The 72,089-nt window shown below is 40.1% G+C and overlaps 1 protein-coding gene across 1 annotated transcript; it reads right to left on the bottom strand.

Moving 5' to 3' along the window:
• Positions 1 to 34,754: 34,754 nt before the first annotated feature.
• Positions 34,755 to 57,110, bottom strand: KIAA1143. The gene is made up of 3 exons (XM_081932217.1): positions 56,911 to 57,110; positions 55,717 to 55,855; positions 34,755 to 35,470 (listed from the first exon to the last, which is right to left on the bottom strand). The coding sequence occupies exons 1-3, from the start codon at positions 57,016 to 57,018 to the stop codon at positions 35,271 to 35,273; spliced, it is 447 nt and encodes a 148-aa protein (XP_081788343.1). The 5' UTR covers positions 57,019 to 57,110; the 3' UTR covers positions 34,755 to 35,270.
• Positions 57,111 to 72,089: the final 14,979 nt, after the last annotated feature.

Here is a 72,089-nt window from a genome sequence, read left to right as displayed (position 1 = left end):
TTCTCAGTGGGTCTTCTCCAGGAGCCATTTTCTCCAGGTGTAGTGATTTGCCCTTTGTCTCTAGTTTAGGCTGCTGCTTCGGTGGTTAGCAGGGCTTGGTAGGGTCTGTCCCAGGCTTGGCTAAGTTTTTTCCCCACGTCAGGTTTTATCAGGACTCAATCACCAGGCTTGAATTTAATGAACAGCAAAATTGAGAGGTCAGGTTTTAGCTAGGAGTCCTGTGATTCTGAGGGAAGATAAAGAACAGGAGAGGCCAAGTATGCAGTTCTTTACAGACATATCTTTAGTCTCATATTGCGGAATTTCCCCCATTCTGTCCAAGTGTGGAAATTCAAACATTATTTCAGAAGGCAGACGATGTTGCATTCCACGGAACATTCCTACTGCCTCTGATCGATTAAAGCACTTTTGCAGTAAAATGAGTAAATTTCACACATTTGTTACAATTCACAGCATCCAGAAATTTCCAAAAAGAAATCACATCATACCTTCATCTAACTACATTGTAAAACACAGTCATATACCCTAATTTAGATTTACATCAGACATATTCCTTTCTGGTAGTGTTTAACTTTTGGTATTCCTGATTGGCCCATTAACAGCACCAAAGGTGTGAGGATTGCTCTGGTAGTTTGAGTTACATGCCAATTCCAGGAGGGAATGGGGATGGCATTTATAGAAGAAGGAAAAAGACCCATGAAGAATCCCAATGCAGGAAGGATACAACTGACTGCAGGCACATGCTTTCACGGAGGTACATGTGTCACAAAAGCCAAACAACCAAATGCTCAAAAGGAAAACACCTTTACAGCAGCACAACACATCATTTTCTTTCTTTCTTTTTCCAAATGATAGAATTCTTTCTATCATGATGAATGAGGGATGCATATTTAGCAGGGATAGTGTGGAGGACCATATTTGTAGGCTTATGATGAGGGGTGGCAGGCATGGAGGATGCAACGACTGCCGTCCCAGAACATATTGTAATTTCTAACTCATCTCTAATAATTCTAAAAAGAACAATAACTTGTGTTGCATTGAAACAAACAAACAGACAGACAGACAAAATATCATAGGAGTGGGGCACCTTGACTCATAAGTGTTTAAAAATGCACTCAGCGTAAAAGAGGGAAGGAAGAAGAACAGCTTCAAAAATAAAATACACAATTAAAAAAGGCACTTTGAGTCAACACTCCAAAATATCAGATTCCATTCAGATGGAAGCAAATTCTCCAAAAGCAGATATCAGAAACAAACTAACAAACAAACAATGACATAGGATGGAGCACTTTGACTCTGAATTTTTATTTCAAAAATAAAACAGCTTCAAAATAAAACAAACTTAAAAGAGGTATGTTAAAATATATACAAATGTAAGCAAAATATATCAAAATCATTTCTTTTCATAGGTTTAATTAAGCATTTTAAACCTAAAAATTTTTTTCCAGAAGAAATATCAAAATAGTATTCAGAGCAGAAAATGAAATATAACTGCATAGCTTTTATATGCAGATCAAAAAGTTCAAAACAATGAAAGGTAAAGGTGCATGAGCTGTCACCCATTTGCCCCAAATTTTTCAGAAGAGAGAAAAAATGGGGAAAATGAGCAGAAAAACTGCACTCCCCGTTAATGACATAGAAGGAGTGGGGAACAGGGCAGAATATACAGAGGCATTCACAGATCTCGCTCCGGGCATCTCACACACACACTCATGGTTAAAATGAGCAGACACCCACACTCTCCCTCTTGCCTGTTTCCCTCCAAAGAATTACCCAGGGGGAAGAGGGGTGGGGATATACACAGGCAACCACAGATCTCCAGATCCCTTCTACTTTTCACTCTCTCAGGGCATCGGACACACACACTCACATTTGTACTGCAATCAAACTTTCATGCTTGCTCATGCCAACCAATCATCACACGTATTTCAGGGAGCTTTTTCACAAGCCAATTTTGTATTATGAGAGGATCTCACCCTCTCTTCAGGTTTCGAAATGATAACACACATACCATTAAACAACCTTACAACTTACTGTTTCTTTATTCAAAAGGGAATCAAAGTACATTCACACCAACTTTCACCAGCAGCATACTCACTCACATTTGCACTGCAATCAGACTGCTTGTGTTAACCAATTTCACATACAAAAGTCCCATTTCATTATTTCTGCATGCAAAGCAATCATTACAATTATTTCAGGGAGCTGTTCATAAGCCAATGAGCTCCATTTTCTATTATTAAAGAATCTCAACCTCCCTCCAGGTCTGGAAATGATCACACACACACATACTATGGAACAACACTTTAGGACCTGGGGGAGGTTCTGTCCCTTCAAATCTTCAATTTTTTCTTTCCTTGGGGAACCCGTGGCTCATTCTTGAAGCAGTGGGAAAACTCAGAGAGCAGTTTAAATCATAAATGTGATTGTGGGCCCTACTCTCCCGTTCCCCAGAGCTTCAAGCCCAAGCTGAGAAGCTTACTTATTTTGCCATCTGGTCAAACATATCACAATCAATTCAATCCCATTCAATTCTACATGCTATTAGTATAGATGCACACCTAAGAATTTTAACAGAAATCACATCAAATCAATCAGGTCAAATTATCTAATTCTTCACATCAAATTAATCAAGTCCAATTATCTAGGTCTTCCCATTCAAACAGGCTTTATCTTTTTATTACCTGCTAAATTTTCTTACTTTTGCTCAAAGTTACACCCATTTTTTAATCTCCTTAAGCACTAGATTGTTAATACTTGTCTCTGCCCTGGGGTATTCTGTGTCTTTTCTTCCTAGTTTGGACCTACCAGTAGGCGCTGCCTGATTTTTTTTTAAAGCTCCAAACTGTTATCTTAGATCTCCCAGCAATTGCTGGCATATTTTTAAAGATCAAGATGTATGGAGACCTTCATTAACACATTGTTTGCATCTGGGCAGGGCTCTTGAGCTCTACTTTTCTTTTTAAAGACAACTATTACTGCTGCAACAATTTTTTAACATATTATTGTGGACTAGCACCCAGCCCAATGAAGAACACAGCTCTATTCTTTTTGCTAGATCATTGGTTCTAGACAGACTACTAGCTTTGTTGCCTATGATTCCTAAGGGATTTCTTGGACTGGGCTTCTTCAGTACGGAGCCTGAGCAGGCCCACCCTAGCCAAGGGTTTTCTCTGACCTTTTCTTTGGTACAGGGTGTGATCAGAATCTCTCTTTTGTATCAGGAATCTGGCTAAAACCCTCCCTTCACTCTGGGATTTATCTGACCTTTCCTTCGGTACTGGGCTTGGCAATTATTCCAACAGTCACACTCCTTTCAAAGTGATTTGCTCCAACTGATCTTCTTGCAGCTCTCATTGAGCTCTCATTCAGTCATTCACACAGAAACAAGGTAACACTCCCCTCATCCTTCCAAATTAAGAGATTTCTACTCACATAGAGGGCACTATCTTACAACCCTCAGTGCAAGCATCTTCGATGGCATTCAGGTCAGGCTGGGATCGGAGTCTGCCAGCAATTACCAGGCCGAGGTCATTGGATGAAATTTTCCAGGAGCGCTCTTGACATCGTTGATGGTTTTTGCTGGTTTTTTCCGTCTGCCAAAATGAAGGCCACTGAGCTTAAAGCAGCTCAGCTTGTGAGGAGCTGAATATAGCTACTTTGAAGGAACAAGGCCTCCAATCCATCACGTTGGATGCCAGAAAATGTAAGGTTCCAGCAGTTTTCCCCGAGCCACTGAGATGCCAAAGAATGAGACTTGAGACGAGGCTTGTAAAAAATATCAGCTTTTATTTATGGCCATAGCAAAAGCTGGGTGACAAAACTATATCCAAAACATACAAACAAAAGCATGTAAGGAATAGTCACACCTGGAAGAGTGGCTCAGAGTATTATATACATTTTAGGCAGATAGAAACAAAGTTTATCCAATCAGAGACAAAGATGTGTTACCAATGTGATCTTTAAAGCATTCTTTGGTTCAAGCTCCTGTCTCTGTCTGCTTTATCTGTGGAGTATGCCTATAGCCTTGTGTAGCTGGTGGCTGCCCCCTTTGCAAAGTTGTTTTTCGGCAGAATGTTTTAAGGATTTATGAGCCAGGAAAACTCCCTAGTTTGGTTCCTTTATCTATACAGTTTGGTATTCCTGTGTAACAATTTCTTCTACTAGCTTTCAAAAATGTGCCAAGCTTTGAAGCCAAGAATAGAAGTGAGACACAGCAGTGAGATAACATTTGCAGTCTGGTATTAAGGTTACAATATGCTAGGCTAGTTAACAACTAATTTCTGACAGTATACAATAATATAAGCAGAAGCCAATATTGATTCATATTGATTTATATACTCCTTCAAGGGCTTTGTAACTGTGACACTGCTCAGATATTTCTCAATTTGTGAATGGCTAACTATCCCTGTAGCCATTACACAAGAGTGTACCTATCCCTATCATAATTTCAAAATTTTAAATTTGCTAGGCAGACAAAGAATTAGGAATCATTGACTCCAAGATAATGTAATGCTGACATTTTAAAGATAACTTCAGCCTAATGATTCATGCATTTCTTGATCTTTTCAATTTCATATTTAATCTGGATATTGACATTGGTTGTTAGTCATCTTTTCAAATTCCTCCTGTTTCTTAAATCACATTATTCCTTAGAAAATGGAGGATTAATCCCTTTCCATTTATTTAGTTCATCAGATAGTAAAACCTGTCCCAAAGGTGCTTTTTCAGGAGGCAACTGGACTTTCTTGTTTTTTCTTTTGAAGACTTCTAGCTTCTCATCCAAGAAGCTTCTTCAGCTCTGATAGGATAGTGGGAAATGGAAGCAGGGGTGGGTTCCAGTTTCTGTTACTGCCAGTTCACTCAGGGCACGCTTTGCATGCCCGCCCTCTTGATGCGCACTATGCATGCATGTGCAGTAGTAAAAAAATGTTTCTGTGCATGCACAGAAGCAAAAAACTAGATGGCGCCACCTATGGTGCCGCCGATAGAACCGGTTCAGGGACGAGGCCAGCCGAGTTACTACCTACTCGGCCGAACTGGTCCGAACTGATAGGAACCCACCTCTGAATGGAAGGATTTATATTCCTTGCAGACAGCTGATAATTTGCATTCTTTTAGAGGGCCATTGAAGCTTCCTGGAACACCTACTTTTCTTCTTTGTGAACTTCCCCATGTTTATCTGTCCCCCCACCCTTTGCCCGTTCCCCACTTTTCCTTTCATCTACCTTTTGCCCTTTCTAAGTTGGTTTCTTCATACGTATGCATTTTATTTAACCCACAATTCCTGTTTCCTTATGATTTTAGCTGTATAAGCATATTAAATTGAGACAAGCAGTTAATGTATTCACTATGTGCATGGTTATGTGGTTAAAACTGTTGATTAGTCTGTTTTTACAAGCTGATTTTCGTTTTAGAACCGCAAACATTTCCTGTTTTCCACTCTTGACTTGACCCTTTTTTCTTTGTGTCCCAATGCCCTATTGAACTTCTAAACACACATTTCTGAAAAGGTAAGTGCTTTTTGCAAAAACAACACTATGTCCATCAGTTTCTTACAGCCTAGACCATGCCATGAAGGTGAATTAAAAGTGAATTGGAAATCTACAGCAAATAGATGCAATGAACGTGAAGTAGGCTGAACATTTCTGCAATAGTAATTAAAAATCTAACCCTAAGTTGGGATGAGCATTTTACTATTGTCTAATTTTACTATTAATTTAGCTTACTCAACTTGCAAAATAGGCCCCTGTCCAAAATAGGACCTCTGTCCATAAAATATTTCCTAATTCAAATGTAAATGCTACTGAATGGGTTGGGTTTTTGCACATATGCACATACAAAGTACCGACCTTCAATCACATTCCCAATAGGCAACCCTACTGAAGTCTGCTCTGTTTGATGTTTTCTGTAATCTTTGGAGACTTTTGAATGGAGCCATTTTATTTTGAAAGGAGGGCAATGGAATGGATATTCTCGATGCTTTTTCTTCTCATACAAATGCTTGGTAGCTGTATTTTGGAGGAAATGTACTTGGAATAGCTCTCCTCATTAAATGTTTGCTTCTCTCAACACATTTTAGAAGAGGAATGGTTGTGGGAGGAATTGCAGGTGAAGTAGAACTGAGTTAGGTTGCAGGAGAAGGAGAACTGAGTTAGATTGATGATAGTAATAGGAACTGGCCATCTGCAAGTCATACCTATGGAGGCTGCATGTGATCTATGGTGTCCCTATGAGTCATGTAAGTCATAACAAAAAAAGTATCCATAGAAAAGAAATCTACCCCAAAGACAAAAGAACAGTTTGAATGGTAGTTTTACACAAGGAGACAAGCAAGGCTATTTTTTCATCTTCCCATAATACATTCTTGTTCTGTCCTGTGATTCTAATGAATATGCAGACACAGACTTGGCTGTCTGCCACGGCTAATGAAGGAGATAAAGCCACCCCTTGGCTAGGAGCCTAGAATGCTATCTTCAAGAAACCATGATTAGATTTACGGAATGCTTTATCAACGATTAGTAAAATGGACTGTTGTTTCCTGCAAAGATTCCCCTCCCGTAGCTCCACTTATAAGCTCTTTGGGAGGGGCCACAACACTAGCCACCTGTTCCTATTTCCTTCTATGACATCTTCTCCAGAGCTGCTCCTTTCTCTTCTCAGCTCTACGCACATGCATATCAGGGACAATCTCCCTCTGTTCCTTCTCATTGCTCCCTGACTCAGATGCCACCTGATGGCCAACAGGCCTCTCTAGTCCCTGCTCTGACTCCAAACATCCTTCAGAGTCTTCTTCATCCTCCAGAGCAGTCCCATAATGGTCATCGCTGTCAGAGTCCACCAACAGCTCAGCCAACTGCTGCTTGGCCACAACAATTCTTATGCATCATAAATTGTTAAATCTTTGCATCGGCAAGAGAAAAACTCAATTTTGCTATTTTTTAAAGTAAAAATTTAACATATGTATGAACTGAAACAATTAGAATAAAGACACAAGCAAAAACTAATAGATTTAGAGCAAAACATTACAGTGATTCATAATCAACTAGATTATGGATTAATTAATTGATGGATTTATAACAAGATTAATTAGATTAAGACAGAAATATTTTGAGAAAAGTAATTACAGTAATGAGCAACCTGCATGAAGTCAAGGGGATGAAGTGGGTAGAGGCACCAAGCTAGAAACTGGGAGATGGTAAGATTTAGCCCTACCTTAGGATCCAGCTGGATAACTTCTGGCCAGTCACTCTTTCTCAAGCAAAGGCCTAATGGCAAATCCGAAAATGTTACAAAGAAAATGCACAGAGTCAAACCTGACTCAAAAGCATACATACATACACACAACCTCCCCCTGCTCCACATAAACTGTTGATCTATCAACTGAGAAAAGAACACAAGAAAGAAATATTATTTTGTTTTAGGAGAGAAAGATTGAGGAAATAGAGAAAAATTGAAAAGACTGAGAAAGCCAAAGAATACCAAAAAGAAATTAGCATGTGCTTCATTGATTATAGAAAATACTTCAATTGTGTTAATCATGTCAAGCTGAAGAAAGTGTTCAGAAAAAGAGGAACACCAGAACTTCTCACTTTTCATGAAAAACCTATAGATTAAGAAGACAGACAGAACATGATCTGTCTGTTTATATTTCTGTCAGAAGCATCTATAAAGCTACCATATTTTTCAGAGTATGACAAACCTTTCCCCCCAAAAAAGAATGAAAATCTGGGTGCATCTTATATTCCGAATGTAGCTGCCTGGGTTGTCTGGAGAAGGGGCAGGTGAAGCGGGCACTGCGCAGGAGGCATAAGATAAGGTGGCTCACCACTTGGCCTTCTGCTTCTCCAGACAACCCGGGCGAAGGGCGGTTGGCTTATGCTCCTGGCCCGGGAGACAGATCTGGCCAGGAGGAATGCATGTCCCATTTTTGCAATCGGGGAAGAGCATTTCAGTCTGTGGGCAGTTCCAGGCTGCGCTACGATCCCTGCATCCCTGTAGCCTGGAACCACCCACCACCTGAAACACTCGGGCGATTCCAGTTGGTTCCAGGTTGCAGAGATTGCAGTAATAGCATTTTTGGGTGGCAGCGCAGTGTTCTTGGCCGCCTGGAACCACCCAACAAGGGGCAGGTGAAGCAGGTGCTGCAGAGATCGTGGTGACAGCATTTTTGGGTGGCAGCGTGGCGATCTCAGCCACTCGGGAAGGGACAGGTGAAGTGGGCACTGTGTGAGAGGTGTAAGGCAAGGATGCTCGGCCTCCCCCCTTCTCCAGACAACCCAGGCGGAGGGTGGTCAGCTTTTGCTCCTGGCCCGGGAGGCGGATCCTGGACAGGAGGAATGCATGCCACATTTTTGCAATTGAGGAGGAAAAAGAGTGTTTCAGGTTGTGGGCAGTTCCAGGCTACAGGGATTGCAGATTTACCATCCTATCTGCCTGTTTTAACAACATCTTATTTTCCCTTTCTTTTCTCCCTCCCTCCCTTCTCTCCTTTCTTCCTTCCTCCTCTCCTTTCCCTTCATTCTTTCCTTACCTCTCCCCTGCTACTACTCTTCCTCTTCCCCTTCCTACCCTCTCTCCTTCTCTTTCTCTCTCTTCTACTCATCTCACCTTTCTTCCTTCCCTCCTCTTTCTCTCCTCTCCTCCTTTCTTTTTCTGTTGTTATGGGTGTCTCTTTCAAATCTCAAGTTATGTTTCCTTTGGATGGTATTTCCGCAAAACCAAATAATTTAGTATCATTTCTTATTCCCTTTCCTTCGCTAATCTATCCTATGTTTTTTTCCCTTTATATCTTACTCTTTAATATATACTTGTATAAGTACTTCCTTTTCTGTTTTCCCCCTCTTCCCCCTTTTCCATTTAATAGTGTGTCGTCTGGGTTCTGTATCTTCCCCTTCTGTATTTTCCCCTTTCTTTTCTAGATTTCTAGATTTCTTTCTCTAGCCAGTCATAAAATCTTCCCCATATCTTGAAGTAGACCGATTCCTCTCCTTTATTTTCAAAGTCAACCTGTTCATCTCTGCACAATCTAATATTTTTTAATGATCTCTTCATCTGTTGGTAACTTATTTGGTTTCCAATTTTGGGCAAATACAATTCTCGCTGCTGTAGTTATATGTATAATCAAATAAGTATCCTCTCTCTTGTGTTTCTCAGGAAGGATACCCAATAAAAATGTCTTTGGTCTAAATTCTATTTTTTGTTGTAACATTTTCTCTAGCCATCTTCTTATTTTAATCCAATAATTCCTTGCTTCTGCACTTGTCCACCACATGTGATAATATGAACCTGTTGCTTGTTGACATTTCCAACATTTTGCTGACTTGTCTTTTTAAACATCTTTGCTATTTTTTCCGGTGATATGTGCCATCTATAAAACATTTTGTATAGGTTTTCTTTATAGGCTGTTGACATGGTTAGTTTATAATTCATTTCCCATAGTTGTTGCCTTTTTTCTAACTCTACTGTGTAGCCAAAAACTTTTGCCCAAGCTAACATAGTATCCTTAACCACTTCTTCTTCTAGTCTAATTCTTAATAGATAGCTATATAATTTCTTAATTATTCTTTTTTCTGTTCCCATAAGTTTTCTATCCAACTCTGAGCTTCCCAAGTTAAAACCATACTCCCTTTTATCTTTTTCATATCTTGATTATATTTGCAATTATGAAAACCAACCTACATCGATCCCTTGTTCTTCTAATTCTTGTTTTTGTTTTAGTTCCCCCCTTTCTGTTAAGATATCTTTATATCTAATAATATTCTTTATGCTACTAATATTTGGATGTGTCAATACTTCCATTGTTGAAAGCCATATTGGTATTTCTAGATAGTGTTTCCCTTTTACTCTTTCCCATTTTGTTAGTAGTCTGTTCCTTATGTAATGCCTTTGGAAATAGTAATGTGCCTTACTTTTACTGTACCACAAAAAGGCATGCCAACCTAGTTGCAAATCATGCCCTCTCATGTTAATAGTTTTGTATTTCTCAGTAAAATCCATTCTTTCATCCAAGTTAGTACTGCTGCTTGGTAGTACAATTCCCAGTTTGGTAATTCAAATCCATCTCTAGCTCTTACATCTTGCAACATTTTTATATTAATTCTTGCTTTTTTCCCTTGCTATATACATTTCCCTACTATTTTATTCATACTATCAAAATATTTTTCTCTAATTTTATTGGTATTGTTTGGAATGTATAACATTCTTGGTAATATGTTCAGCTTTATTACAGCTATTCTTCCCATTAGTTGTACATTTTCCCTTCTTTTCAAGTCTATTTTTATTTGTTTTTTCACCTTATAATAGTTATCCTCCTTTAATGTTACACATCTTGATGTCAATTGGATACCCAAATATTTCACTTTTTTCACCACCTATATATCCAGTTTCTCTATTAACTCTCTTTTCTGTTTTTCTGTTATGTTTTTCACCAAGATTTTTGTTTTGTCTTTATTAATCTTCAAACCTGCTACTTCTCCATACTCCTCTATTATTCCAACTAGTTTCGGCCCTGTTTCTATAGGATCCTCCATATTAAACATCAAATCATCCGCAAATGCTTGTAATTTATATTCTTCTTTCTTAACCCTCATCACTTTTTTCTTTGTTTTGTCATATTTCTCTATTCAAAATCTCTAGTGTCAATATAAATAATAATGCCGATAATGGTCACCCTTGTCTGGTTCCCTTCGTGATCACTACCCTTCCAGTCATGTCACCATTTACCATTATCTTTGCCGATTTATTATTATAAATCATTTTAATCATATTTATAAACCCCTCACCAAATTCCATCATTTGTAATTGCGTTATCATGAATTACCAATTCATATTGTCAAAGGCCTTTTGCACGTCCAGAGACAACAACGCCATTTACTTCTCTGGGTGAGCTTTATAGTACTTTAGCGTATTCAATACAATTCACATATTGTCTCTGATCTGTCTCTTAGGGAGGAATCCATTTTGGTCTATGTGTATACATTCATTTAAGAGTCTCTTCATTCTTTCTGACATTATTGATGCAAAGATTTTGTAATCTGCATTTAATAGTGAAATAGGTCTATATTCTTTATTTGTTGTAAACCTGACTCTTCATTTTGTATAAGAGTTATATATGCCTCCGTCTTATGTTTCCAGCATCTTTGCCTCCCTTAGTAACTCATTAAATAGTTCCAACATAGCATTACTTAATACTTCTTGTAATGTTTTATACAGTTCTGCCGGTAGTCTATCTCGTCCTGGTGTTTTCCCCTTTTTGCCTTTTGATGCCCTCTGTTACCTCCATCATTGTTATTCTTTCTTCTAGTGCCTTTCTTTAGGCTGCCTGCCTACAGTTCTGCCGGTAGTCCATCTCGTCCTGGTGTTTTCCCCTTCTTTTGCCTTTTGATGCCCTCTGTTACCTCAATCATTGTTATTCTTTCTTCTAGTGCCTTTCTTTAGGCCACCTGCTGCCTGAAACATTCTTTTTCCTCCCCGATTGCAAAAACGAGGCATGTGTTCCTCCTGGCCAGATCAATCTCCCATTCCCAGCCAATCAGCTGCTCCTGCTGAATCAGGCTGCAATAATGTGCTGAAGCTGATCAGGCCATTTGCTGCAAGTACGCTAGCCAGATTAATACTGTTGGAAGCTGTTAGGCAGAGGCAGAAACTTTTTTTCCTGTTTCCTCCCCCCCCCCCAAAAAAAGCAAAGGAATTTTGGCGACGGATTCAGATGTGGTTAGAAAAAATGGTTAGACAAAGATTAGAATTTAAACCAAAGTTATTTTTATTAGGAATTATAACAGAGGGCCACAGTAAAAGGTCAATATATTTAATACTTTACATTATAACAGCAGCAACTGTTATAATTGCGCCCCTTATTGGACCGGGATGCCCTACGCACAGTCACCCATGCGCTAGTGACGTCTCGCCTGGATTACTGCAATGCTCTCTACATGGGGCTTCCCTTGAGATGCACTCGGAGACTACAGTTGGTCCAGAACGCGGCCGCGCGGGTGATTATGGGGAGGACTAGATACTCCCCTGTAACACCTCTCCTGCGCGAGCTGCACTGGCTGCCTGTGGTCTACCGAGTGCGTTTCAAGGTTTTGATTATGATCTTTAAAGCGCTCCATGGCACAGGGCCTAGTTATATGCAGGATCGCATCCTGCCCCACACATCCCTACGACCAATTCGCGCACACAGAGAGGGACTTCTCCGGGTGCCGTCCGCCAAACAGTGTCGGGGGGCGACACCCAGGAGCAGAGCCTTCTCTGTGATGGGCCCAGCCCTGTGGAATGACCTCCCCCGTGACATCAGGATTACTTCCGATCTCCGCTCCTTCCATGTACAGCTGAAGACCCACCTCTTTCAATTATCCGGCCTGGCTCAATCGCAATCGTAATTTTCCCATTCCTCCAAACTGTTTTAAATTGTCCTTAAATATTAATTTTTATTGGGTTTTTACAATTGGGGTATTTTAAAGTTGATTTTTAACTGTCTATTGATGTAATTTGTTTCCTCCTCCGTGTATGTATGTAGGTATGTTGTGTATGTATGTACGTTTGGTGTTGTTATATATTTTTTATGTTTTATGCTCCATTGTACGCCGCCCCGAGTCCTACTTGGAAAGGGAGCGGCTAATAAATCCAAATTTATTATTATTTATTATAACAATGGTATATGCTCAACAATGGAAAAGTGAAAATATATTTTAGAAAGAGAAATAATAAAGAAAGTATTGGATTGGGCAGAAATGGTTAGATTGACATTAGAATTAAAGAATAAAGGAGAGACAGAATATCATGATATATGGAATAGATTTTACCAATTGTTGGAACTGAGAGGTAGGAGTTGGAACAGGAAATAAACAGGTTTTGTAGACCCGAAATGTGTTGTAATATGTGTAAATATAAATGAGTATATTCGGCAGAATAAATGCATATAAATAGTAATGTTTGATGAATATATATGATATTTGTTCTATATTATATAGTGGGTATGGCAGAGATAATGCCAGGATAGTCGTACTGTGTCTGATATTTTAATATGAAATGAATAACATTTCTTATAAAAAAAGGAAAAGAAAAAAGACTAGAGAGGGAGATTGGATAAATTAAGAGAGACAGAGAAACCTAGCTGTGCTGAAGAGGCCCGAGAGAAGCCCTGCTGCACTCGAGAGGCCTACCCAAGAGACAGGAGGCCCATTGAAGTAAGGTGTGTGGAAAGGCAAACCAACTGTGGACAGCAAAATAAACTGGTGGAGGAAAAGAGGAGAGCTGGTGCGCGAGTGGGACCAGCTGCAGAGCAGGGAGGAAAATCAGCTGTGGTGGAGGGAGCAGCAGACCAAAGGCAGCACAACGATTAGCAGAGAACAAAGAGGCGAGCTGGTGAGAGAGCGGAGCAGGAAGGAGGAGAGGCGAGCTTGCTGTGGACCCTCCAGGCCAGTGGTGGGTTCCTACGGGTTCGCACCGGATTGCGCGAACCGGTTGGCGACCGAACCCGGAAGTAACCGGACCCGGAAGTAACTTCTGGGAACCGGCACCGGTCCTGTCGCTCAATCGCCCTTGCCATCCCAATGCAGCTCGCTCGCTCCCCCGCCCATCCGCACTAAACTAGCTAGCCCAGCCAGCCGCTCACTGATTGGCTGGAGTCCAGCCAATCAGTGAGCGGGCTGGAGGCGACCCATTTAAAAGCGGGTCCTCCATTTCAAAACTCCCTTCTCTTCGCCTTCCAGGAGCTTGCTGCTTCCCTCAGGTAAGCAACTTAGCGCGAGGGGGGCGGGAGGCTAGCTTTGGCGAGGAAAGGCCTCTGGGCCTTCCCTCGCTGAAGCGGCGGGCTGGCGTGGGCTGTGCGGGCGGCGGGCAGCTAGCTTCGCCAAGGAAAGGCCTCCGGGCCTTTCTGGGACGAAGCGCTGGGCTCGGGTAGAACGCGTGGCCGTCGGGAGGCTAGCTTTGCCGAGGAAAGGCCTCCGGGCCTTTCCGGGACGAAGCACCGGGCTTGGGTGGAAGGTGCGGCCGTCGGGAGGCTAGTTTCGCCGAGGAAAGGCCTCTAGGCCTTTCCACGACGAAGCGCCGGGCTCAGGTGGAACGCATAGCCATCGGGAGGCTAGTTTCGCCGGGGAAAGGCCTCTGGGCCTTTCCTCGATGAAGCGCCGGGCTGGCGTGGGCGGCAAGCCTCCGCGAGGCTAGGCCAAAAGCCCCCCACCCCTCCCTCTCCAGCCTCGCCTGGCTGGCTAAGCCCTAAGCAGTCTTAAACAGTCTTACCTGTCCTCCTGCCTCTCTGCCTGTCTGCTGCCTGTTGCATCCATCCATCGCATCGGTGAGCTGCTGATTCTGCCTGCTGGTAAGTAACCTGGTTTTTTTTCTTTTATTTTTTTAATGTATTTTAAAATAATATTTTATTTATTGTGCATAGAATTTTTAAAAATAATTTTACTTAAAAGTATTGCGTATAGAATATTTTAAAATGGTTTACTTCAATTTATTGTGTATGGATTCTTTTTCTAAATTGTCTCAGACTATTTTAAAAAAGATTCTATCCAAAATAAATTAAAACAAACCATTTTAAAATATTCTATACTCAATACTTTAAAATGTATTGTGCATAAAATTGTTTTAAATTGTTTAATTTTAATTTATTGTGTATGGAATATTTTTAATGGTTTCATTTTAAATTATTGTGTGTGGAATAGTTTGAAATGGTTACAGTATAAATTATTGCTGGTGGAATATGGCTGGTACAATACCTTAAAATAGTTATACTATACATTATTGCTGGTGAAATACTTAACAATGGTTTTTAAGGATTTTTTTTATTTATAGAATATCTTTTTTGAATTATTGTTTGGGAATTTTTATTTTTTAATTGTTTATCAAATATATTTACTACAAGAAATGTTATTCCTTTTTGCAAATGTTTTCTTTGTGATGCAATATGTTGCTTAAAAGTGTTCAGACCAGGTTTATGTATCTCAAAGTGGCTGCTTTTCTATAGGCAGGCCGGGTTGATGCAAGGCAACTTTGCAAGATTTTGTGGGTTTCACCTTCATTTATGTAATTCTGAGGTGGTTGATGGTTCTGTGAGCTTCCTGGCACTGTCCTTTATAATTTCCATGGCCTTGATGGTTTTTATTCCAGTGGCTTTGTCTTTCCTGTTCTTAGGGTTAGGAAAAAAAAACTGGTTTCATTTGCAGTCTTTGGGGGGGGGGGAATTCTTATTTTTTGGTGTTTTCCTGGCACTGTCATAGTTTGTGTGGGTGTGTAATGTCCCGCAGTTATCTACACATTAATAATGATCTAGTAATATTTCCTTATACATTTTAGGGACCTTTCCTTACATAATTGGTGTTTTCTTTCATACTTCTGGATTTTAATTTCTGTTTCCGTTAGTTAGCAATTGCTAAAACAAATCCCACGTGAAAAAGTATTCAAAGCCTTCTTGATTTTAATTGTCAATTTATTTATTCTTGCACATTGTAATATTTATTCATTTTCATATCTCTGTTTTTCCACTGATGTGCAAACACAATTCCAGCAGCTGTTTGTTGGGGGACACCCTTCCTGAAAAGACTGTACATTGTTGGGTGAAAACAGAGGTCCCTTCTGTTACCTGTAGTCCTCAGCTTACAACCACAATTGAGTCCAATATTGTTTTAGTTATTCTGCAGTTAGTATTATTTAACAGGATGAAGAGACAACAGAGTATGACCGCTAGGACAGTCATCTTTCCTATGTAAGTAGCTCTTTTATTGCTTTGTGTGCTTGTTTCATCCTTAATATAGTAGTGCAAGCAATTAAAGTCTTGCTTTCTGTGTCTGTCCTTTGTGCAGGTTTTTGAGCAAAATAAATCGATAAGGTGGTGTGCAGAAGACCGGCAAGCCAGGGATCCTTCCTCTGTAAGTAGCTGTCTTTATTGCTGGGTGTGGTGTGGTCTGTGCTGTGTTCATCCTTGAGATAGTGAAGTGCAAGCAATTAAAGTCTTGCTTTCTGTGTCTCTCCTTTGTACAGGTTGTTGGAGCATGAGGTGGTGGTGCAGAAGACGCAAAAAAGGAGAGTAATTTTCCTTTTCTATTATTTTGTGTGCTGGTTTCATCCCAATGCAGTGCATGCAATGAAAGAGTTCATTTCTGTGTCTCTTCTTTGTGCAGCCCATTCATTGGAGTCCGTGATATTGAAGACTGGCAAGAACAATCATCTTCCTTCTGTAAGTTGCTCTTTTATTGTTTTTGTACTTATTTTAATCTTATTGTAGTTCATCCATTGGGGCAAAGAATTCAGTGATATCGTCTTGGCCACTCCCACCTGGTCATATGGTCGGCAAGCCACTCCCACCTGGTCACATGGTCGGCAAGCCACTCCCATCTGGTCACATGGTTGGCAAGCCACTCCCACCAGGTCACATGGCCAGCAAGCCACTCCCACAAAGGAGGCCACACCCACAGAGTAGGTTCCCAAAAAATTTGAAACCCACCACTGCTCCAGGCAGTCCTATTTGCTGGTGGACACAGCGTTCCAGTGCAATGGACCAGCAAACAGGAGCCATGTGGCTGCAGAGCAAAAAGCAGCAGCAGAGTATCAGGGAGGAGAGCCAGCACCAAGGGCCAGAGCAGTGAGCTAGAGCCTGGGGAAAGCAATAGTGGAACTGAGTGGAGGACTGAGAGGAGCAGACCAGACAGTGGAGTTGAACCAATCGGAAAGGCAGACTAAGAGAGCTCCCCAGAGCAGGGATGAGGCTGAAAAAACCCGAGCAACAAAAGACAGAATGGAGTTGGCAGAGAAAACAACAAGAGGTTGGAGTTGCGAATGGCGGAAATGAAGGCAATAAACCTGGGGAGGGAATACCCCAGTAGAGAATAAAATAAATCAATACAGGACAGAAAATAAAAGATAAATAAAGAGGCAAATAATAAGGACAGGGATAAGAAAATTAGAAATCAAGGAAGAATAGGATTAATAAAGATCAATCAAATAAATAAGGCAAATCTTAAATAATAAGATGGGAGGAACTGGAGCTCAAAAACTTTAAAAAATATTTAGGGAAGAAAGATAAATAAAAGTAACTTAATAGTAAGCAAGTTAAATAAATAACAAGATAGACTGATAATATTGTGGTATGCAATATATGTTTCATGTAGGTGCTTATGCCCAAAGATCACCAAAATTATACATGTATTAGATGTAAACTATGTGAACTACTAGAGGAAAAAGTAAGGGATCTAGAGGCAACTCTAGTTGAATTCCAACCTACACAAACAAGCTATGCCCAAATTGAAACAAATAATGAACAAAGAACTCCCAGAGGATTTGACCCTGCTGATAAACACTTGGTGAAAGACAAATGGAGGTATGTCATACAAAGAAAGAAACACAATAATCAAATAAGGAATCAGCACACATCTAACAAAAACCTACTGCCCAATCTAATCCAATCAGAAGCAGGCCCGTTGAATCTGAGCAAACGATTTCTCTCCCTAGATCAGAGGTGTCAAACTTGCGTTGTCACGGTGTATGCAGACCCACAACATACACAAACAAGTTATGCCCAGATTGAAACAAATAATGAACAAATAACTCCCAGAGGATTTGACCCTGTTGATAAACCCTTGAGGAAGACAAATGGAGGTATGTCACACATAGAAGGAAACACAATAATCAAAGAAAGAAGCAGCACACATCTAACAAAACCTGTTGCCCAATCTAACCAAATCAGAAGCAGCCCCATTCAAACTGAGCAACTGATTTCTCCCCCTAGTTGAAAATACTCAGACCTACAATCTCCCCCTCAAAGAAACATGCAAATACCTAGAAAAGGGACTTCATCAAATATCCCTTAAAAAGTCACATCAACAAACTCATCTGAGGTAAACAGAAAAGCACCCCAGACTGCACCCCCTAATAAAGGAAGATGACTGTTGGTGTTAGAAGATTCTATTCTCAAAGGAACAGAAACAGCCATCTGCAGACCAGACATACAAATTAGGGAAGTTTGCTGTCTCTCTGGAGCAAAAATCAAAGATGTGGCTGAGAACTTAACCAAAATAATTAGGCCCATGGTTTACTACCCTTTTCTACTACTATATGTAGAGATGAATGGCACAAAAAAGAACTTGAAACAATACTGAATGTTACAAGCAGCTAGGCAAGAAAGTTAAGGAGTTAGGTGTACATTTTTTTTCATCTGTACTGCCAATGAAAGGTCAACATCCAGAAAGAGAACAAAGGATTCTAGAAATGAACCACTGGCTAAAGGGTTGGTGTCACCAAAGAAACCAACTATGGTTTCCTGGACCATGGTCTGCACTACCTCCATGATGGGCTTTTGGCAAGGGATGAGCTGCACTTCACAAAGACTGGGAAGAATGTTTTCAAAAATGACTAGTTAAACTTATCAGAAGGGCTTTAAATTAAATCAGAAAAGGGAGGATGACCAATCTTCAGGACCTAATTTCAAGCAAAAATCCCTAGAAAACAAGTCAAATAATGAGATAAGGAGGGATGATAAGGAAGACAAATTTAAATACCAAATAGGAGACATAGGAAGCATATCCAGAGTTAGACATAAAAACCTCAAGTGCCCAATACAAGTTTGGAAAACAAAAGGGTGAACTTGAACCATTAATACATGAAGGTAGATATGATATAGTTGGAATTACAAAAACTTGATGGGATGAAACCCATCACCGGAACGTACTGATAGAAGGATACAAATTGTTTAAAAAATCCCAGACCCCACAAAAGAGGAAGTGGAGTTGCATTGCATGTAAAGGACCACTATATTGCTACAGAAATGCATGAAACAAAAGAAGAAACCTCTTAGAATGCCTATCGGTCAATATAAAAGAAAAAAAGAATACATTGCCATAGGTGTATACTACAGGCCACCCAACCAAACAGAAAAAATAGATGCACTTTTTTGTCAACCAACTAATATATGTAGGAAACATACTACAGTAGTAATGTACTTTAATTTCAATTACATGGACATCAGTTGGAAGACTAATTGAATAGGTTCCTGACCAACATAGCTGACAACTTTGTTGTCCAAAAGGTAGAGGAGGGAACTAGAGGGACAGCCATACTGGATTTAATTCTTACAAACAGAAGTGATAGAGGGAGTTGAAACTGCAGGAACTTTGGGTGAGAGTGATCATGTCATACTAGAATCCAACATAATACAAACACAAGCAGTAGAATATAATGATATCAGAGGCCTAGATTTTAAAAGAGCTGATTTTAACAAACTCAGAGAGAACTTAGGGAATATTCCTTGGCTGAAAATCCTAAAGGAGAAAACAACTCAAGAAGCTGTTGGAAGAAATGTCCTTCTGGGTTCGGCTCCAAGTGGGGAAAAAGACACTGGAGACATGGAGGCTGCTTGGAAAGATGGTTTTAATGGTGGACAGGACCACATGGCTTGAGCCCTGAACAGAAAAGGTGATCACATGCTTCAATGTTGGTGGAGAAGAAGAGAAGAGAAGGAAGGGAAGAAGAGCAGAGCAGGGGTGAAGAAGGGCTTGCAGGGATTTTTATAATCTGTTCTGCCCCACCTATCTGTTTCCTGTTCCTGTGTAAGAAATGTATTCTGATTGGTTGCCAGACTCCCATGGGCCCGTGCAAGGGCAACCCTCTAGGCTGAGTTTGAATTCAGGTTTGATTGAGTTCAGCTGCCATGTGGTCAGTTGAGTAAAGGCTTGTCAGGGGAAAAAAACACCCTGTTGGAGATCAATGGACCGTGGCTGATTCCCTTCCGCATATCTTTTGAGATATTGAGAAAAAATAAGTCTTTTAAAAAATTCTAATTAATAAACAAACTTTAATAATAAAATAATAAAAGTAAATGAAACAGAAAATAACTAATTGGTTACATTTTGATAATGAAAGCTACGTTTGCCAAAGTTGGCTGCCGAACAAAGAAGAGAGGAATTTGGAATGTGTAACGCGTGCGCAATAAATCACTTTCAGATAAGAACCTTTTTTGTTTTATGACCTGCGCAATAAAGCTTTCTTAGTTTAACTCTTGAGTGTCAGTTTAGGCAGTTCAGGCCTAGCAAACTTTTTAACATCGTGACACCCCTTCTTTTGCTAGTCTGGGCTGACGTCATCAAATCATCAATTAAGGCACATCTTCTTTCGCAGATACTCGTGTTGATTTGCGGCGAGTGGTTTGTTAAGCATGTCTGCGATCTGATCATGTGTAGAAACATATTGCAATTTAACAAAACCTTGCTTAACTAATTGCTTTGTGTTTTGATAACGAATGTCAATGTGTCTGGACCTAGAACCTGTAAAATGTGACTCAGAAATATAAACAACAGATACATTATCTTCCATCACGGTGATTGGTCGAATCGGACGTGTCCAGATATCTGTGATCAAAGCATCAAACCACGTTAGAGAATTACAAGCATCTGAAACACAAGCATATTCAGCTTCAGTAGATGAACATGAAACAAAACTCTGTTTTCTCACTTGCCAGTAAACAGGACAACCATTTAGGAACATCATGTAACCAGAAGTGCTTTTGCGTGACTTCTTGTCGCTCGCCCAGTCGGAATCAAGAAAACAAATCAACTTTGGTTGATCAGTGTGTGTTGGTTCTGGCAATAACTTCATGTGCTTAGTGTGTTTTAGGTATTTCAACAACTTCTTAATGCATGACCAATGAAATTGTGTTGCCTTACCTATGTGTCGTGATAAAAGATTAACACTAAGTGCGATGTCAGGTCTGGTCCAACTACTAATGTATAATAGTGAACCAATGACTGAACGATAAAGTGTTTGATCCTCGAACTCAGGACTTGGTTCATGTGTTAAGTTGTGAAAATCTGTTTGCATGGGTGTCTTTGTTGTGCTAGCATCTTTCATGTTGCAATGGTGTAGAATGTGGTCAATTTTCTCCTCTTGTGAAAGACTAAACCCCTTCTGTGTCTTTTCAATTTGAACACCTAAATAAGTGCTAATGTGTCCTAAAGATTTTAGTGTGAAGTATCTCTGCAAACTTTTGGCAAAAAATCTCACTCATTTTCTTATTTGGACCAATATAAACAATATCATCAACATAAACAAGAATTATCTCATATGCATTGTTAGATCTTTTTGTGAACACGCATTCATCAGTTTCGGACTTAATAAAGCCCATTGATTTTAGTTTGTCAGTAAGACATAAATACCACATTAAACCTGACTGTTTCAGACCATAAAGACTTTTGTTCAGGAACCAGGTATCCCCTTCTTGCTTTCGGAATCCTGGAGGGCTTCTCACGTAGATCTCTTCATCTAGGTCTGCATGTAGATAAGCTGTGTCCACATCAAATTGAAAAACTTCTAAACCAAGAATAGTTGCAGTGGTTAAAGCAATTTTTACACTTTCAGTTCTGACTGTTGGTGAGTAAGTGTTTGTGTAGTCCTCAGGATAACGTTGAGCGAAACCCTGAGCTACAAGTCTGGCTTTGTATAAAGACTCACCATTCGGTTTCTTCTTGATTCTGTAGACCCATCGGGTGCCAATGACTTTCTTGTTTGCTGGAGGTTTTGCAGGTGTGAATACATTAAGTTTCTTCAAACTGTCCATTTCATCCTGCATTGCATCATACCATTTGTCTTGTTCTGAATCAGGAAGCTGTTTGATTTGTGTGAATGTCTCTGGAGGAAGAGTAACGTTGCAAATCAAAGGTACTGGTGTTTTTGTCAGTTGCCATGAATAACGTTGTGGAGGGATTCCTTTTGTGGCCCTCTTGGAGCGTCTAGGAACATCAGTCCAGTCTTCTTCTTCTTCATCATCATCATCCTCGTCCTCACGTTCGTCGCTAGCATCAGCATCCGCGGCTTGCGAAGACAGAACATCAGGTTGTGAAGAACTGGTAGAAGGAACATCTGCCTGCGAATTGTCATCAGGCTGCGTGGCATCTGGAACACCATCTCTAGGAAAATAAACTTCAGGATCATTGGAATGAATCCTGGACCAGTCAATGTCTTCCTCAAAATTAGCAGATTGTGAAATGACAATCACATGTTTAGTATCAATGAATTTGTACCATTTTGAATTATCATCAATACCCATAAATCTCAGTCTCTTTGGTCCTTGAGTTATAGGAGTGTTCACCATAGCATATGAACCAAAAATGTGGAGGTTCTTGAGATCAGGCTTGTAGCCATACAGCATGTAGAAAGGAGTTTGATTGATTACACTGCTCCAAGTACGGTTGACAATGTAATTTGCATATTTGATTGCTTCACCCCAGTATGCGATACTGAGATTGGCATCTTCTAGAAGACAACGCATCATGGTTTGTAGAACCCCTTGTCTTCTTTCTACGACTCCGTTATGAGCCGGTGTATATGGAGCAGATGTCTGATGAAGAATTCCATTCTTACGCATCCAGTCCTGGAAACGCTGAGACATGAATTCTGCACCACGGTCACTCTGGATTCTGGCGATGCGAACTTGGTATTGTGTAGAAACAAACGCTGCAAAGTCTTTAAAGATCTGAAAGGTCTCAGATTTCTCTCTCATAGGATATACAAATCCATATCTAGAATGATTATCTACAATTGTTAAAAAATACTTTCTGCCACCAAGTGTTGGTGGGAAAGGACCCACTATGTCAGTGTGTACCAAATCAAAAATGCGTGTTGACCGGCGTGTAGCGTGTTTGGGAATTGCAGCCGCCTTGGATTTAGCCTTTTTGCAAACCGCACAATCCAAAAACACCTTACACCCCTTTAGATCCAAACCTTTTGCGAACTCCGGCATCTTTCTAAGAACACGGAAACTGGCATGCCGCAATCTTCTGTGCCACTTGTGAATACACCTGGAATGCAAAGGTTTACCAGTTAGTGAATTCTCAACATTAACAGTTTCATGAGGACCCTCAGGCTTGCTTTGAGCAACCTGTTTCTGTTTTCTCTGTTTGTTGGCTTTAGGAGCCTTTGGCACAGTAACGCTTTCTCTCTCTGGGACAACTCTCTCTGGGTCTGCGTTGTGCCTTTTTGGAGTTTGCATACTTGCCTGTGCTTGCCCTTTAGGCTTTGGCTTTAAGTAATAAACACCACCAATCAGCATGGTTTCAGCAACAATATCACCATCTTTAACTAAGTAACTTGCTTTTTCGAGGTGGTGAACCTGGAACTTTAACTCTCTAGACAAGTGACTTTGACTAAGCAAATTACTGGTTGCTGAAGGTATGTAATAAACATCAGGGATGTGTGTATCGAGCTCTTCAATGTAAACAGTTCCTTTTCCCATGACCTTGCAAGTGTGGTTGGTGAAGGAATACAGTTCTCGATACTCGGGCTCTGGTTCGCCCATCTCTGTGAAAAGTTCCCTTCTGTGGGTAACGTGCACAGCTGCTCCACTATCTAAAGTCCACAAAAGACGTCTGTCGAACTTTGGATCAGGTTGTGGAACGTTGGTTATGGCCAGTGTTGCAAGTGGAGCTTGTGAATCACGCCTTGGACCACGACGACCTTGTCTTCCGCCTCTACCTCTGCTTCTGGAATCTGTTCCTCTGGGCTGGTACGTGGCGGGAGCTGGAACTCGTTGGGGACAATCCCGGGTGTCATGTCCCACACGGTTGCAGGTGTAGCATTTTGGCATCCTTGGAGCGTAGCCTCTTCCTCGGAAGGGACGTCTGGCTGGAGCCTTTGGTGCTGGAGGCCGTTGCAGATGTGGGGTAGCTAACCTGATAGCTTCGTCTTCCACTAAAAGTCTGCAAACGTGGTTAACTGTGCGTTGAGCAATAGGCACGTAGTTAATCTTTGCAACAGCATCTTTCCATTCATAATTCAATGAGTTAATGATGATGCTAATCATTTGGATATCATCGATTACATGGCCATTTTGTCTCAATTCACTTCTCATTCTTTTCAGTTTGGTCAAATGTCCACCAATTCGTTCACCAGGTTTCAACTTCGAACCATGGAACTCGGACATGAGCAAACATGAAGATTCAATTGAAACGGGCCTGTAGCAATCTTCCAAAATAGCCCATATTTCTTGGGCAGTTGCATCAGGTGGAAAGATACCTTGGATCTCAATTTCCATTGACATGAGTAAAGTCGTGATTGCTCTGTTTTCGAGGTTTCTTATCGCAGGTGTCCAGGGTTGACGGGGAGGATTAAAAACCATGGAATATGTGCCTTCTCTTCGAAGCAAGAGCGCAATTTCACTGACCCAGGCTTTATAATTCTCTCCTGACTCCTTTAATTTGGACTCACCAGTCAAGGGGGTGACTGTGAATACCTGCTGAGGAACAATTTGTTGCTCTGGTTGCAAAGCTGGTTGTTGAACCAGGGGATGCTGGGGTTGCATGATTGGCCTTTGCGTGGCAACATCAAATTGGCTTCCTCGAATTCGCCTTTGCCTTTGCCTTTTTTCATCTAGGGAGAATTCCGCACCGCCAGGGGGTGTTGAAGACTTAACCTTTGATGGCAAAGTTTGGGCTTCTGTAAAACTCATAGATAGATCTCTAAAAATCTGGTCCAATTGCTTTATCTTTTGTTGTAATAATTTTTCTCCGCCAGCAGATGGCAGTGCAGCTTCACTTTTTGGCTGCCTCTCCTTTCTATACGTGGCCGGAGGTTCAGTTGACTCAAAGGGACCACGTGACCTCGGTGACGTGTACATGTCTCTTTGTTCTAATTGACCAATGAACTCTGTGGGGTGTGTCTTAGGCTGTTGTCTTGAAGACAAGATGGCGTCCTCAGACATTTTTGGAGTGGGGGAGCTTCTCCTACTTCGCCTTATCTCTTCAAAACACACTCTCGCCTCCCTAGCATATTTTTCAAACAGCTTTATTTGATCAAGATAGCTTTGCATTTCTTGCTCATCATCTGGGGGAATTTCATAAAATTTGCTTTCTGCGTGGGAGGATTTTTTTTCTGCTGGCAGTTGCCATTCATCAATCGTTTGATAATCTGCGAGGGTCTGGGAATGGAGTGGCTCTGGCAGAGTGGGAAGTTTTGGCTTGGCCCCCAAAAATTCATAATCTCCTGGAGATATTTTAGAAGGAGGAACCACTGACCTCGTTTCGTGGATGTCGCGTCCTGTAGCTCCTTCTCCCATATTTGGCTCGGCACCTGAAGGAATTTGTTGTTCCTGAAGCACGTTTTGATCTTGCTTCTCTGTGTCCGAGGGAGCCTCCTTGTCAGAGGAAGCTGATCCATCTGTGCTCGCCCCGTCTTTCTTTTTCTTTTTTTTCGACATTGCTAATTAGGCTTAGTCGGTTATCTTTAGATAGCATGAAGGGAAAATACAGCCATAAATTGTAACCATCTCAGCTGGTATCATCAAAACCAAAACTCTGCTACCAAGATGTCAGGGGAAAAAAACACCCTGTTGGAGATCAATGGACCGTGGCTGATTCCCTTCCGCATATCTTTTGAGATATTGAGAAAAAATAAGTCTTTTAAAAAATTCTAATTAATAAACAAACTTTAATAATAAAATAATAAAAGTAAATGAAACAGAAAATAACTAATTGGTTACATTTTGATAATGAAAGCTACGTTTGCCAAAGTTGGCTGCCGAACAAAGAAAAGAAGAATTTTGGAATGTGTAACGCGTGCGCAATAAATCACCTTCAGATAACATTTTGTTTTATGACCTGCGCAATAAAGCTTTCTTAGTTTAACTCTTGAATGTCAGTTTAGGCAGTTCAGGCCTAGCAAACTTTTTAACATCGTGACAAGGCTTATATTATCATGCCTTCATTGTCACTGCCAGAACTCTACACCCATCCCCCTGGAGCTGAAGGGGAGAACTCTTTATTATGTAAAGTGGACTAGCTTGGCCTTCTTAATGGCCCATTGACAAAGTGGGGATGGGCAGGAAGCTGCAGGAATTTACTTTGTGTTTAAAATGTGTTTCTCCCTTTTTCACATCCAGGAAAATATAATATTCTGCCTTATCAATATTTCCTAGGATATTTCATTTTTCTGGGAGAGGACTGGGTGATAACTTCCAACAAAGCTTAGGAAACTTTGAAAAATATAATCATAAAAGCCAGACCAGCATAATACCACTGAAAAAAAACACCAAGAAATCCAAGAAGAAACAAGCATGGCTGCACAAAGATCTCTCTGATAAACTGAAATACAAAAAAGATAAGTACAAAAGATGAAAAGGGGGACATAACTAAGGCAAAATATCAGCAGACAATCAGAATCTGCAAAGACAACGTCAGGAAAGCAACAGCTCAGAATGAACAAAGACTTGAAAAAAAGTTTCTTCCAACATATAAATAACAAGAAAAAAAATCAAGGAAACAGTCAGTCCACTAAAGAGAGAAGATGGCAAAAAAGTAACAGGCAACAGAGAGAAAGCAGAGCTGCTTAACTCACTCTGCATCAGTCTTCATGCAAAAAAGAAACAATAGTCCAATCTACCAAAAACGTAACTGTAAAAGACAGGCTAGAAATAAAAGTTAAAATAAGACAAACAATATTAAGAGAACACCTATCTGATCTTAATGAATACCAATCACTGGGACCTGATGGATTACATCCCAGAGTTCTAAAGGAAGTGGCAAATGTCATCTCAGAACCACTGTACCACATCTTTAAAAAATCCTGGAGTACCAGGCAACTACCAGAGAACTGGAAAAGAGCTGATGTGGTTCCCATCTTCAAAAAAAGTTTTTCTTTAAAAAATGCCTGGAAAACTACAGATCAATCAGCTTAACATCAATACCTGGGAAGATACTGGAAAAGATAATTAAAAAACAGATCTGCCAATATCTAGAAACAAGTAAAGTAATAACTAGAAGTCAGCATGGGTTTGTTAAAAACAGATCATGCCAAAGCAATCTTATTTCATTCTTCAACAGTGACTAAATTAGTAGACCAGCGAAATACTGTGGACATAATATACTTGAGCATCAGCAAGGCATTTGACAAAGTGGACTACAACCTACTCCTTGGTAAGCTAGAAAAAAATGGGATAGATAGCATCATCATCAAATGGATTTGTAACTGGCTGACAAATGAGTCCTTAATGGTACTACATCTACAAGGAGGGAAGTAAGCAGTGGGGTACCACAAAGTCCCATCTTAGGCCCAGCACTCTTCTATATCATCATAAATAACTTAGATGAGGGAATAGAAGGGGAACTTACCAAAATTGTGGATGATACTAAGCTAGCAGGAATAGCCAACACCCTAGATGATAGGCTCAAGATCCAGATGGATCTTGACAGACTTCAACATTGGGACCTATCCAGTGGTGGGTTTCAAAAATTTTTAGAACCTCTTCTGTAGGTATGGCCTGCTTTGTGGGAGTGGCTTGCCAGTCATGTGACTGGGTGGGCATGGCCAACTTGTAAAATGTGGTAAAATTCACTTAACAATGTTCTTGCTTAGCAACCAAAATGTTGGCTCAGAAACTCTGGCATTTGAAGCACACAACTCTTAAAGCTGTCAAGTTACAAGACCCTTGCACCCCTAACCCTTTAGAAAAAAACTCCCAGGGGTGTTCAAATTTGACAGCTTTAAGACTTGTGGACTTCAACTCCCAGAATTCCTCCTTTCGCTCTTCATCTTGATAATGTGCAGACGGGCGGGGGGGGGGAGGGAGCTGGAACCGGTTCTAAACGGCCCTGTAGATTTGTGGAACCTCTTCTATAGAAGAGGTTAGAACTGGCAGGAACCCACCCCTGGAACTATCTAACAAAATGAAAATCAATGTAGAGAAAAGTAAAGTCTTACAGTTAGGCAAGAAAAACCAAAAGTACACCTATTGACTTGGTGAAACCAGGCTTAATAGCAGTAACTGTGAGAGGGATCTTGGCGTCTTAATGGATAACCAATTAAATATGAGTCAAATATGTGCAGCTGCCACCAAAAAGTCAAATGCAACCCTAAATTGTGGTGTAGGAAGCCAACTAGGCCACGCCCACCTAGTAACCAGGCAGAGAACCGGTTGCTAAAATATTTTAATCCCAGCCCTGTTCAGAAGGGAACTCCCTCCCCAACTTCTTGGGCTGTAAAAGATAAGAGGAAAATGTACTTTCCGGCTTGCAAGATTCTGTTAATCCCTCCTTACAATGAAGCAGAATTAGCTTATCTGGCCATTTTTCCTGTCTGGTTTATCTCAAGAGGCTGACAAGTGCAGATGAGAGGAAAGAGCTATCTGTTCTATTCTAAATTCTAGAAACTATTTGAAAAGGATCACATAAAATTGAATTGTTTATTATGTTCCTTACAATTGCTTTTGACTAGCCAGAATTAGTTTGATGGGAGATTCCATTTTGTCCATCAGTTATATACATTATATTTTGTTAGATCCCAAAATATAATAAAGCCTCACTCAGCAATTTAACACTGGTAAAAATTTGATGTCCAATAATGATGATAGAATTATTGTCACCTGCACTCTGGAACATCATTTCCCTTGGAGATTTGATGGCATATTATCAGCCTTTGAAAAAAAAATTAAAATATGCCTCTTTCTCCACGCCTGGGCTTAAACTGTTCTGTCAGGGGAAGATTTCACCCTGAACTAAATGAGGCTTAGACCGCTTTTCCAAACAGGCATATTCTTCAAGAGTCGAAAATGAAGTCCAATAACAAGTTCTAATTAAAAACAAGCTTTAATACAAAAATAAGAAAATAGAAATAAAACAAATCTATCTAATTGTTACATTTTGGCAGAAGCAGTTTGTCTCCCAGCTTCCTGGCAGACAAACAAAGATCAAAAGGAAAGAAGTCTCTGGAATGTGTGATGTATATAAACAAGTTAAGCATGCGCAATAAATCATTGCTGATAAAGCTTATGACCTGCGCAGTAATTCTTTCAGTAACTATTCAGTTCAGTTCAGCTAGCGAACATTTAACGCAGTGACACCCCTTTTTTTGCTAGTTGGGCTGACATCATCAAATCATCAGATAAGGCACATCTTCTTTCGCAGATACTCGTGTTGAACTGCTGGGAGTGGTTTGTTGAGCATGTCAGCAATCTGATCATGCGTAGAAACATATTGCAATTTTACAAAACCTTGCTTAACTAATTGCTTTGTGTTTTGATAACGAATGTCAATGTGTCTGGACCTAGAACCTGTGAAATGTGACTCAGAAATATAAACCACAGATACATTATCTTCCATCACGGTGATTGGTCGAATCGGACGTGTCCGGATATCTGTGATCAAAGCATCAAACCACGTTAGAGAATTACAAGCATCTGAAACACAAGCATATTCAGCTTCAGTAGATGAACATGAAACAAAACTCTGTTTTCTCACTTGCCAGTAAACAGGACATCCATTCAGGAACATCATGTAACCAGAAGTGCTTTTGCGTGATTTCTTATCACTTGCCCAATCAGAATCGGCATAGCAACATAACCTTGCATGATCAGTGTGTGTTGCTTCAAGCAATAACTTCATGTGTTTAGTGTGTTTCAGGTATTTCAACAACTTCTTAATGCATGCCCAATGAAATTGTGTTGCCTTACCTACGTGTCGTGATAAAAGATTAACACTAAGTGCAATGTCAGGTCTGGTCCAACTACTAATGTATAATAGTGAACCAATGACTGAACGATAAAGTGTTTGATCCTCGAACTCAGGACTTGGTTCATGTGTCAAGTTGTGAAAATCTGTTTGCATGGGTGTCTTTGTTGTGTTAGCATCTTTCATGTTGCAATGATGCAAAATGTGGTCAATTTTCTCCTCTTGTGAAAGACTAAACCCCTTCTGTGTCTTTTCAATCTGAACACCTAAATAAGTGCTAATGTGTCCTAAAGATTTCAGTGTGAAGTATCTCTGCAAACTTTTGGCAAAAATCTCACTCTTTTCTTATTTGGACCAATGTAAACAGTATCATCAACATAAACATAATTATCTCATATGCATTATTAGATCTTTTTGTGAACACGCATTCATCAGTTTCGGACTTAATAAAGCCCATTGAATTTAGTTTGTCAGTAAGACATAAGTACCACATTAAACCTGACTGTTTCAGATCATAAAGACTTTTGTTCAGGAACCACGTATCCCCTTCTTGCTTTCGGAATCCTGGAGGGCTTCTCACGTAGATCTCTTCATCTAGGTCTGCATGTAGATAAGCTGTGTCCACATCAAATTGGAAAATAGAAATAAAACAAATCTATCTAATTGTTACATTTTGACAGAAGCAGTTTGTCTCCCAGCTTCCTGGCAGACGAACAAAGATCAAAAGGAAAGAAGTCTCTGGAATGTGTGATATAATATAAACATGTTAAGCATGCGCAATAAATCATTGCTGATAAAGCTTATGACCTGCGCAGTAATTCTTTCAGTAACTATTCAGTTCAGTTTGGCTAGCGAACATTTAACGCAGTGACATGTTCAATAAGGGAGGGTATTGGTTTTTATCTTCAAAGCTGGAGGAAGAAAATTGATTATTATTTCTTCCAAATGACTTTATTTGCAATTATTTTTGTTCATTACTTTATAGGTTATAGGTTTAATCAATCAAAATTTATTTATGCTACAATAAAAGATCAGCACACAATATAGTAACTATAAAAAATTACATTATGAGAGAATCCTACAACAAATAGCATGAGAGAGAAACCACATGGCTTTTAACAGATATAGGCATTGATAAAATGTTTAAAACCTTCTTAGAGGTTTCTTACTCAAGAGTAGGATCACAGATTCCTGGTCAGAATGGCAATTAGAGATATTGAAAGTATTGAACTTGACCATCATTGGGTATACAACTGGATATTTTAATAGCACACATTATAAATTATCCATCCAAAAATGAACAGAAACAAGTATGGCTTTCATAGGGAAGGGTTATATATCTACTAATTATTACTTAATAGGTATGCCCCCATTTGGGTTGTGTTAACAGTTACATTTGTTAACAACTTTGTTTAGACCAACAGCATTTTTAACTTAAGATATTTGAGAAACCATAATCTTCTTGGATGCTCAAATGTAAAAGGGGAAACATTTCCTGATGCCTTCTCACCTTGTGACCAAATGCCACTTTTGCTAGTAGTTTGTGGCCACTTAAAAGACTGAGAACAAGCCAGGCTCAATTTATCCTATGCTTGCATTTAGTGGTGATGTCCACAGACAACAGTACAACTGTCAAAATGGTGTCCCTGATAGTTGATCAGAGCTCCCCTGTTTTTTATGTGCAACAGGTTTACTGTTTAGGAACAGAGCTGAGTTGGTTGCTTTTCTATTAATACATAATCTTTAAAACGGCTCTCCTGTAGGGACCCTCCATGGGCTACTTCAGACTGAAAATATAGCAAAGGAAAATACTTCCCCTCACTTTGCTTTGTCCTGTTTTCACCACTGGAAATAGCTGTTTGCAACACACAAGGAGGGGATACTTTCCTAAGAGCTCACAATTCAAAAATATCAATGTTAACTTGGATTGCCAACAAAGTCCTGTCTGTGACAAAATAAAACACAAATTGCTTTCTCCTTTCAGCCCAAGTCTCAATGGATCCAGGATTGATGCAGAACTGTGTGAACTGGGGCAACCAAGTTGCTCTCCTTTCTTCCTTCCTTTTTCCTTCCCTCTCTCCCTCCTTCCTTCACTACCTCAATGCTTCTCATTCCAATCTCCTTCCTTCCTTCCTCCCTCCCACCCCTGCTTCTAATGTCCATCTCCTTCCTTCCTCTGTGCTCAAGAAGGAATGAGGGGAGGGGGGAGAGATTGCAAGTGCTGCCAGTTGTTGTGCTGCATGGGTAGTCCCGGGGAAAAGGAAACATCACGTTACAAAGCCAGACTGGCATGGAGGCTTGTGGCAATCATCCACATTGCATCTGCAATGCGATCAGCCTTAGATCTGACCCATGCAGCTGCTCTGAAGCCAGGGAGGGGCCATTCCACCACATCAGCCCCACCTCCTGGTGAAAATGTGAAACTCACTTAACAACGCTCTTGCTTAGCAACCAAAATGTTGGCTCAGAAACATTGTGGACGTCAACTCCCAGAATTCCTCCTCCAGTCATTTTGGCTGAGGAACTCTGGCATTTGAAGTGTGCAGACTTAAAACTGTCAAGTTACAAGACCCTTGCACCCCTAACCCTTCACAACACCGTTCCAAAAAACCTAAAACTTTATTTTTAAAAGCATTTTGCACCCATGGAAATTCAGAATGGCACACCAGCCACACACCACCTCCACTGACTTTGAAGTATTTCTCACACCGCCAAAACCCCTCGGCGTTCTTGTGGTTGCCCCTTCAACCTCCCATCTGTGGAGGATATGCGGTGGTCCTCATGGAGGGGCAGCCAAGAGACACTTTCCCCCACCCCGAAAATAGCGCGTAGGCTATGGAAAATGAGAGGGAAGAGGGGAGCTACTCTTTTTTCCTGCTTCTCGGACTAAAACAAAGCGGCAGCGAAGGAGTCTCTGGTGCCTGCAGCAGCAGCAGAAGTGGCTGTGGTAGCTGAAACACAATCCCGGGTAGTCAGTTCCAGGCTTCAGGCAGCAAGTCCAGTTGTGGACTTCAACTCCCAGAATTCCTCCTTCACTCGCTCAGCTGCTTTTGTCGGGGTGCCGCCAGGACAAGCAAGGTCTTGGGAGGGATTTTCCCTCCCCCTCTAGAGAGCCCTGGATTGTGCTTCAGCCGCCACTGTGAAAATGTCTGTTTTGCAGCCGCAGGAGGGAAGGAAAGAAGCCGGTCTCGGAAAGAACCTTCCATTCCCTTTCAGAGAGCCCATGCCAAAAGAGGGGGCAAGCTGGTTTGAATGCGGGTGACCGGGTGGTTTGGGGCCAGCACCTCCTTAGCTCGTTTTGGCAGTGGAGAAAAAAAAGGGGGCATGTGATAAAGCACCCCTGCCACCAAGGGCGAAGGGGAGCGCCTTAGCCCTCAGTTATCGCATGCCTCCTTTCTTTCTCCGCCCACTTGAATGTGCAAAGAAGGCGGAACATTAAACCACCTGCTCACCCACATTCAAACCAGCCTGCGCCTTCTCTTTCGGCATGGGCTCTCTGGAGGGGGAAGGAGGGTCTCTCCCAAGACCTGCTTTCCTTACCTCGCGGCGCAGTTCCTGGATGGCAGGATATTTTTTTTCGCTGGAACGGGGGTATAGCCTCAACCCCTGCCTTCCTGCCACCTCCAGCCCAGCCTCGTGCAATCTCCCCGCCACTCCTCCAACCTAGGGACACTCCCGGCTGCAGTTGGCATTCTCCTAGCAATCCTTCCTGGCTGTACCCCCATAAAGGTCACATGGCTGCACGCGGGCTGCTGACCAACCCAGGGCCCGCCCAGATGCCCAGAGAGGAAGGATCTGCAGAAGAAAGCCAACTGCTGCCGGCAACGGGGCACAAAGGAGCAGTCACCCAGCAGGTGCCACATTCCATTGCAGGGACCCAGGGTGGCCTCGATATCCCACCCTCCTACCGCTTCCAGCCCTACGTAACCTCCCCGCCAACCCACTGACCTCGGAACACTCTGCTGGACTCTCTCTCCTTCACGTTCTATTGCCAGCTGCAGCTGCCCCTGGAGCAGTCACAGGGCAGTAGCGCGTGGGCTGCTGACTGTCCCAGGGCCAGCCCGGTTGCTTCTGGAGGGGGCAGGCAGATGGGCAGCATTCCCCCACCCCCACCCGCTTGCAGCCATGGAGCCTCAGCTGGGCGGGCAAAGAAAGTGGATGGCCAGGGCAAGCATGGTGTGGACGGGCAGGGTGAGCAAGCGGCGACCGGGCGGGGGCAAGCCAGGGGAGGGAGCGTTCGGGTATGGGGCCTCCAGAAGAACGGGTACACAAAGACATGCTAAATTTCACCATTTAGTAAGCCCGTACCGGTGCGTATCCGCTGAAACCCACCCTGGTCCCAAAGGACCAGGCACTCACCTCTTCCTGTGTGCGCTGGAAATGGTTGTTTGCAACACATGAGGGAATACTTTCCTAAGAGCTCACAATTCAAGAATACTAATGTTAACTTGGATTGCCAACCAAGTCCTGTCTGTGACAAAACAGAACATAAAATTGTTTTCTCCTTTGAGCTCAAGTCTCAATGGATCCAGGATTGATAGATTTCTTCTTTCCTTCCTTCCATTTCTCCTTAATTCTAGGTTGGTTCTCTCCTTGATTAGTTGCCGTCTGCTGCTTCTTGTCCTGCCTTCAGTTGGTTTGGATAATAAGCTGACCTCCTCTTCTTTGGGGCAGCCCATCAAATATTGGACAATCACCATCTTTTCTATTTCATGGTGTCCTTAATGAGGTGTAATAATATTCTAAGTGTGGTTTTACCAAGACATTATAAATACCCTATCATTTTTGGGGGTTCTGAACAAGGCAGACACAATATGTGTCGGCCACCCACCCCTTGTGTTGCAGCGGCAGGCAAGGGTTCCTTTTTGAGGAGGAGGGAGACACCTGCCTTGGTTCCCTCAAGAACCACCACAAAGTACAGATTGTAGATTGGTTCTCTCCAGCACCACCACAAAGTATAGATTGTACAGATAGCCAAGGTGCTGCAGGCTGGTCCTTTGCTGTTTCCAGGGTGGCCCCGCAGGCCAAATCTAACCACATTGTGGGCCGGATCTCTCCCATGGGCCTTGATTTTGACACCCTTGTGTTTGAACGATATACAAACTTGAATATTTGCATTAAATAAGTATATTTAGAGTTGTAACTATTTGTTGACTTACACTGTTTTTTATTTGTGTCTCAAATGCTCTAGAAATTGGGTATCCTTTAAGACTCAATTGCACAGGATAATCCACTCAGAGGGGCTTTGTCAATCATATATTTGAGGTCTCTACTGTATTTTTCTACACTAAAGGATAATCATTTATAATATTGGTAATAAGAGAAATATTATATACACAGAAAATCTTTTTTATTTGCTGAAGGTTAGGGGTAAAAGATAAAGACAAAACAATTTTACAGTCAATTAGTAATAGGATAATATCAGCTTTACTTAAAACAGCTGTTCAGATCAGCTCCTTGATGAAGCCTTACATAGTTAATCCTGCTACATGTTTTGTAGCAACACAATCCAACTCTAGTTGCAAGCATACAGTACTTCCAAATATTTTTCTACCAAAGCCTGCATTGTGTCAGGATCTTCACTTTGAAATCAATATAGTTAGCATAAGCATAACCCCAATAAATTTCCTGAGCTTTTTAAGAAAGAACAGGAAATTTTCCCGAAGTAATATTTACATTCTTAGTCCCAAATAAATGTCTTTCATTTTACAATGGGTATAATGAGTAAAAATGTGAAAGTAATTCTAAGTGCAGAATGCAAAGCCTCATTTATAAAATGTAAAGCCTGTGTTTCTGCTTCCACATTTGCTTTAAGAAAATGTGTATACAGCAATTAGATTGTTCCTAATCATCACTTTCTTCAGCATCAAAAGAAAGCAAGCTTTTATTTTTAACTTTCTTAGCTGAATTTTGAAAATTTAGAGAATTTTTCTTTATCTCTTTAATTTTTTTATTTGAAGTAACTGTCAAACCAAAAGAGTTCTCTTCTGCTGAACGCTTAGGAGGTTTCCGGAATATAATCTTCCCATCTTCAGGATCAGCTTCTAGAGATAAATATACAAATGATCTTTTATATACTTTCTTCTCTTAACTACAATGATCCTACAGATTACATCAAGTATCCTGAGGAATAAAACCTTTCAAAGAATATTTTTACATTCAAAATTTTCAGATAATATTTTGCATTGCCACACAAAGCTGGGAGAATTTCCATTGCAAATGCTAGAGAGGTATCATCAGTCAATACAGATGTTTCAGCCACAGAAATTTTCTGATTTATAAGCAATCTTCTCTTTGATAATCTAAATCCTCACTCAGTTCTCTTACTATGTCGGAGGGGGGGCAATTTTCTTGTGCATGACAAGACATTTTGGGCAATTTTAATGCAGCTATGGGCAGCACTAAAGCCACAAAAACTATACTGTAATTAATAATTGTCAGAGTAAAGTCAAGCTTCTTCAAAAGATTCACTTTTGAAGTTGTAAACTTTCAGAAATGCAGATTCTGAATTCATTACAAAATTTAAAATCTATTAGAAAATTATTGTAAGCATTTACAAAAATTAATCAAATTCAGAGTTTACTCCAAACCTATTGGAGCAGAAAAGGATAGTTAACTTGAATAGTATGCTGATTATTTTTAAAAAAATCAAAAATCTTTCTGATCAAGATCAGAAATTTGATTAGGGTTATCAAGTCTTGTTTACAAATATTCAGATGGCCACAAGATGGCATCCAAATATTCAGAATCCACTACATTTTTGTGCCTCTGTCCAGTGGTTGTGCAGATTTTGGGAGTTGAACTTGATATTTTGGTCTGAACTTGATATTTTGTGACCCCCCTCCCCCTCCCCGACAATAAAAATGGATTCAGTCAACAACTCAGGAAGCTAGTTTCATCAACCAGAAAGTAAAGGGTGAAGGTTGAGCAAGTAAAGTATGAACTGATGGCACAAACCTGAAATTCTTTCACCTATGTCAAATCAAACTTGGAGCACACAAGTTAAGGAGTCCAGTAGATGCTGGTTCACAACTACCATTCAATTAAATTATATACTGCTAAAATATGGTGGTTGCTCAGCAAAACACGCATACAGAATCCAAGTTCTGAATTCTATATATATTTATTTTCTTGGACCAGTTCATGAGGTCGTCTTTTGGGATGAAAATACAAGAGTAAAAATCAGCTGCTGGATTAAAGTACCTCAAGTCTTTTTTCTTTAAAATATGTAAGAAAGCTAAGCTATAATTTACAAGCCAAATTTTCCCTTGAAACTGCCTGTAATTCATGTGATTTATAAATAAAACATTACCAAAATCATAACTTTTACTGAGTAACTTATGTTTTAAATAATAGAACATTATGAAGAAATCAATTTTGTAATGAAAACTTACTCCAAACTACTGAGCAATTTAATACCGTGTTTTCCCAAAAATAAGACCCAATAAAAAATAAGCCCTACCATGAATTTTTTTGTGTTGCTCATAACCCTTAAGCCTTATCCCTAAAATAAGCCCCAGTTAAGATCATCAGCCCTGATGGGGGAATGGCCAGCACAGGAGGCGGCGAGTGGGGGGGGGGGAATGAAGTCTGGCACACCCTGGGGCTGCACAGCCTGTGCAGCACAGGTGAATCCGAGTACTGGAACCACGGGCCCAGCCCTCCAAGCAGCAGGTAGAGGCAGAGGTGTGGGGGTGGGAGGAACATGATTCAGCCCACCGGACACGCCATGCGGCCGCCTACCCTGTCACAACAGCAGGCAAGCAGAGATACATTGATGAAGATTCTCAGTCTTCTTGTCTGGCTTGTCTGAAAGTTGAGTCATGGCAACTGGATGTATTTTCTTTTTGAGACCTATTTTTCTGTCCATCCAAGCAGCTTGTTCAGTCGGTTAGGGTGAGAAGGCAGAATCATTGGAATGTACCAACTAAGTTGAAGCATAGGTGATTTTTTTTTAAATGTGATTTTTTCTTTAACATCCACAAGTGCTTGGTGAACAGTGTATTTATCTGGGTCAATATACTTTCAACTCAATTCTGATAATGGTATTAACATTTAAATATACATAATCATAATTGTTCAACGTCTAGTATTTGTGTATACATAGTAATTATGTTTCAGTATACATAATACTATTTTCTCAATTTCTACTTTCTACTTCTTTTTTCTAACACTTACTAAAATAACCACGTTAAAAATATTCTATCTCTATCCATCATTTCTTGCCCTTTTTAGAATTTCAACTCTTATTAACTTTTTGGTGAATCTTTCCTGCTTCTCCTCTGGTATCTTGTAACTTATGTATCATGTTTATTTGATGTAAACATTTCCTCTGCCACAGCATTTATCTCTTGCTGTTGAATCTCTAGCATCCATCTGCAGTTCCCCCATCATTTTTAGGAAGTCTCTCTTTATTTTATTTTCTATTTTGAATTCTTAAAATATGTTCTCTTTGTTCCGTGAAATTATTGCTATCTCTTCCATCTCTTTATCTGCTTGTATCATTTTTGGAATTATCTCCTCTGTTCTTTCCTCAGCTCTTTCTGGAGTCTCCTCTATTTTCTGAATTTTTTGTTCATTTTTTATTGACATTTGCTGGATTTTTCCTCATTCACAGTAATCTTGCATCAATCCCATCATCTATGATTCTTTATCTTCCTTAATACATTGAAACATCAATAATATTTTTATAGATTATGTTTGTTTTCTTTTGCTGAAGAATTTTATGCTAATAACTACACTAATCACTGCTCAATATTCCACAAAAATTTCAATAACCCAGTTGCCCGGAAACATCAAAAACACCAGTATTAATAAAATTTACAGTCCTGGAACTATTCCTCAAAATCTCCTAAATTTATAGTCCTTAAAATTTTCCAATTTGCACCAATTTTTCCAAATATTTAAGTCTTATTCAATTTTTCTTCTTTCTCCTTGTGGAATGTTTTGTCAGATGATTTTAATAATCCAGATTGGCCCACCAAATTTCCCCAAATGTTTTTAGTCCACAGTCAAATATTCAGTTTCAGAGATGTTTCTTATTAGTTGTCTTCAAATGGCTCACTAACACTTCCAAGCAGCCAACACTCCAATAGATATGAAACCAAAATAAAAAGGCCTTCCATGTGTTGTTTGCCTTTCAGTATTTTCTTTCTCCTCCTCTTTCTTCTTGTGTTATCCAATAATATCAAATAGTCCTTATTTTCCAATGTTATTCCCATGAAGCACTAACATAATATTATCTTTGACCAGTAGATGGCACTTCCGCTCTAAAATCCAGCTTTAAACACAGCAAAACTCAGGGAGAAAATAGAAGAAATAAAAAGCAAAGTTCCTATTTCTTTGCACAAATTCTTCCAAAAATCAAACAATATTACCCATAAATTAAATCACTTTTCATGCTACTAACAGTTCCAGTCCTTCTCTATTTTAAAGCTTCACAGTCTTATCTTGGTTTATTTCACTTTTAGGTCTGTAATCTTTCTCCATGTAATAAATTGATGTTTTCTTAACATTTTGGAAGTCTTTTTTTACAGAATTCTTTTTTTGGGGGGGTTTAAAACTCTAGTATAGAAATTAAAAGTTGTCTCACTAGTTTCAATCCACTGCCCACAAATCGCTCCAGCACATTTTCTTCTTGTCCCGGTTGTAACAGCTTTGGTCTTGCCAAAATGGCCATCGTCTCTGCTGCCAATCAGGAGGGTTTTCTTTGGATCAAATGAGGAAATTGCAGTTTCCTCGTGATCCACAAAGCATCCCTCCTTTCCTCATCACCCCTCCAGGGTGGCTTTGGCCCTGCAGGATCTCCTGGCAAGCAGGTATTGGTTTCACGGTGCTCCATGGAGCTCCGCTATCCCATAACAATCCTGCTGTGACGCCAACCGGTCAAAAATAAAGCATAGGTGATTTCTGTAAACTGCCATTTTTCTTACTGTAGTTTCTTATTCGCACACACCAGCTTCAGAGTTTCTTCCCCAAAGTGCAAAACAATATGAAAGTGAAGATTCCCAATCATCCAGGTAGGATTATCAGAAAGCGGCAACTAGACTTATTTTCTTGTCTCCAAAATACTTTCTGGGGGGCATGTATATATTCAATTCACATTCAGCGCTTATTAATCATTCATTCTATTTCTTCTTGTTCTTCTACACATATTCTCTTAATTAACTGAATTTTACTGCATTCAATGTATGTTTCTATTCACATAACCAATTCTTATTTCCAGTAATGCCATTTTTATTTGGTTGTTTTTTTACAACAGGCCATATTCTATCCAATAATTTTTACTAGCATTTTCATATGTTAATTATTCATCAATCTCTCGATATTTAGTAAACATTTTATCAAGTTCTGCAAATTTATCTAATTTTTTACAATTTATATAGAGCTTCCAATCATTCACTTATTCTATTTCCCATCAGTCACAATTAACATATGTGCAATACATTGATTTTCTGATGTGTTGCTTTACAAAACTATCTTCAATTCTAGGTCAACACACTTCTAACATCACTACAACATTCCTTATACATTTTAATAAATATATTAAATAACCCAAATGGATATCACAAATCCTGGTCTGTCATCAGAAATCACTGATCAACAATGAACTGTTTTCTCAAAGCATTTGATAACGTGAATTGGCAATTTATGTTGTTACAACTAAAATATATGGACTTTGGTGAGATTTATTAATATGATAAAGGCAATATACCAGTGATGGCTAATCTTTTTGTTGAGGCGTGCCAAAAGCATGGGGGAGTGGGGGGAGGGTATCGAGCGTGTGCATGCCCTCACCCATAATGCAATGTCCTCTCTCCCTGCACATGCACACACAATCCCCCGCGCATAGGCTTGAGGAATAAAAGACTACTGACATTGGAGGCACATGATCTTGAAATAGGTTATGGTACGGGGGTGGGGGGGAATACACAGCTATTTCCAAAGACACTATATTAGGAATGTATTATTATTAGTTTGGGAGAAAATTAAAGAACAACATTATTTGAAAACACCGATCTGGCTTTCAACAATGGAGGCATTGATTTATCCAAATGTTATTGATATAGAGCAGTGGTTCCCAAAGTGGGTGGTACCGCCTAAGAGGCAAGGGGGAGTGGCAGGGGGTGCTAAGGCAAGCGGGGGCGGCCGGGTGGCGCTAAGAGGGCAAGGAAAAAAAGATCATGTATTGTGTTGGCTGCAGAGGGCGTCGCCCCTAGGTTGGTAGCTTCCCCTTAGCTAATTCTCAGATGGAAAGGAGAAACTTGTGGAGCAGAAGATGGACTGTTTAAAGCCCATCGGCGCGGGCAAAAGTACGAAATTACCCAAACAAACTTGGAAATAGCTGCAGGTTTTCCTTTAAGCAACGTCACCACCCTCCCCTCCAATCACTGCCTTCCTCCCATGAGAGGGACACGCATCGCTTCAATCGCCCACTTCCCAACACCGCCGCCGTCTTGGCTTGTGAAAAGGTTTTTTTTTAAAAAAAAACTGTCGGTGGGTGGGGAGATCCTGCACGGTGTTGTTAGGGGGGGGAGAAAACCCCACTAATCGAATTCTAGTTGAGCTTGCGAGAGAGCTCTTTGCCACTGGTTTAAAAAACGGTCACATATTTCGTGCCATCCTTTTCCTTTGCATGGAGATGCTGCTGGGTAAAAGTAACTGGGGGGAGGGGGTGATTAGCAGAAGTGCGGTCACTCCCTTTTGGTGGTGTGGATTTTGGTTAGGGAGGTTTGGATTACTAGCAGGAGGGAGCTCGCATTGCAATCTTCCATTTCTAGCCTTGGAAATACGGGTGTTGTTAAACTCACGGGAGCTTTCTTTGATATAGGTATAGTATACTATATGCATATACTACTATAGTATAGGTCAGGAGTCCCCAAACTTGGCAACTTTAAGAATTGTGGACTTCAACTCCCACAATTCTCCAGCCAGCATAGCTGGGAGTTGAAGTCAATAGCTGTCTGGAGAATTCTGGGAGTTGAAGTCCACAAGTCTTAAAGTTGCCAAGTTTGAAGACCTCTGGTATAGGTTCTCCTGCTTGAGCAGGGGGCTGGACCAGAAGACCTCCAAGGTCCCTTCCAGCTCATTTATTCTAAGTTTATAAAAGCTCCACTCAATGCTGGTCGCGGGTGGATTTTCTTTTAGGATATGTGTTTAGTTTTTGAAATATCCCCATTCCCATCCTCTCTCCTTGCGGAATTACTGGTTTTGAATAGTTGGTTCGGCGAGCAGAAGTTTAGCCATTGAAACCACGTAAACATTTAAAGGCAGAATGTTTGTGTCGTGCAAAATAATTGGCAATCTGAAGGAGATAAGATTATATTGTATGCCTTTGTATGTGTGGATATGTGCACACATAAATTTTGCAGCAGGGTTAACAATGACCAGAGCACCTCTTGGTTAGCATAGCCAATAAGAAACTTGACCAATAATATTAAGGAAAGTATGAGCAATTATCTGTCCATGGTTGCTTAAAAAAATGACACCAGAGTTTCTTGCCATTTTTGGATGGGGACTGGATGAAAACAGTAATACAAATCTTAAAATTGAGATTTTTTTTTTTAAAAAAAGGAAAAATAGATTGTACTTCAGTTTTGCTTAGATGTGCGATGTGAGTCAACTGTTTTTGATATTTAGACCATCAAATCTTAAAGACTATGCAGATGGTTTGGAAGGGGTTAATAGCAAAGCTAGTGTTGATATTGTGGAAATTAATGAAACTGAAAATTACAATGATGTTATTGCGGGGATGTGACTATCCAGATAAAGTTGTTTCTCTGACATTCTAAGACTTAGATGTCTGAGTGATATCAGGATCTTCTTTTGATGGAAATTCCAGATTGGGTGATAAATCCATTTTCAGATACTGAGGAAGATAGGGTAGTGGAGGCACAACTCATAGAGCTGCAAAATGACATTGAGCTGAAGCCAAAGTTTAAGAAATCGTACCAAGAGTTTTGGTTACAGAAAGAAATTTCTGATCGCTATCCTGCACTATGGACAGTGGTTAAGAAGCTCCTTGTTGCATTTCCAACATCATATTTGGTGGAACGTGGCTTCAGTGTGATCATCCAACTTCTCTCCAAGCAAAGAAATCGACTGCAGATTACTGAACATTGTGATTTAAGACTCCTGCTAAGTGACTTAAAACCAGACATTGGGAAACTGGTATCACTTCATCAAGCCCATCCATCACATTAAGAATTTACTGAACAGTGAAGTAGTTACTAAATTTTACTGAGTTTACTAAGTTGCTAGTTACTAAGGTTCTTGATAAATGACTATCAGACTTTGAAAATCTGGTATCACTGGATCATGTTCAACAATTTTGTTGAATTAACATTAACTAAAAGGTTTTTAAATTGAATTTTGAATAAATGTGCAATTAATTGTTAGTTTTGAATTTTCTGTTACTATCTTCCTTCCGTCATGCAAACTGCCCAGTCACATGACCCCCCCAGCCACGCCCACAGAACCGCTAGTAAAAAAAAAGTGAATTCCACCATTGGGTGGGGACACTGCGAATCAGTTTGTAGCACCAAGGGGGCGATGGACTGAAAAGTTTGGGAACCACTGATATAGAGAACGTTACTAGATATAAAGATATTTTAAATGAAAAAGAGGAATTAAAACCAAACAGGAATTGAGTGATCAAGGGATTGAGATAACATGGTGGTCGTATTTGCAGACACAATCTAGATATTAGAAGGCTGTTAAAATGTATAGTTTAAGTAAAGAATTAACAGGATTAGGTCAAATATTAACTGGGATAGATGAAAAATTAATAAAGAAAATATATAGCTATTTATTAAGTATTAAGATGGAAGAGGAACAAGTAAAAGAGACATTGAGAGTATGGGCTAAAAATTTTGGCAACTCAATTAAGTTAGACCAATGGCAGAAATTATGGGATAGAAATTATAAATTAACAATGTCTACTGCATACCAAGAAAATTTTTATAAAATGTTTTATAGATGGCATTTCCGCCCTCAAGATTTGCAAAGATGTTTAAGAATAAATCTTCAAAATGTTGGAAATGTCATCAGACACCTGGTTCATACTATCATATGCAGTGGACATGTCAAAAAGCGAAAAAATATTGGACAAAAAATACATACATGGTTGGAAAAAATGATAAAACAACATATAGACTTGAAGCCAGAGACATTTTTGTTGGGCATTTTAACAGATAAGTATAATAAAGGGAATGTATATCTGATTTTACACGTATTAATGACAGCGAGAATAGTATTTGTACAACAGTGGATATGTGAAGAGATCCTAACTGATGAAGACGTCATTAGAAAAATATTAACGTGCAGAAATGGACAAGTTAACACTTACGATTAAGGGGGGAAAAGAAAGAATATTTTTTGACTTGGGACTTATTTTATCAACGGCTGGCAAAAAATAGGAGCTAGAAATAGGGAAATATATGAAAGGATCAGTGATACAAGGAAGATGTGTTAAATTGTATGACTATTATTTGTATTAATATATATTGATATAAATGTGATGAATATTGCTGTAAACACTTTGAATGTTACTTCCTAAAACAATTTGTACCCATTCAACACACTGTTCAACTGAAGTTGGACTTTTTATATACTATAAAATAAAATAAAAACTTTACAAAAAAAAACCTGAACGGTTTTCTGAGCATTATATTTAATTTCTTGCATTCTTTATTCTCTCGTATCCCAAATGAACCACAGGAAAACAATACAAAGTATGGTTCAATCTATGTAGCTTTTAACTGCAAGCTTGCTAAAAGAATTATTTGACTTTCTTTGACATCATTGGTATACTCATGTCTATATAAATGACACATTAAAAAGGAGTTGTATACTAAGTTTTCATTAGAATTGTATCTCATGGTTTTCAGACTACCACATTTAACCACCTAATGATGTCTGCTTAAATAATTGAAATAAAAGAACACCAGAATCCAATCTTTTTTTCTCAATGTTAAAAATCATTTTGCGTATTGTAAACTTTACAGACATAATATCAACTCAGTAAACCTGGCAGTTGTAAACACTACAGCAGCATTTTGGAATAAATAATGTATACTTTAATACCTAACGAATAATGCGAAGCATATGTTTTTTAGGGCAAAAGAGGGGAAGAAAAAACAAGTGTGCAAAATGAACAAGACTAAAATAAGATAACAATGTGAGTTACTAAAAAGACATTATGCCAAGTTTTTCAACTTAAGGATACATTACAATGTCCCATAGGAATAAGTATTAGAAAAGCTGCAGGAAAAAATTATATAAATTATAATTAATACAGGTATTCCTCATCTTACAACAGCTCATTTAGTGACTTTTCAAAGTCACAACGGCACTGAAAAAAGTGACTTATTATTTTTCACACTTACGACCTTTGTAGCATTCCCATGATCAGATGATCAAAATTTAAATGCTTGGCAACTCAACTGGTTCATACTTATGCCCCAAGATCATGTGATCAGCTTTTGCAATCTTTTCACAAACAAAATCAATGGTAAAGCCAGATTCACTTAACAACGGTGTTACCAATATCAACCGCAGTGATTCACTTAACAACAGTGACGTGCGGTGAGGTTTATGGGTGGTGAGGCTGTTGACGTCATCAGCGCGAGCCGCGGTCCCCTTCATGTTGACTCAGGAAGGAGGGGAATGGGACCACGTGTGCAGGAGGCTAGCGCTGAGGAGCCTCCTGCACACGTGGTCCCATTCCCCTCCTTCCTGAGTGATTGATGTTTTTTTTAAAAAAAGGCCATCCTAAAAAGCTGGGGGGGGGGGGAAGAGACTTGTAAAGGATTAGTCATATAACCTGAATGCCAAGCTGACTTAAGCACTCTATAATAAACACCCCAATGACCTCATACTGGAGATAGACCAGGCAACCCCGGGTTCCGACATTAATTTAACCATCTCAATATATGGAGAAGGCTGGCTCCTGACCTCTCTGAAACTGGATTACCACGGAATAAAAAAAACCCTTCTGCGCCAGCCGACATTAAAAACAGCGGAAGGTTTCTCTTTCCCAGATTCGATTGCACAAAGCCCCATGGAGGACTCGGGCGTCTCTTCATCCCTCCTGCGGACGCGCCCAGAGCAGGCGTGCAAGCCCGGGGTCCATTTGCCGAGTCAGAGCTCTCTTTCCGAGCCGTACAAGGCGAACGGGGAAGGGGAAGGAAACGGGGCCAAGAACTTCGCCGCCCCGAAGTCCCACAAAATGGAGACCTTCCTCCACTCCCAAAACCGTGGCACTTCCCTCCCGCAAAGCCAGGGGCCTCCGCCTGCCTCTTCAGCTTCACTTTCTCCCTCCTCCGCAAGGCATCACCTCCGCAAGGCATCACCTGCATTGGCCGCCGTCTCCCCCAGCGCCGCTCGATGCCTTCACGGGCTCCTGCCCCCCCTGACTCAGGAAGGCGGGGAATGGGACCACGTGTGCAGGAGGCTGAGGCTGCCTCAGCCTCCTGCACACGTGGTCCCATTCTCCGCCTTCCTGAGTCAACATGAAGGGGAGCGCAGCTCGTGCTCCACGGTCCTGCAGCTCGTGCTCCATGGTCCTGCAGCTCGTGCTCCACGGTCTCCTTCATGTTGACTCAGGAAGGCGGGGAATGGGACGACGTATGCAGGAGGCTGAGGCATAGTCCGGGAATGGGACCATGTGTGCAGGAGCTCCTCTAGCCTCAGCCTCAGCATCCTGCACACGTGGTCCCATTCCCCGCCTTCCTGACTCCTGAGTCAACATGAAGGGGACCACGGAGCGCACTCCGCGGTCCCCTTCATGTTGACTTAGGAAGGCGGGGAATGGGACGTGTGCAGGAGGGAGGCTGAGGCTAGAGGAGCCTCCTGCACACATGGTCCCATTCCCGGACGTGTGCGGAAGGCTCCTCAGCGCCTTTTCCCTTTTCCCTTTTTTTTTATTTTCATGATGAGAGCAGTGAGGCACTGCCTCCCCTGACCGCACGTCCCTGCTTAACAACTAATTAAGTATAATAAGAAAAGTTGTAAAATGAAACAAAACTCACTTAACAAATATCTCACATAACAACAGAAATTTTGCTCAATTGTGATCGTAACTTGAGGACTGCTTGTAGACGAAAAAAAGTTTAATACCCCAATTTATTGTTCACGTAATATATTATTTTGTAAAAAGTGTTAAGGACTGCAAAAGAGGGACACATAACTAAGGCTGATTATTAGCAGATAGCCAGAACATGCAAAGAGGAAATAAGGAAAGCAAAGGCTCCGAATGAGTCAAAGATAATTTTAAAAGGTTTCTTTCTACATATTAATAACAAGAAAAAGTCAAAGAAACAGTAGGTCCACTAAAGAGAAAAGATGGCAAGGAAGTAACAGGCAGTAGGGAGAAAGCCGAGCTGCTTAACTCATTCTTTGCATCAGTCTTCACACAAAAAAAATTATAGCCCAACGTACCAAAAAAACCTACTGTAAAAGACAAACTAGAAAAAAAAATTAAAATAAGCAAGAAAATAGTAAGAGAACACCTATTTGACCTTGATGAATATAAATCAGCAGGATCTGACAGATTATAACACAGCTTTGAAAGAGCTGGCTGATGATATCTCAGAACCATTGTACCAAATTTTTCAAAAATCCTGGATCACCAGGAAAGTACCTGAGAATTGGAAAAGGGCTGAGGTGGTTCTCATCTTCAAGAAAGGGGAAAAAACAGACCCAGCAAACTACAGACCAATCAATCTAACATCAATACTTGAAGATCCTGGAAAAGATAATCAAGAAAAAGATCGGACTTCCGGTGGCACCGTAGGTGTTGAAGGACGTTCCTTTGGGAACGCCAGCCTCGTGATCGCGTTTAAGTTGCTAGAACAGCGTAAATCAGCTGTCAAGCGGCTTGAAAACTCTCCCCTCGGGAAAAGAGGGGGAGGAGAGCAGTCGGGCAAGGGTAGAGCTCCCCATAGACCCCCAGGAGCAACTCTGGGGCTCGAAGGGTGAGAGCCCCCAACAGCCCGACAAGGCTCCGCATCTTGGGATGCTTCTGCTGCAGCAGAAACAAAACACCACGACCACCCCTGCAATCAATGTTTTAATCTACAATTGAATAAGAAGCAGGCAAAGACAGGAGCAATTATAATTGCAAGTATAAACTTTAACTCCGGCGCAGTATCACTTCCTTCTGTGAAGATTGAGGAGAACAAAGGGTAATAAAGATGGCGTCTGCAAGTCAAAGGGTGTGATCAAAGCGAAACTTAAAAGGAAAGTATTTCTTAAATGTTTGTTAACGTCATTAAAAGACTCAGGAGCTCAAGATTAAAAAAAACAGTTTTGGTTTACTAATGAGCTATAAGATTTAACAAATTTGGGGATTAAGTGGACTTTTTGGACTCAATAATTTGGTTGTTGGAAAGTGTGATTTGAATATTCAGAAATGTCTTCAAAACAAATCAAAATAAGTGCCTCTAAGAGTGCTGGAAGTCACCCAGCCACCTAAATTGCAGTCTTTATTATCTTTAGCTGATACACAGTGACATTTGAAGCTCTCCAAGGCGCTTTAAAGGCACAAGCCTCGTTTTAGCAAGAAAAAATTACATCTGCCCTTAAAGATGTGTCTGATGAAATGTCTGAATTTAAGGACTTAATTCAAACCCGCAATCAACAAATAAGAGACGATACAGTGGATGCGTTTAAGGGTTTGTTTGATTTTGTAACATCATTGGACGACAGAGTGGAAGAAATTACTCAGTCTAATGTGAATTTGGAGAATAAAGTTGATGAGATTCAAATCAAGATTGAAAAATCAGAGGCAGAAGTTACAATGATACAATACAGAGTGATGGAATTTGCTTTGAGAATAAGAGGCCTGAAAGAAAATACCCAAGAAAATTTGAAAGAAATCTTTGCAGAAGCTTTAGCTCAGTTAACTGGTGAACTAAAAGCAGAATATGATTGGCAGATTGGAAAAAATTATCGTGTTAATTCATGGATTGCCAGACAGAGACAACTACCAAGACATATTGCAATCTACTTTGTTACCAGGAAAACAAGGAATGGAATATTACAAGCGTCTTACGAAAGCAAACTACAGGTGGCAGGACAGGAGATGGCAGTACTGAAGGAAATTCCTTTTAAAATATTGAGATCCAGAAAGGATTATGCATTCCTAGTTGATGAATTTAGAAATCGCCAGATACAGTATAGATGGGAGGCCCCAGCCGAATTGGTGGTGAATGATTTAGAAGAAAGATATCATCTTAATTCAGTTTGGAAGGCAAAAGATTTTTAGAGTAATGTACTAAAGGATGGATATCCACCATCCCCAAGATAAATCCAAAAGAAGAATCAGAAAAATAACAGGATGTGAGATAGTAAAAAAGGTTAGACACTTAGGAGTCTATATTACAATATTAAATGGGAGATTACATAAGTATAATTATGACCATTATGGCATAAAATATAGATAGAGATGGATAAATGGGAGAACATACAATAGTTTTTGCTGGGAAGGATAATAGTAGTAAAATGAAAGTCTTGTTTAAGTTTTTATTTTTTCTTTAAATGATACCAAGATTTTTTTAAAAAAAGAAAAAAAAGATGAAAATATGGAAGAATGGTAGAAAGGTATTGATAATTTTGTCTAATAATGATGGGAATATGGGAAAAGATTTGGGTAAGAAATGAAAAATTTATGCAAGATTAAAACTTGATAGTTTTTATAAGATGTTTTATAGATGGTCTTTAGATCTTAAAAAGTTAGCTTGTGTGTATCCCAATTTATAATTTAAATGTTGGAAATGTGATTGTGTTGATGCTATGTATTATTATGCATGGTGGATTTGTAAAGAAGCTAAAGCATTTTGGATAAAAATATAGTGGATTATTTAAAATATTCTCAAAAAGAGGATAAAGTTCACTCTTCAGTTGCTTTTGCTAGGTATAATTACAGACTGTACAATTATAGAGACTAATTTGATTCTGAATTTAATAATGGTAACAAGATTGCTGGAAGAAAGAAGAATTGCTTACTATTCAAGATTGGACGTTAAAAGTAGTTAATTTAGCAGAGACGGCTAAAATTTCAGCATATTGGAAAGACTATTCAGAGGAGAAACACAAGTTGTAATGAAGAAGATGGACTGACTATATTCAAAGTAAACATTGGACTAAGGAACTTCAATTAGCTTATGAATGAATAAAGAATGTTATAGTTTATCCAAACTTAGCTTAATAAAAGGGGAGTTAAAGTACAAGAGGGAGGTAAGATTAGTTAATTAGCTTATGTTAGTGTATGATTGTTAAATGTTTATACCCTGTATTTTGCTCTGGGAAGTTGGGGGGAGGGAGGGTTGGAGGGGTGGCAGGATTAGGGTGGAAGGAGGGAAGGGGAAATATCTGTAAATTCTACTAAAACTTTTCAATAAAAAAAGAAAAAGAAAAAGATCCGCAAACAACTAGAAGCAAATGTTATAACTAGTAACAACCATGGGTTTGTTAAAAACAGATCATGCAAAACCAATTGTATTTCATTCTTTGATAAAGTGGCTCCATTAGTAGAGCAGCAAAATGCTGTGGACATAGTATATTTAGATTTCAGTAAGGCATTTTACATAGTAAACCACAATCTACTTCTTGGTAAGCTAGAAAAATTTGGAATAGATAACATCACCACCAGATGGATTTGTAACTGGCTGACAAACTGTACTCAGTGAGTAGTATTTAATGGTACTACATCCACATGGAGAGAAGTAAGTAGTGAGGTACCACAAGGTTCCGTCTTAGGCCCTGTACTCTTCACTATCTTCATAAATGACTTACATGAGGGGATAGAAGGAGAACTCATCAAATTTGCAGATGACACTAAACTGGCAGGAATAGCCAACACCCCTGAAGACAAACTCAGAATCCAAAAATATCTTGATAGTACAATCTTGAACAATGGGCCCTATCCAATAAAATGAATTTTAATGTGGAGAAAAACAAAGTTTTACATTTAGGCAAGAAAAATCAAAAGTATAAATACAGATTAGGTGAGACCTAGCTCAAAAACAGTAACTGTGAGAGGCCTTGGAGTCCTAGTGGATAATCACTTGAATATCACCCAGCAGTGTGCAGCAGTAGCCAAAAAAGCTAATGCAATCCTGGATTGTATAAAGAGCAGCATAGAATCAAGATTAAATGTTTTGTATCGTTGTTAGGGGGTTCCAGGGTGGGGTGGGTGGGTTAACCAGGCCGGGAGGGGAGCCAGTGCCAGACGAACAGGTGAGTCCAGGAGGGAAGTGAGTGGGGTGGGGGGGGGAGGGAACAAGTTATTCCAACAGAGGGTTGTTTTATTACAATGGTCGCTGGGAGGGGGGGATGCGAGGACAAGAGAAGATCACAAGGTCGGTTGGGAGACCGTGGCTGCTGGCTACGCCCGGTCGTTTGTACCAACCCCCGCAGTCTAGGTGGCCAGGAACTACAGAGCCAGGGCCTGCGGCTGATGCTTTGCAATGCAAGGTCCGTGACCAACAAGGCCCCCCTCATTAGTGAGTTGATCTCTGAGGGGGAGCTGGACCTTGCAGGGATAACGGAGACCTGGTTGGGCCACGAGGGTGGTTTACCCCTCGTGGAAATGTGCCCACCGGGTTTCCGTGCATTCCATCAGCCTCGGGCCCTGGGTAAGGGTGGTGGGGTGGCGGTAGTTATACGGGAATGTTTAGAGCCGAGGGAGTTCACTGTTCCTCAGATACCCGGGTGTGAGTCCCTAGGTGTGAAATGGGGCCCAGGGAGGCAGTGGGGTCTGCTGATTGTATACTTGGCTCCTCGCTATACATCAGCGGCCCTGCCCGAGCTCCTCAAGCTGATCTCAGAGACGGCAGTTGAGATCCCCAAACTTTTGGTTATGGGGGATTTCAACCTGCCGTCGACGGGAGCAGCATCTGAGGTGGCTCGGGAGTTCATGGCTTCCATGACAGCCATGGACCTGACCCAATTAATTCAGGGCCCCACACACGAAGGTGGCCACACACTGGACCTTGTTTTTGTATCTGAGCAGTGGACGAGTGATCTGGGAATAGGGGACTTAGCTATTACTCCCCTGTCATGGTCAGATCACTCATCTCTCTGGCTGGACTTCCCTGGCGCTACCCCCCACCGCGAGGAGGTGGAGCCAGACTGTCTAAGTTGGTACCGCCCCAGGCACCTTATGGAACCGGATAGGTTCCAGACAGAGCTTGGGCCACTACCTGTAGCCCTGACCCGCTCTTGGTCGGAGGACCTAGTGGCCGCCTGGAATAGGGCAGCGGCTGGGGCCTTGGACTGGGTTGCGCCTCTGCGACCTCTCCTATGGCAGCGACCCACCCGGGCTCCTTGGTATACCGAGGAGCTGAGGGTGATGAAGCGCCATAGGAGACGTCTAGAGAGCAGGTGGAGGTCCTCACGCTCCGAATCTGATCGAACACAGGTAAGAGCCTATTTACGGACCTACCTTGTGGCATTAAGAGTGGCCAAACGTAGACATTGTGCCGCTCTTATTGCGTCCGCTGATAACCGCCCTGCCGCCCTGTTTAGGGTAACCCGCTCCCTCTTATCGCAAGAGGACGCGGGAAGCCCCATTGCAGGGCAGAGCAGAGGAGTTTGGGGAATATCTGCAGGACAAAGTTGCTCAGATCCGGAGCGGATGGGCCCCCTTCAGTGGACCAGGGGAGCCGTCAATAGTGAGTCTTGTGAGACCATTCTGGGAGGAGTTTGACTCTGTTGCCCCCGAGGATTTGGACAGGTTTCGTGGACGGCTGCGACCCACCACATGTTCAATGGACACGTGTCCCTCCTGGCTGGTACTGGCATCCTGGGAGGTGACACGAGGCTGGCTTCTGGGCCTGGTGAATGCCTCGTTGGTCGAGGGATCCTTACCAACTGCCTTGAAAGAGGCAGTGGTGAGGCCCTTACTCAAGAGGCCTTCACTTGACCCGACGGAACTAGCTAATTACCGTCCAGTCTCCAACCTTCCCTTTTTAGCGAAGGTTGTTGAGAATGTGGTGGCACAGCAATTTCCACGACACCTTGACGAATCCGAATATCTAGACCCACGCCAGTCCGGCTTCCGACCCGGGCACAGCACGGAGACGGCCTTGGTCGCGTTGGTTGATGATCTCTGGAGGCCAGAGATAGAGGCTGTTCCTCTATCCTGGTCCTATTAGATCTCTCAGCGGCTTTTGATACCATCGACCATGGTATCTTATTGCGCCGCTGGAGGGGATGGGAGTCGGAGGCACCACTTTGCGGTGGTTCGGCTCCTACCTCTCTGACCGAACGCAATGTGTGTTGACAGGAGGGCAGAGGTCGACCCTGAGGCCACTCACTTGTGGGGTGCCACAGGGGTCGGTCCTCTCACCCCTTCTGTTCAACGCATATGTGAAGCCACTGGGGGAGATCATCCGTGGTTTTGGGGTTGAGTACCATCTGTACGCTGATGATACCCAGCTGTACATTTCAACCCCAAACCACCCCAACGAGGCTGTCAAAGTGATGTCCCGGTGTTTGGAAGCCGTCAGGGTCTGGATGGGGGACAACAGACTCAAACTCAACCCCTCCAAGACTGAGTGGCTGTGGTTACCGGCATCTCGGTTCAGCCAGTTGACTCCATCACTGGCCATAGGGGGCGAACAATTGCCCCCCGTGGAATGGGCGCGCAATTTGGGCGTCCTCCTAGATGCCCGGCTGTCAATGGACGATCATGTGGCAGCCGTGGCAAGGGGGGCGTTCCACCAGGTTCGCCTGGTGCACCAATTGCGCCCCCTACTGGACCGGGATGCCCTACGCACGGTCACTCACGCACTGGTGACGTCTCGCCTGGACTACTGCAATGCTCTCTACATGGGGCTTCCCTTGGGACGCGCCCGAAGACTGCAGCTAGTCCAGAACCCAGCCGCGCGGGCTATCATGGGGAGGACTAGGTACTCCCACGTAACACCTCTCCTGCGCGAGCTGCACTGGCTGCCTGTGGTTTTTCGGGTGCGTTTCAAGGTTTTGATTACCATCTTCAAAGCGCTCCATGGCACAGGACCTAGCTACCTGCGGGATCGCATCCTGCCACACACATCCCTGCGACCAATCCGCTCTCACAGGGAGGGACTTCTCCTGGTGCTGTCCACCAGGCAATGCCAACGGGCGACGCCTAGGAGTAGGGCCTTCTCTGTGATGGCCCAACCCTCTGGGATGACCTCCCCCCTGACATTAGAACCACCACCGACTTCCGCTCCTTCCGACAAAAATTGAAGACTCACCTGTTCCGATTAGCTGGCCTGGCACATTCATAACTTCTACCTCCTGGCAGATATATTTTAACTGGTATTTTAGGGGAACTGTTTTTAAATTTAACTTATGGGATATTTTTTAAGGGTTTTTTAAAACTATATTTTAGATACTTTACTTAGATGTACAGTTCTTCTTTTAACCTCCTCCATAACTATTTAATTATTTAACTATTTAATTATTTAATTTATTCATGTTATGTATTTTTATGTATGGACTGTACACCGCCCGGAGTCCCTTTTGGGAGAGGGGGCGGTCTATAAGCGCAAATAAAGTAAAGTAAGTAAAGATCAAAAAGCTAATGCAATCCTGGATTGTATAAAGAGCGGCATAGAATCAAGATCACCTGAAATATTAGTACTGCTTTATAAAATCGTAGTATGACCATACCTGGAATACTGCAACCAATTTTATTCACCAAGCTACAAAAGAGATGTTGAGACTTTGGAAAAAGTTCAGAGAAAAGCAACTAAAACATCTGAAGAAAGGCTGCAGGATTTGGGTTTGGCTAGTCTAGAGAAAAGAAGGGCTAGGGGTGGCATGATAGTAGTATTCCAGTATTTGAAAGGCTGCTACAAAGAAGAGGGGGTCAAATTATTCTACAAAGCACCTAGAGGGCAGGACATGAAACAATGGTTGGAAACTAACGAAAGAGAGAAGCAACCTGGAATTAAGGAGAAACTTTCTAACAGTGAGGACAATAAACCAGTAGAACAGCTTGCCTTCAGAAATCGTGAATGCTCTATCACTGGAGGTTTTTAAGAAGAGACTGGACTTATCTGAGATTGTACAGGTTATCCTGCTTCAGCAGGGGGCTGGACTAGAAGACCTCCAAGTTCTGTTCCAGCTGAGTTCAGCTCTGTTCTATTCTATAAATAAGAGCAATTCTCTTCAGGATTCAAGTGGGAGTCTTGTTAAAAAGAAAGAAAACCCTACATTAACTTACTGAAGTAATTTTATTTTAGAAATTAGTTTTGCTCTCAGAGAACAAATTAATGTTAAAGTAAAATAACAGGCTTAAACACATCTTCTTAGAAAAAAATCTATTTCTATTTTCACCTGAGTATGATTACAAAAATTTAATTACCAAAAATTAACTTTTTGTGTTAAGTTCTTAAAAAGTGATATATACAATACTTGCCTGCGAAAAACAGTATAAGAATTTGTCTTCTTCAAAACAAAAAGACTTCTAGCTATCTGTTCCCTCCAACTTAGCTATTGCTATAAAGTTCCATCTCATCCTGCCTACTATTCTTATCCCATTCTTTACTAAGTGGAGAGAGAAATAAAATAAAATAAAAGCATGTTGGATAAAATAAATGAAGTAGTACAGTAGTAGGAATAGATAATTTCAGGTGGCTGTAAGTAAAAATCACTAAAATGAATGCTTGGAAAGGGGGGATAAAAGCATCTACCTTATACAACAACTTACTCCTTAAAATCTAGACCATTCCAATCTGTTGATTCTGAGAGATATTTTTAAGAAAACTTTTATGGGGAAGTTTATTTATTTATTCAATTTGTGTAACTGCCCATCTCAAATCAGTGTTTCAGTCATTATGACTTTGTCAGTCATATAAATGGGGAAATCAGTAAGGAAACTGATCAGCATTGTATAAAAGGAAGTTAACAAATAAGGATACCCTACAAAGAGGCACTTAAAATACTTTTACTGTAATTATAATTCAATATCTGATCAAATAAATCCTGTTACTGCTGTTAAGACTGATTAGCTCAGCAACTTGCAAGTAGAATTTCCTTCTTTTCTTAATTATAATTTTTGCAATCAAAAAGCTTGCAAAGCCTAGTGGATAGCTAAAGGATAGGAAAAGACAAATTCTTCCTGTGTGGTCCTGTTTGTTTGTTTATTTTTTAAAAACAGATACCTGCAAAGGATGGAAAATGAAACTAGTGCATTGGCTCCTGCTACAGCAAATTCCTTTCCTACATTCTGCCTTCTTTCCTAGAGGACAAATGGTACAACAATAACTTAGGAATTAACAATTCCATAATATACCTGTAACCTCTTTGAGCTCCTCTTTGATCTTTGCAACTTCTTCTGCAGTTAGGTCACCTTTTTTCAGTACAATCACCTGTGGTTGTTCATCTTCCTTATCACTTCCACTGTCATCGTCAGGAGCTGGAAGCTGTTCTCTCTAGAAAAGATGTGAGTACCAATCTACACAAATAGGTTACCATTGAAAAAAGAAACTTAGGGAAAAGAAAATTGAATAGTGAAAGGGTTGAGCTAAAAAGGTGAGGTTAACCTTCTCTTCCAGTAGTTTTCTGAGTCTTCATATTATGACCCTATCTCCTACTTTAAGTAATACTTGGAAAATTTTGATATCATCAACTTATGTGGGGGCTATCACATATCCAGGGGGCAGCTCCAGGGAAATAAGGAAAAAGTGACTTCCACAGCAGAAAAAAAAGATATTCTTAGCAAAGAAACTTGCCTAGACTTGCTATCTATTTCTAAAAAAATCCAAATTTTAATCAAAGGCTGTATCTTTTCCCAGGTTTGTTTTGCAGCTTTTTTCTTTTTTCTTCCTTTTCCGGTTTTGCCCTCAATCGTATCTACAGGGGTGTTTTACCATGCTTCTCCTATCCCAAAACCAACAGAAAATCATAGTATTGTAAATTTTCTATAGCATTCTAAAGGATGGGACTAGAATATATCTATGTGGCAAAGAGCTGTGACTACTTCTCCTTGATAAGAGAATGTATAATGGAAATGTATAAGTACTGTTGGTAGTTAGAAAATTACAATTAATTTATGACCACAATTGAGCCCAGAATTTCAGTCATTATGCAAAGCCGTCATTAGATGTCACAACTGCATCAGTAACCACAATTCCAGTACTCCTGATTGCAGTTATTTCAGTGTGGTCGTTCTGCAAGCAGTATCCCATTTAAGGAAGAAGGGGTGACTGTGGTAGGGTGGGAGCTTTCGTTCAGCGCTACCACTTTACACTTCGCGCTGAATGAAACAAAGGAGCGGATGGATTTTGAGGAAAGGGAGGACCCAAGGTGGGGGGGGGGAGTCTATGGAGATTCTCAGTTATCCAGGTCATGGTTGTCCCAAAGGTGCTTTTTCAAGAGCTGAAGAAGCTTCTTGGATAAGAAGCGAAACGCTTAAAAAAAACCAGAAAGTCCAGTTGCCTCTTGAAAAAGCGCCTTTGGGAGAAGGGGGAAAGTTTGATACTGCTACCTTGGTGTCCACGGTGGGCCCCTCTCGATAGCCGATTCGCTCTTTGAAACGACTCAGGAAGGCGGGTTCGGCCGGCTTCACAAACGAAACCTGATTCTTTTTGCTCATAATGGAGGATTGAGGAGACTGCGTCTTCAGTTACTTCATCCAACTAGTTTCCGCATAGGTCACGTGGGAGGAACTGCTCTCAGCGACCTCCTTTCCCTGCTTGCCGATGGTTGCTCCCATCTTGGCTTTCTTTAACAGAGGCTTCCTGGGCGCTTAACTTAAAAAGGGAGACATTTTGAACGGAGGGAACGTTAGTGTTCAACGGAGACGAACCTGGAAGGGTAGAAAGAAGAGGATGGCGTCCGAGAGCCCCAGTAGGTGGCTAAGAAAGGACGGCTAATGAGAGGCTAAAATGGATCTATAGGAAGAAGACGGGGCTGATTAGCCGCGAGGGCCACAACTACATTCTTCACTCGCGCCGCCGTTCCTAGAGTTAAAATTAATGAATATCAGCTCGTGTTGATATTTTGTTGTGAAATACAGCCTCGGCTTCTTAGCTGACCCTGTTTTTCATTCATTAAAACACTAATATTTATTGTAACTGCACTGATAACATCATATTTCATTTAAATATCTGCAGTAAGTATAATCTAAAAAACCTGTCTGATTCAGTGCTCCCAAATTCTGCTTTTCTTTTTCTTAACAGTTAAGGGGGTTTAAAATAAATTCATGGAAGGCAAGTCTACTTAGAGGGACATGGAATGAACAGTCAGTATTCCTGTATAAATATCGACCAAACACTGTCCTCCCTAGGCCAAGTGTTAGAAGAATTTTTTTGGTCCAAGTTTTTGAGCTAGTTCACGAATAAACAAATGCTGCTTGGAAGTAGTTTAAAGAATGGTTGAAGGTAGCCTACATTGTTAGAATGTTTAAGAGATGCTCCTGCCCTGGCCTTTGATAATGAGAGGTAAATCTAGATGTGTATTGGAAAGCAGGAGATGTTTAACTCCAGAGTGTTCATAAGGTTTTGAAAGTGTTTGGCATGGGGAGTTTGTTCATTTGGGTTTTGTTTTTGTTTTTTTGAACACTTGTCTATTTCTGTTTGGAGGTCTCATTATCTGGCACTAAAATTTCAAATATGAAAGTAAAAACAAAATTAAAAAAGTAAGAAAAACTGCAGATAAGTATACACACAGCTTTAAAAAGCTTTCACATTCTCCAACATAATGGCTTTGAAGGGAGGAAATAAAGAAATTTGTATTTATACAGGTCTGGTCTCCTTACCAAGAGATTGGCTATCAAAACAGAAAATTATACTGGCATTGTGTTACTTCAGAGTCAGGAGGAAAGTGTATTAAACTGGATGAATGCACCTTTGGGTTCATGAATCCAATTTCTGATAAAGAGTCTGGTAAATTTAGCTGAGTCTTTCTGAAGTAATGTTTACCTTTTCATAAATAGCTACGCCATTATGAATGTTAATGTAATTAAAATGTAAGTTGATGTCTAGTCTTATGACATTTTTTGAATAACAATGCAGGAGAAATTCTAAACATACTTTAAAGGAAGTAAATCTGTTTCAGCGGATATTGAATGGGATATTGCCGTTTAAATGAAATATTTCCTACATGAATATAAACTTATTTTCATGTTCTTTCATTTTTCTTTCTGACATCACTTTTAGCACAACAAAATGGGTGATGGTCCACAAACATATCGTAATGAATCAACATTCATATTATAATTTTTTTTCTGCAAAAATAGTATTTACTATTTACTAAAATGTGCGTTTCAGCCTTTTAATAATCATTTAATAGCATACTTGTTTGTAGAAATGAAATAAGAGTCCCGCTCTCAATAAAAGATAGCCAATCAAAGACATGGTAGCATATATTTTATGATACATTTGCCTTCCAGGTTTCCTGAATGTGACTTTCAAATTTTGCTAGATCAGTAGTATCTGTCATCAACCTTAGCAGCTGGCTATATATTTAAAATATGACAGCCTTTTTTCTTTTCTTTTTCCCCCAATTTTTTTATTTTTTATTTTCTTACATATCATTTTGAGTATACATTCACATAATTGTTATTCTTCTTTACATTTATCATTCTTATACATTTATTATTTCATTTAATAGGTTATAATATACAGTTTGGGTTGCTTTATTTGCCATCCCTTCCACTTGTTGTAATACCACTTTATTTTCCCTTTCTTTTCTCCCTCCCTCCCAGCTCTACTTCATTCCTTCCTCTTCTCCTTCCCCTTCCTTCTTCCCTTACCTTTCTCCTACTCTTCCTCTTCCTACCCTCTCTCCTTCTCTTTCTCACCCTTCCATCCTCCTCTCCTTACCTCTTTCTTCTTCCCCCCATCTTCCTCGCATTCTCTCCTCCTCTTTCCCTTTCTTTTTCTGTTATTGTAGGGTTCTCTTTCAAATCTCAGTTTATGTTTCCTTGGTATGATATTTCCGCAAATCCAAATATAATTTGGTATCATTTCTTATTCCTTACCTTTGCTAATCTATCCTAACTATGTTTCCCTCCCCTTTATATCTCGCTCTTGAATATATACTTGTATATTTAATATTTTCTTTTCTGTTTCCCCTTCCCCTCTTTTCCATTTAATAGTGCATCGTCTGGGTTTTGTATCTTCTCTTTACTTTCTTTTCTAGCTTCCTTTCTCTAGCCAATCTCCATGTCTTGAAGTTCACCGATTCCTCTTTATCCTTTATTTTCAGTGTCAACCTATTCATCTCTACACAATCTAATATTTTTTTATTATCTCTTCATCTGTTGGTAACTTATTTAATTTCCAATTTGGGGCAAATACAATTCTCGCTGCTGTAGTTATATGTACAATCAAATAAGTATCCTCATTCTTGAGTTTCTCTGGAATAATACCTAGTAAACATATCTCGTCTAAATTCTATTTCTTGTTGTAACATTTTCTTTAGCCATACTCTTATTTTAGTCCAATATTTCCTTGCGTCTGAACATGCCCACCACATATGATAATAAAAACCTGTTGCTTATTGATATTTTTAACATTTAGCTGACTTGTCTTTAAACATTTTTGCTAGTTTTTCCGGTGATGTGTGCCATCTATAAAACATTTTGTATAAGTTTTCTTTGTAAGCTGTTGACATGGTTAATTTATAGTTCCTTTCCCAAAGCTGTTGCCAAAATTTTCTAGCTCAATCCTGTAGCTAAAGCCCAAGTTAACATTGTATCTTTAACCACTTCTTCTACCCTAGTTCTTAATAGGTGGCTATATAGTTTCTTAATTTATTCTTTCTTCCGTTCCCATAAGTATCTTATCCAACTCGGAACTTCCCAAGTTAAAAACATACTCCCATTTATCTTTTTCATATCTTGATTATATTTGCAATTACGAAAACCAACCTATATCGATCCCTTGTTCTTCTAATTCTTGTTTTTGTTTTAGTTCCCCCCTTTCTGTTAAGATATCTTTATATCTAATAATATTCTTTATGCTACTAATATTTGGATGTGTCATTGTTTCCATTGTTGAAAGCCACATTGGTATTTCTAAGTAATGTTTCCCTTTCACTCTTTCCCATATTGTTAGTAATCCATTCCTTACATAATGTATTTGAAAATAGCCATGTGCCTTACTTTTACCATACGACAAAAAGGCATGCCAACTTAGTTGCAAATCATGACTCTCTAATGTTAATAGTCTTGTATTTCTCAATAAAATCCATTGTTTCATCCATTAGTTCCACTGCTTGAAAATACAATTCCCAGTTTGGTAATTCAAATCCATCTCGAGCTCTTGCATCTTGCAATATTTTTATATTAATTCTTGCTCCCCCCCCCGCCATATATATATTTCCCCACTTTCATACTTTCGAAGTATTTTTTCTCTAATTGTATTGGTATTGTTTGGAATAGGTAGAGTAATCTTGGTAATATATTCACCTTTACAACTGCTATTTTCCCCATTAATAATAGTTGTAAATTTTCCCCTCTTTTCAAGTCTATTTCTATTTGTTTTTTCACCTTATAATAGTTATCCTCCTTTAATGTTACACATCTTGATGTCAATTGAATACCCAAATATTTTACTTTTTTACCACCTGTATATCCAGTTTCCCCATCAACTCTCTTTTCTGTTTTTCTGTTATGTTTTTCACCAAGACACCAAATCATCCATGAATGCTCATAGTTTATATTCTTTTTTTTTAAACAAAGTTTTATTGGTTTTTTTAATATTATACAAAGGGAAAAGGTAGGGGATAGGTTACAAATTTTGGCAACTGCAGTGTGCGGTAGGTGCGCCCCCCCTCCATACTCATAGTATACATTTGCACATAGTTCATTATTAGGTAGTAACATAATAACATATAGTCAGCATGTAAGTTCGGTTAATAATTTCGATCAATTTATGTCAGGTGTATTTTCTTACTCATTTTTGTGATCTGAGCTTTCTCGATGTTGCCCCATCTCCCCCCGCCGGCAGAGCTCCGGCCCCTCCCGTGTCCTGTGTATCTGGTGGAGGATCATCAGGTTTTTCTAGGAGTAGTTTGTTTTTTTCCATAAAAGCCTGTGCCTCTATGGGTGTATTGATTCTAACTCTTGTCTCCTCCCAGAATATTAGCATACCTTCAGGCATCAACCATCTAAACCACACCCCCTTCTGGTATAATTTATTCGCTAATTGCGAATAGTTTTTTCTTTTTTTTCTTACTTTCTTGGGGATCTGTTTCAGAATGGTTATCTCCTTATCTTTGTATGTCAGGGCTTGCCCCCTTTGTGTGCTCAGAATCTCATCTCTTGTGCTTTTTCTAAGGAATTTAATGTGTACCTCCCTGGGAACATTGTGTGTCCTAGCATAAGCTGAATTCACTCTATAAACCAAGTCTATTTCCCACCCCATCTGTTGTTTCTCTTTCTGGATGTAGTCCACCAAAATGTTTGTCATGATGTCCCTTATATTTTCATCATCTGTCTCCATCACATTTTGAAATCTAAGATAAAAGGACATTCTCTCAAACTCTATTTTCATCTGCTGGGAGTCAAGTTCTTTGTTTCCCTTCTGCATCCCTTCCATCCCTTCCCTCATCTCAGCCGCCCCACCCTCCAAAAGGTCCAATCTCTGTGAGTTCTTGTTAATTTTGGCCTGGTTCTGTTTAATTTCTTCTTTCATCTCCTGGAGTTGTTTCTTTATTTCCTCTTGTCCCTGTATGATTTGCTGAAACATTTGTTGAAACTCCATCTCCGGAGGTTTAGGTTGCATCAAAGCTGTTATCATTGATTGTGTACTTGGACTGGAGGTTGCAGATGTCGGGGCAGAGGCAACAAAGCCAGGCTTTCCAGGAGGTGGTTTTTTGGGTGGCATTCTTTATACCATAGAGAGTTCAGTCAGTATAGAGAATGGTCAGACAGGAAGGCAAGGCAGCTAGGAGAGTCCAAGAGACAGAAGGTCCAGGCAGAAGAGAGTTTTTATTTCCACTGGCCCTGGCAATAGAGCAAAGTTTCCACTCCAGGGAGTTCAAAGAACAGCAATCCACAAGAGACTTGTCTGAGTAACACGGAGACAAAGACCGGAAGCCTGAAGTTTCAAAGGTGGAGTCAGATTTCATTTTTCATAAAGACAGCGGAAGTGTGCCATCTTGCCCTGCCAGCTTTGGGTTTGGAGACAACAAATAAAGTTTTCAAAGTTTAATGTTCAAAGTTTCCAGATCATTATTGTTTTAGGGTTTAAGTCCGAAAATTCACTTAGTAGGGGCGTGACATCATTGGTTGGCTCTCCCCCTCCTCCTCCTTTCCCTGGGGCTAAGAGCTAAATCGTTTCCAGCCGCCTGTCCAAGGGAGGGAAATCCCCCTCCCTCCAGCCGCGCCTCTCCGATTCACACCGAAAGTAGAATTTAAACAGCTGACTTTTTTGTTAAAGCTGATAGAATAGTTAAAAGGAGTAGAGGAAGTTCACGCCTCACCGCACAGCAGCCGCATCCTTCTAGTCTCTGTTTCTCCGGACGGCATCGTAGCGAAGACGCCGGAGCGTCTCCCCATCGTGCACCCCGGTGCCTGGAGCGAGGCGGGGGACCTCCCGCCGGCCGCCGCCGATCCAGGGATCCCCCGCGGTGCCACCCCTTCGCCAGGACGCCTCTACGGGGCATCCTGTGCCCCCCAAGGAGTGGGAAGCCCACTGGGGGAGCGGGGGGCGAGCAAGGCTTGCTTGTTGCCGCCGGAACCGGAACTCCTTTATTCTTTTTTCTTGACCCTCATACCTTTTACTTCTTTATTTTATCTTATTTCTCTATTCAAAATCACTAGTGACGGTATAAATAATAATGCCGATAGTGGACATCCTTGTCTAGTTTCCTTCATAATCGCTATCTTTCCTTTCATATCACTGTTTACCATTACCTTTGCCGATTGATTATTGTATGTCATTTTGATCATATTATAAATCCCTCACCAAAGCCCATCATTTGAAGTTGCATTATCATAAATTGCCAGTTCACATTATCAAAGGCCTTTTGCACATCCAAAAATAACACCACCATTTGCTTTTCTAGGTAGCCTCATAGTACTTTAGTGTATTCAATACAATTCGCATATTGTCTCTGATCTGTCTCTTAGGGAGGAATCCATTTTGGTCTATGTGTATACATTCATTTAAGAGTCTCTTCATTTTTTCTGACATTATTGATTCAAAGATTTTGTCCGCATTTAATAGTGAAATAGGTCTATATTCTTTATTTGTTGTAAATCTGACTCTTCGTTTTGTATAAGAGTTATATATGCCTCCGTCTATGTTTCCAGCATCTTTGCCTCCCTTAGCAACTCATTAAATAGTTCCAACATTACATTACTTAATACTTCTTGTAATGTTTAGTACAGTTCTGCCAGTAATCCATCTGGTTCTGGTGTTTCCCCCTTCTTTTGCCTTTTGATGCCTTCTGTTACTTCCATCATTGTTATTCTTTCTTCTAGTCCCTTCTTAAATTTTCTTGTAATTTAGTTTTCTCTAAGAATTGTCTTACTTTCTCTTCTGGAACCTTCTCATATTGATACAACTTATTGTAGTAGTTCTCAATTATTTTTTCTTTTTTTCATTTGAATGTTGTGGATTCCTTCTTCATACACCAATTAGCTTATAATCCTTTTTCCTTTTTCCTTTTTCATCTTATAAACCAGCCAACATCCTGATTTATTTGCATTTTCAAAAAAGTTTTGTTTTGCCTATTTTATTTTATCTGCCAAATCTTCATTTTCTATCAGGTTCAATTTAAGTTTTACCAGTTCTATCATATTTTTTCCTTTTTTTTGTGGGCTTTTCTGCAGCTCCATTTCCAAACTTTTAGACTCTGATTCCAACTTCTTTTGAGTTTGAGTTTGTTTGTTCTGTCTATTCTTTTTCCCTAAGTATGTCATTGCAAGGCCTCTGATACATGCTTTACAAGTGTCCCATATATTCTGTAATGATGTGTCTTCTATTTTCCTGGAAGAAATAAGTCGTTCCTTTTCCATATATTGCTGGAAACTTTTTTCATTCAATATTCTTGGGTTTAAAGTCCATCTCCCCTTTTTCCTCTGTCCCTTCCAAGTCATTATTATTGGGAGTCGACCAGAAGTTCTTCAGCTGGACAAACGTGGGGGGTGACGTCTGAAGAGCCTCACATGAACGCTGTCTGACAAATCAATGTCGAGATCCTTTTTGGATTGGAACCTCCTGGGGGTATGTGTGAAGAAGGGGCAGCATCTCATCAAACCCAGAGGGAATGCAGCAGCTCCCTTGTAGGTCAGAGATTTGCCCTCTGAATCAGCATCGGGGCGGCAGCATGGCAACATGGCTGCACAAGAAGCTGACTTCAGGCCAAAGCAATTGAACAATAGCGTGCAGAAGACGAGATGAAATCCTGGTAAGAAGATCTAATTAGCCCACAGTCATAAATCAGAATTTGGAAAAGGCAAAGAACCTTGAGAATATAAATAATAATATTGATGGACAAATTGGGATTTTGACAAAAAGAAAGAAAGAAGGGGGGAAATGGAAGGTTGAATCACTAGCCCAAAAGTGAGCCATTTGCTTTAAACAATTTGGACAAAAAGGAGAAAGCAGAGAAGTGACAGACCCATTCAAACATAAACTATAATTTTTTAAAAGACTAGGAGGGTGGAACGGAAACCAAACATACCAAGGAGATTTGCTTCGTTTGAGTTTCTTCTAACTAATATATCTTAAGCAACCCCAATAATGAGAAATGGAATGTAACAAGGGAGAAAAAACTCAAGAAGAAAGCACTATTTTCTCACTGATAATCTAATCTTGTCTGTGTGGCGAATAGAATGCGAAACTCTGAGCAGAAAGTTTTAATTAACCAATTGCCATAAATCAAAATCTGGAAAAACGGGAGGCAAAGAGAAACATACCAGAGTATTTTGATTTTGTTCCAATTAATATATTTTGAGCAACTATAACCATTGAAGGAAGAACAAAAGCTCAAGATGGCTCCCGTTTCTCTTCCTCTTCACATCAATTGAATTAGCTAAATTTAAGGTGAATCAGAATTCTGAAATAAGAACTGTATAACTAAATGTAATTTTGGAATTGGACATTAAGTTAACAGGGGGGGGGATAAAACCAAGAGCGGGGAAAGGACAAAGTTTTTTTTCTTTTCATTGGTGTTTTTTTTTTTTTGCTGAAGGAAAAACAAAGGATCAAGATAGCCCCCGTCTCTCTTCCACTCCGCATCAGCTGAACTAGCTAAATTGAAGGTGGACCAGAACTCTAAAATAAGAACTGTAAAACTAACTGTAACTTTGGAACTGGACATTATGGAAAGGTGGGAATTTGAAGAACTACGTGAAATTATGAAAAATATGCATAAATCATTTTATCATTAAATCATTTTATCATTAAAATCAAGTCTAAATAGAGTTTTGAACACAGAAGCAGAAAGAAGTGAAGGAAGAAGAGGGGTGGATAATGAAGGGGTAGAAACGATGGAAAATAAAAAGCAGACAAAAAACTTCATTGGGTTTTACAGTGGTACAGGGAAAATTGAAAAGGTGGGATGTATCCCAACAAAAGGAAATAAAAAAGAGACAAAAGATCTTACTGAGTTTGATAGTGGCATAGGGAAAACTGAAGAGAGGGATTATGTCCCAACAAAGGAAAATACAAAAGATTTCACTGGATTTGACAGTGGCTTGGGGAAAATTGACGAGGGTGGACATATCAAAACAAAGAAAAGGGAGAAGACAAGAATAGAGAAGTGGGACAAAAGACTTACTAGGAAAAAATCAGACAATTAGAAATTGTTATATGAAAAATATAAAGTTGAGATATGTGGTTTACTCCTATACATGATAATAAAACTGAGTTGCTATCTGATTGAATATAATAATGGAAAGATAATTAAATAAAGGTTAAAATATATGGAATAAGGACAAATATGAAACGTGGAGAATGTAAAGTGGAGGTATGTGATTCACTTTTATACATGATAATGAAACTGAGTTGCTAACTGATTGAATATGTCAATGGAAGGACAATTAAGTATAGGTTAAAATATATGAAATATGGACACATCGAACCTCTAAGACAGTGGTTCTCAACCTTCCCAATGCCATGACCTTTTAATACAGTTCCTCATGTTATGATGACCCCCAACCATAAAATTGGTGTCTCGATTCCTAAGACCATCGAAAATATGTGTTTTCCGATGGTCTTAGGCAACCCCTGTGAAAGGGTCATTCGACCCCCAAAGGGGTCCTGACCCACAGGTTGAGAACCACTGCTCTAAGATGATAAACAAAGTGAGATGTGTAGCGCTTGTTATTCTATATAGTAGATTAATGGAATTGTAATCAACATTAAACAGTGAGGATTGTTATTTAAAGACAATTAAGGGTAAGCTAAGTCAAGATATCGAAAAATGGAAAGGGAACATGAAATATACTTACAATGGGAAATTATTTTTTTATTTTTTTTAAATTATTTTGAATAGACACAAACAAACAGGAACTGGGTATGTTTAGCTTAAGAGAAAGAAGGACTAGGGGAGACATGATAGCATTATTCCAATATCTCAGAGGTTGCCACAAAGAAGAGGGAGTCAAACTATTCTCCAAAGCACCTGAGGGTAGAACAAGAAGCAATGGGTGGAAACTAATCAAGGAGAGAAGCAACTTAGAACTGAGGAGAAATTTCCTGACAGTGAGAACAATTAATCAGTGGAACAGCTTGCCTCCAGAAGTTGTGAATGCCCCAACACTGGAAGTCTTTAAGAAGATGTTGGATAGCTATTTGTCTGAAACGGTATAGGGTTTCCTGCCTAGGCAGGGGGTTGGACTAGAAGACCTCCAAGGTCCCTTCCAACTCTACTATTGTATTGTATTGTATAAACAACAAACACCATAAAAACATATTCCATTACAAATTATAAAAAGTGTGTCAATTGGTTACAAAGAACTTTCGTGCAACCCTTCCACAGTCATCACCTATAATCCATATCAAATTATATATTTTACATCAAATATATTTATATATATTACTATCATGATACCTCATCCTTCATATGACTATAATTGTTTTATCATCCCTTTATAACAAATATTCCAAAATTCAAAGCAAAACCACATAATGGCATTCCATTGTCTATTTTCAATATCATCCAACCACATGCTATCTTTGTGAAACGTTCTAAATAAAAATTAATTATGTTTGATAACAAAATTTCTAAACCTTTCTTAATCACTGTTTACAATTTATATCCAATTTCAATATTATAGGCTTTCATACATAACTAAGTTTCAAAACTTCCTTTCATGGTCCCCATTTAAAATTTATACCAAATTTCCTCTTGTCGAACCAATATATATGTATACATTATATCATTATCAATTATTTATCTAACTATATCCATGATCAATTTCAATATTATAGGCTTTCATACATAACAAAATTTCTAAACTTCCTTTCATGGTCACCATTTAAAAATTTATACAAAATTTTCTCTTGTCAAACCAATACATATCTATACATTATATCACTATCAATTATCTATCTAGCTATATCCATTATCACTTCATTTTTAACATAATGCTCTAATTTTAACTATTTAGCTAGTATTTTGTTAATAATTTTCATGTCTCAACCTGTGTCTTTCCAGTAGGAGTACAGTCTTATTTCTTTTGCCTTATGTGGGATTAATCTTCTGGTTATTTCCTTAATCAACTTTGTGTGGACTTCTCTTCGCACTTTGTTGCTTGTTGCAAGTCTTATAAGTTCTCGAAACCCTCCAGCAGCTTCTTTAATCAGCTTATCTTTGGTTATCAGTAGTGCTTTTGTCAAAGTTTCTCTCCTTAAATCCATCAATTCTTCTCTTTTTTTCTTCTTCTATACCTTGAAATCTGGGGTAGAGCTCCTTTCCATCTCTCTTCCCTTTTCATGTTCCATTCTTTCCATTTCCAACCACGCACAAATCACTGTCAATATCTAAAGTTATCTTGCCTCTTTGTTCATTTTTCTCTTGGGTTTTTGAGACTCTAACCTCCACTTTTTCCATTAGCTGGCTATCTTCAATTTCATCAAATTTTGCTATATTACCATTTATATTTTCCAATTTCTTCTCAATTCTCTCTGATGTATCTAATAATTTTTGAATTTCAAACATAATCTGTTGTAATGTTATGGTTTCTTCTTGGTATTGTGTCATTGTCCAATTTATAAACACTGCTACTTTAGTTGGAAAAACAAAGTTTTGTTTTTCACTTCTCTCTCACTGCCAAAGAGACATCCAAAGGGCACCTGAATAAACAACCCATCTTATCTCTTTGCAAGCTAAAACCTTTGAAGTGCAAGGTCAAAATGATCAAAGAAAAGAGAGAGAAAAATATTTCCAGAATTCAGCTTCCTACTTCCAAGTGGCAGTGTAACTTCTTTTCTCTCTGATGTTACTGCTCTCTTTATATTCCTTTTATATCCTCTTTATATTTCAAGCTTAAAAGAAACAAGGCTCTTAAACAGAACAACCCCCCCTCCAAGCCAGTATTGTGAATTTTTTTTTTAATCCATAGGTAAAAAAAAGTAGAAAAACAGCCAATACTTTCACTTTAAAAAGTAGGAAGTGTTTGCAAAACTTCCATCCATAGAAGACAATTTAAAAAAAAGGATAACACACTGTCCAAAATAGTTTAAATTCGCCGCTTCTTTTCTTTTCTTTTCTTTACAAGTTTCATTTGGTTTTAATCTTTTTTGGGCAGTCTCTTTTGTAAAAATAAAATTTCCTCACCAGATTGACACACTTTCTCTTTCTGCTTTCCTCTGGTTGCGGAACTGTCCCAACTTCAGCAGCTTGGGGCTGCGCTTCTATCGCCGGCTAGAAGAGATTTTCTTAGATCAATCAGGGACTTTGCAATGTCCCTGAGATCAGCAAGACGTACTCTTCCCTGTCACCATCTCTTCGGGACGGTTTAGGTCCAGATGGACCACCCAACGGTAAAAGTATCGGCTGCAATCTCGGAGCTCCGAGTTCGCAGATCCGTATTGTTGCGACGTCAGCTCCTTTCTCCTACAATGGGAAATTATTGAGATTATAAAGACAGAACTACAAATTTGAGGTGTGTAAGAATGCATAACTATATAAACATAATGATGAGAATAGATGGGAATCGTAACCAGGTCTACATCTCAGCCAAAAATCGGCTGGGGTAGGGGTTTAAAAACACATTTATTATATATGTATACTTTTTTCTTTTTAAAAAAGGAGAGAGATATGCTAAAATTAAATATGTATATTGAAATGGGATTATAAATACCATCAACATAAAATGGAGCTCGCTCAGAGGCTGAAATACACCAGTAAAGGAGATGAAGAGTGCAAAGTAGAGGAGAGAGGTAACTGAAGAAGAGAGGGACAAGAAAGAGGGCGGGGAGGAGAGTGGGAGAGAAAGATGGATAATCCCCTGATGTATTTAAATTGATTTGACTGGCCATTGATTATTCACTAAAGCTGTGACCTGGATGCTCTGTTTTTGAGTCAACGATTCCCAGACAATTGGCTAAAAGGAGATTTATTAAATAAAGGCACAACGTAAGGCAAAAGTGAGTGGAGATCCAAACAAAATGGAGATAATATTTCAAAGTATTAAGGATCTTATACAGGAACAACATAAGGAGATGGTGGAAATATTTTATTGCATACACCAAAGACTGGAAAATATTATACAAGGGACAATGAGGAAATAATGGAGCCATCAGAAGTACAGAAGGGAAAGCAGAACTGGGAAACCAAAAAAAAGAAGACAACAGGGAGGAGATATTACCAAATTAATATGGAATAAGGAATTAAAGCAGGGGGGAAGTACTTTAAAAAAATCTAAAAAATAAATGGGAGGAACAGGAAGATGTTTTGGGGAAAAAGATAGAGACTAGAACAGATACTGTAGCTTTAAAACTAGATAGTGGAAAAGGGTAGAGAGGGGAGAAAAATAGATTGCAGTCAGAATATAAAGAAATAGATGGAGTAAAAGACTTAAGAGAAGAATATGGCAGGCAACCCCCCCCCCCACCTAAAAGTTTTGATATGGACAAGAGATGATGGATAAGGGGAGCTTCCGGTGGCACCGTCAGCGTTGAAGGACGCTCCCTAGGGAACACCAGCCCCGTGATTCAGTACAAACTGCTAGAATAGCGTAAATCAGCTGACTAGCAGCTTGAAAACTCCCCCCTTGGGGGAGGTGAGCAGCCAGGCAAGGGTAGAGCTCCCCTAGATCCCCAGGAGCAAATCTGGGGCTCAAAGGGTGAGAGCTCCCCAGAAGCCTGACAGAGCTCCTCGTCCGGGATGCTTCTGCTCTCGCAGAAACAAAATGTCACGACCACCCCTGCAGTCAGTGTTTTAATTTACATTTGAATAAGAAGCAGGCAGAGCAAAAACAAGAGTGATTACAATCGCAAGTACAAACCTTAACTCTGTTGTATTATACTTCCTTCTGTGAAGATTAAGGGAACTAAGAGGAAGATGGTGCCTGAATAACAAAGGGTGTGGTGAAAGTGAAACTTAAAAAGGATAGTATTTGTTAAGTGCCTGTTAACGTTGTTAAAAGATTTAAGAGCTCAAGACTAAAGAAAACAGCATTAGTTTACTAACAGGCTATAAGATCTGACAAATCTAGGGAACAGGTGGACTTTCTGGACTTAATAATTTGGCCGTTGAAAAGTTTGATTTCAATATTTTGAAATGGCTTCAAAACAAACAAAACTAAGCATTTCTAATTCCCCAGCCCAGACACAGCAATTACAATCTTTATTACCTCTAGCCGACACACAAACTCTGACACTTGAAGCTCTCCAAAATGCCCTAAAGGAACAAGCCGTTGTTTTGGAAGGAAAGATCGCAAATGTTTTTAAAGATGTGTCTGATGAAATGTCTGAAATTAAGGATTTAATCCAAACCCGTAACCAACAGATAAGAGAGCATATAGTGGATGCATTTAAGGGCTTACTGGATTATGTAACATCTCTGGAGGATAGGGTGGAAGAAATTAATCAGTCTAATGTCAAGTTGGGGAATAAAGTTGAGGAGGCACAAAGTAAGATCGATAAGTCAGAGGCAGAGGTTACAATGATACAATATAGAGCGATGGAATTTGCTTTGAGAATAAGAGGCTTGAAAGAACATAACCAAGAAAATCTGAGAGAAATTTTTGCAGAAGTTTTTGCTCAATTAACTGGTGAACCAAAGGCAGAATGTGATTGGCAGATGGACAAAATTTGCCGTGTTAATTCATGGATTGCCAGACAAAGACAACTACCAAGAGATATTGTAATCTATTTTGTCACCAGGAAAACTAGGAATGGAATGTTACAAGCAACTTATAAAAACAAGCTACAAGTGGCAGGTCAGGATGTGGCAGTATTGAAGGAAATTCCCCCTAAAATGTTGAGATCCAGAAAGGATTATGCATTTCTAGTGGATGAACTCAGAAATCGCAAGATACAGTACAAATGGGAGGCCCCAGCCGGACTGGTGGTGAATTACCTAGGAGGAAGATATCGTCTTAATTCAGTTTGGAAGGCAAGAGATTTTTACAGCAATGTATTAAAGGCTGGATACCCTCCATCTCCAGGATCTAGAGGAAGAAAAGAAGCAGGGGAGACCAGACAGGAAGTTATCCAGGCACAAGAGGGTGCTGCTCAAGCTCTGGATTTACTTGAG

This window comes from Natrix helvetica (genome assembly GCF_964273705.1).
Source record: "Natrix helvetica genome assembly, chromosome: Z".
NCBI lineage: Eukaryota > Metazoa > Chordata > Lepidosauria > Squamata > Natricidae > Natrix > Natrix helvetica.
Note: the sequence above shows the minus strand (reverse complement) of the source record. Positions and strands in the feature narration are given on the sequence as shown.

Bases quoted from the DNA above. Each gene is read 5' to 3' on its own strand.
- KIAA1143 (XM_081932217.1), bottom strand. From the start codon at position 57,018: ATGAGCAAAAAGAATCAGGTTTCGTTTGTGAAGCCGGCCGAACCCGCC. The intron at 55,856-56,910 runs GTAGCAGTATCA...CATCTTTTCTAG, and splicing joins GGCCCACCGTGGACACCAAG to AGAGAACAGCTTCCAGCTCC. The intron at 35,471-55,716 runs GTATATTATGGA...ATTTATCTCTAG, and splicing joins GGAGCTCAAAGAGGTTACAG to AAGCTGATCCTGAAGATGGG.